General features: G+C 41.9%; 1 protein-coding gene across 1 annotated transcript; it reads left to right on the forward strand.

The window, feature by feature from the left end:
- Positions 1-42438: 42438 nt before the first annotated feature.
- On the forward strand, positions 42439-44931 carry LOC310965641 (THAP domain-containing protein 6-like; the record flags this gene model as incomplete). The annotated part of the gene is made up of 5 exons (XM_083939351.1): positions 42439-42518; positions 43787-43979; positions 44103-44216; positions 44455-44665; positions 44771-44931. The coding sequence occupies 5 exons, from the start codon at positions 42439-42441 to the stop codon at positions 44929-44931; spliced, it is 759 nt and encodes a 252-aa protein (XP_083795477.1).
- Positions 44932-72089: the final 27158 nt, after the last annotated feature.

The raw sequence follows: 72089 nt of genomic DNA on the forward strand, positions 1-72089 counted from the left end.
GCTTCTACAAAATGTCAGGCCGCACCAAGAAGTGGACTGTTCGAATCATACTCCACTTCAATGATTTGTCCATCACCAATTCATGGCTACAATACAGACTTGCAACAACTTGCAACACCAGCGCATGCGCCTACAAAGAAGACTTCCCAGTACCTGGAGTTCAAAATCCTCTTGGCTGAGGAACTGATAACCCAGGGACAGATAGGTCAACAAGATCAGGGGTCAGAGTCAGCCACACAAGTGATGAAGAATTCTCTCCTGAAATGAAGAAAAGGAAGCCCCAGCTAGACGGATTAGGAAATATGGTGCAATCCATTTGCATGAAATGGCCGACAATCCAAATCCTTCCAGATGCAGAATCTTTGGGTGCAACAGTAAAACATATGTGAGATGCGTGAGGTGCCAGATGTTCCTTTGTGTCTCCAAAAAATCCCAATGCTTCATTAGATACCATCAGTGAAGATGGTACAGCACCCATACCCAACATTGTTGCAACGTTTTAGGTTAGGGTTAGGGTTAGCTGCATGAAACAAATTCCTTTTCGGCCAGGGCAAAGACCATGTGAAATGTGAATGCAGAGTTTGATAGCTCTTTTTATTTTGTTATTGTTTTACGCTTGACATCAAGGGTCCTGATGTACACTGTAGTGCACATGTTATATCATTTTAATAAAGTTAAGTTTAAAAAAAAAAATATTTGAAATGTGTTGTTTACTACCCCAACACTTAATTTATCCCCCCCAAAAAATTGAAACACTTTTTTTCCCCTGGGTCTCAGGCGGATATAAAGAGCGCCACTGTCTACAAGCAGAATTTCATGTCCTGATGACACAATACACTAATGAACTTCTCCTACAAACAAGGTCCAAGTTCTATGAACATGGAGACAAGGCCAGCAAACTGTTAGCACACCTTATCCCACAAATGCATGCTAACTCACATAATACTACTGAACACAGGGAAATTAATAATGTGTTTAAGGAATTTTACATGTCTCTATATTCTTATGAACAAGATACCACTCCTGATTTTGACAACATTTTTTAGGGCTTTGACATTCCCTCACTTGATCATTCAGCTGTAGATGAGTTTGAGAGGCCAATCACTACTGCAGAACTTAATACGGCTGCGTCATCTCTGCAAAATGGGAAAGGTCCTGGGCCAGATGACTTCCTCCAACTCTCAATCAGGCCTCCATCTCCCTTCTCTAAAAACAAAGGCATGGACCAACTAGCCCGCACCTCTTATCGTCCAAGTTTGTTGAATGTTGATTTTAAGTTGTTATCCAAACTATTAGCACTACGCCTGGAATCCTCCCTTCCCTCTATCAATTCCTTCGACCAAACGGGGTTTATTCAAAATAGGCACTCTTTATCTAACCTTAGGCGTTTTTTACTTTACAATGTCCCCTCTTCCAACGCCCATGAAGCCGTACTATCACTAGACGCCGAAAAGGCATTTGACAGAGTTGAGTGGGATTACCTCTTCAATGCCTTGGAGAAATTTGGTTTTAAGAATAATTTTATTTCATCGATTGAGTTGCTTTATTCAGCTCCGTAAGCCTCAGTCAGGACGAACAATATTCAATCAGAATATTTTCGCCTGTATCGCTCCACTAGGCAGGGCTGCCCTTTGAGCCCCCTATTATTCGCCATCGCCATTATACCTTTCTTAATAGCCCTTCGTTCTAACCCCTTTATTGTAGGAATATTTAGAAATGACCTGTCTCTTGCCACCCTCCGCTCATTTGGTCAAATTTCTGGGTACAAATTGAATTTAAACAAGAGTGAGATATTTCCCATTAACCCTGCTAACAAGATTTATCCCCTGAAAAATTTCTCCTTTAAAGTCACTGATTATAGTTTTTTATATCTTGGAGTCCATGTTAGACACAAATTTGAGGACCTCTACAAGACTAACTTTGCACCCCTATTGACCCGAATCCAGAAAGACTTTGAACGATGGTTGATTTGATTGCACGTGTCATCTCTGTTAAAATGAATATACTCCCAAGACTCCCTAGATAGCCTGGTTTCAGATTTAATCTGGAATAAGAAGGGTCCTAGGCTACGCAAACAATATTTGCAAAGAACAAAGCCACTGGGAGGGCTAGCCCTGCAAAATTTTAGGTTCTATTATTGGGCCGCCAATATCAGGATTCTTAAACACTGGCTTCAATATGAGGATTTTGATCCTTCCCCAACATGGCTAGTTATGGAGGCAAGGTCAGCAAACCCTGTCCCCTTGAAAGCCTTAGTGCACTCCCCTATTCATTCATCCACTCTTCCCTACACCAAAAATGTGATTGTTAAGACGTCACTCAGGATCTGGGTCCAGTTTAAGCGCTTCTTTGCCCTACAGACATTCTCCATTTATGCTCCACTAGCAGCTTACCATGCTTTTCCTCCTTTTTGAGACGGTCACATAAATCTTCTATTTATGCAAGACATCGTCTTATTCAGTGCAAAGTTGTACACCGTACCTATTATACTAAGGCTCGACTGGCAAAGATTTAGGATAATGTGAACTTGTGATAGGTGTAAGCAATCCCCAGCAAACTTAATTCATAAGCTCTTGCAGTGTTCATCGATACATAATTATTCGAGTGATAAATTCATTACCCTGTCAGAGGTAGTTGGGGAGAAAATAAAGCCAAATGCTCCGAGTGCACTCTTTGGGGTTGCTCCCCCTTCCTTTCTTAAGTGCAAAAAGAATATACTGGCTTTAGCTACCCTGTTAGCTAGAAGACTAATTGTATTTAATTGGAAATCAACGACACCGCCCTGTCATACTCGCTGAATTAGAGACACCAATTATTTTCTTAAATTGGAGAAGACTGTCTTTATCTGGCTGCTCCAGTAATGGAGACCACTTTTGTTTTCGGTTATCTGTTGTTTGTTTTTTCTATAAAAAAGGACCACTTTACGCTTTGTAAATGTCTTGATACAAATTCACCTGCAAAACCCAATAAAAAAGTTTGAGAAAAAAAGACTGACAGACTGACTAAAGTGATATAGATGTCTTAACTGATATAGATAACTTAACTGTAGTGGATAGTGTATAAAACTGTGAACTTGAATAAACTGCTGTGAAGTTTTGTATGTGTACGAGTGTAACAAAAGGAAAAGAAAACAGAGCAGGATAGTGAGAGAGAGTGGGGGCTTGTGTTTTTTGCGTGGGCATGTACATGTGCGTATGTGTGTTTGAGCAAGCAGGATCGCACCGACTGAGAGAGTGAAAAAGACTAGCTGGCTCGTACTGCTGTGTATTTTGTTGAATGAACTTGTTCCGTGCATCGGACTGTGTAGAGTGGGTTGAGTTGTCGCTGTCCGACAGACTCAGTGGAGTGAACTAAATTGTGCTTAATTCAGAATTTCTAAGAAAATTGCGTGATGCTACTGTACATAATCTGTGTGTAAAGTTGCTTTGAAGCTTGATATATAGTACTCCCTAATTTTTATACACTGTGAGAAGTGAATTGAGTAAGATAGCCATTCTGGAATCTTATTCTGGGTTAGTGAGAAGTCGGGCCGATAGAACAGGGTTCAGTCCTGTAAAAAGTGACATTTAACATTAACAATAGTAATAAAATAAATACAATAATTCACTGAAATAAAACAATTAGGGAAGTTAGGTAAAGTATATTTGAGCCAACAATTGAAATAAAAAGTGAAGTTAATTGAAACTATATTCTAGTTACTTCTACTTACTCAACAGACTTGTAGATTATAGAAAAACTCAGAACAAGGGACAGATACAAGTGGGTGGTTCTATAGAGAAAAAGCTGACTCATTAGTATTTTTAAATATTTTAAAAAACTGATTGTGTGTTATTAAAAACAATAATAATACAAAATAAGAAAAAAAATAATAATATAAAATTAAATTAAATAAGTCATAATTAAAAGAAAGAATACGTATAGTAAAAATGAATGTGACACCGGTAATCATTCTGAGAATTAAACATCCCAACAACAAGAAGGAGATTAAGGAACTATCTGGGAGATGGAAAAACTAGCAAAAGGTTTAGATTCAGTATGGCCAAAAGAAGGGACCCTCGAAGCTTCGTATTAAAGACTACAAACCCAAGGATAAGAGTAATAAACGACAGCGAAAAAGAGAGAAAGAACTAGAAACAATAAAACTATTCAGAGATGAAGGCATTAATTACAGAGAAAACAAGAGAAGAACAAAGAGAATTCTAACAAAAAAAGAGAGCAAATAGCTGAATGTAAAGGAAAAGGAACAGATGTTGACTAAAACTGTATGACTTTATCCTGCTCTCTCTGGTTCGTTCAAATTTTCAGGGAAAATTGAGGGTGAGGAGTGTCCTCCCTCTCCAGACAGCAGATCTAATCCCAAATACTGTAGCACAGAGAAGAAAATGGGAAGGCCAGATAAATCAGCGATACTAGACTGCTATGCAGAAATAAATAAAAAAGGCATGGAAAAGGAAACGACTCGATTAGCAAACACCCTGAGATGGGGGAGTACGGGGACAGTTGATAGGACATGCAATTGCATTCACACCCCAGATATATACACTGACCCAGGCCAATATCCAACATTTATACAGGGGTCAAAGGGGCATTATTCCCCATGGCAAACCCAAGACCTTGAGACGTTGATTTACAGATTACCTGAAATCCACGAGGGAGCTAGCCGCCACTGGTTAAGACACTTCAAGGAATAAACAGTGGGAAAGTTACTTGCACTAGCTGACATTAAATAAGTGTTGGCAGGAGTTTTGGGCATAACCACGATGGAAAATCTTCTGCGAGACAATGTTGATGTGCATGGATGGCAGATCCAAGAGCCAATGGAATTGAGTTCAATGCTTACAGATATCGCCTGTGGGCAGTCCTGAGAAAAGAGTACCCTGTCAAAATTGAGCCTAAAGCATTGAAGGGTGAAATCCTTACTGACACAGCCATATACATCAGCCGTCAGCTGAAAAGATAGAAAGAAGAAACTGAGGAGGAGGCTGAAAATAGCCCACTGTTGATGAGTTTGTTCAGAACCTTAATTGTGGATGTGTTGCTAGGTCCAGTACAAACCAGACTGGAAGACATTGTAGGATGACATCAATGCCTCATCGACAGTTCTGTGATCATGTTATACATGCTATAGAGAACTACAGAAAAGAACAGCAGAGGGTGAAAGGGCAAGAAAGAGACATTCAAATGAAACTTGCTCAACTTTAGCTCAGAGAACTGACTGATTAAACATGAGACAAAGGAAAGGATGAAGGGGGTTTGGGGATCAGCCACCCAACATAGACAAACAGGCCAGTGTATCAGTGGGTGGGTGTGTAATTTCAAATTAAAAGGTGGATTAAAAATTAAATAAAAAATAATAAAATGTTTACGTTAACGGTTGAGGAATAGAATGTTTAAATAGAAAGGTAACCAGAATGTGCATAAATGTATTGGTTTGGGGACGTAACAGATTCAGTAGTCTAAAGGTTATGAAGCAGGAGAAGTTATATATATTTAGCAAAATCCTAAAAGCTACAAAACCACACTGAAAATTGATAACCCAGTAAGATAGAGCTAAAGCCAAACATGAAGCTGCTAAGGGAGTTTAATATTTTTGAAATCTAAGGATTGCTACACCAGTAATAAGGTTGACACAAATAATCCCTGTAATACTCCAATATCACCGGTGTCACAGGCAGATACATTTTAGATATTAACTGATTCAAGTTTGCAGGTTGAAGTAAAGTGAATTTTTAATATTGATTTGTGTTGAATTGTTTTAGCATTTCTGCGGCTGAAGAATCCAAGCTACCTATTTGTTTACATGTAAATACGTACGCAGTTTACCTTCACCTATAGTTATTAAACACATGTAATGACAGTAAATGACTTTATTAAAGTATAAGTAAAAGGCTATTTTGACATCATAAGCATCACCCAGAGTAAACAAATGAATGTAGCACTTAGCAGCTGAGGGGGGTGAAGGTAAATGAGAAAGAATTGTTTTTGTTAAAAATCTAGTAGGCAGTAAGATATCTTATGAAATAAGTTTAGATAATAAATCCGCATGTACACAAAAGTAACTAGGGAGATCATATAACAGGCTGAAGGGCTGGATCCAAACAATGACCATGGCAGAATGACGATCAGAGGCAGGAATTAGATGAGTATGATGCAACTACACAGGCATTAAACACAACTGTAAATCAAGGTCCAACCCATGACCCAGAAAAGGAAGTAATAGACAGAGTCAAGCCCAACTCAGGGTTTAGCTCAGAAGTTACCTCTTAATAAGGTGGCAGCTCCAACCAGAGCTGACATCTCAGAATCATATATGTCACGATTTTTGTCAAGGAACTTTAACCCTCACAATAACGATCAGCATGACAAATATAAATCCCAGTCAAGGAGTTTGAGGCCAGTGAAGTATTTAGGTTAGGAGCATGCTTCACACAATAGCTGGTATAAGTGGGCTTGGTATACAGCTCGAGAAACGACATCAAGTGAGTGTGTGGTTTGTGCAGAAGCCCCTAATACTACCAACAGTAATCCCAAAGAAGTATAGCTTTCAGGAGTGTGCCAAGGCACAACAGAAGGAGTGTAGAGAAGGTAACTTCACTCCCATAGACAGAGCGCCCAGAATTTTCAGGCTGCCTATATACGGCATCTAAGGTCGCACTTACACTGTCCATCCGTACCGTGCTCAAACAGGTTTTACGGGTAAAGCTTAGTTCGTTTGACCAGTGTGAGTGCAACCGCACCGCGAACTGCAGCCAGCTTGATGGCCACGGAGCGTTTGGGAGAGGTGGGCTTTTGTAAGTGCGTTTACACGTGTACGAGCACGAGCGTGCGGCCTACGGTGGGTCTGACGTCTTTTTACTTGCGCCTGTTATATAATAAAAAAAATAGAAAGACGGACCATGCGCGGACATTTAACAACAACAAAAATTGCGGCGAAAGGTTCACGTTGGTGCGATGCGGAGGTGGAGTGTTTACTGCAGATTTGGTCGGATGAAAATATTCAAAAACAGTCGGTCAAGAGGCACAAAAACGGTCTATGGAAAGATTTGTAAGCAAAGCGACGCATCACGATGACGTCAGTCAATGCGTGTGACGTGTTGGACAGGCAAGAAGCATTCGCGCGAGGCCCAGTGAGTAGAAACGGGCCTGGCCGCGGGGGGAGAGTCGAGGGGGGGACAAGTACCCTAAAGCTCGTGGCACGGTACAGACGGACAGTGTGAGTGCGCCCTAATGTAGATTAATCTATGGATCACAACATATACATCACTTGTTAAAACCATTTTTTCAAGTTTCGAGATGCATGTGCAGACTTTCAAATTGCAACACCCCACAGAGAGCCCCCCCCCCCCCCCCCCCCCCAGATTATAAAGTAGATACACTGGTTGAATATGAATGTTTCGTCAGTGAAAGATTTTCAGAGACAAGCAGGATTGGGTCTGGAGGTCATGTAGATAATGCAACTGTTAATTGTAAAACAACTTGGGTGTTATTGTGGTTTCCACATGCTTACTTCTAGGCTGGACTACTGCAACTCCTTATTATCAGGCTGCTCCAATAATTCTTTTAAGAGTCTCTAGTTGGTCCAAAATGCTGCAGCTCGTGTACTATCTAAAACAAATCGAAGAGAACATATTTCTCCTGTATTAGCCTCTTTGCACTGGCTACCTGTAAAATCTAGAACAGAATTTAAAATCCTTCTCCTTACCTACAAAGCTCTTATTGGTCAGGCTCCATTGTATCTTAAAGAGCTCATAGTACCGTATCACCCAACTAGATCCCTGCGCTCTGAGAATGCAGGGCTATTTGTCGTTCCCAGAGTCTCCAAAAGTAGAAGGGGAGGCAGAGCCTTCAGCTACCAAGCTCCTCTTTTGTGGAACCAACTCCCAAGTGTTATTCGGGAGGCAGACACTGTCCCCATATTGAAGAGTAAACTTAAAACTTTCCTTTTTGATAAAGCTTACAGCTAGGGCTTACGAGCTCTCAGCTATGTTGCTGTTGTTATTCTTAAAGCTGCGTCCGTTCAGCTTAATGATGCTGCTATAAGCCTAGTCTGCAAGGGGAAATATTACCTTTTCTAATACTCAGAGATTCTCTCCTCTCTATGTCATTCATGTCTCATCAATGCATGTTATTAATGCAACTTCTTCCCCGGAGTTGTTTGTTCTTTGTCATCTCGCAGGTCTCTGCTGATCGTGGTGGTGCCTACTGCCGTGGTTACATGTGCTGAGTGAGCAGACATACGCAGACATACGCAGTAGCGGTTAGCTATTGGATGTTTGGTGGTAATGCAGAGATTAACATTCTTCCACCACGTTGGATCGGTCTTTGTGCTTTAGTAAAAATGAAAATTCCAATACAGGTAATTTACAAGGGAGTAAGTGACTTAATTGGGGATCAGAGGCCTACAGATACAGGGCATAGGGTAAAGAGGCAATATGTTCCAGAGTCACATGTACATTTAGATGAGATAATGATCCCTAGAGGTATCTTCCATGAGCCATAATGTTGCAAGGTAAACACCTAAAACACTGCTCCCGAGGGAGCGTTCTCAGTGGTAATGTCAAAACTTAAAGAATCCGGCCAGGAAGTGAAGGAAAATGTAAATAAAGAGGGGTCATGGGATTGGTTGGATCTGAAACTGGGTCGTTTAGGAGCAACACTAGTTAAGGTAGCATTAATTGCATTCATGGTTTTGATTGTAGTTATTCTGTTAGTTGGTTGCATCATGCCCATATTGAGAAATATCCTCGCCAAAACTCTGCCAAACAGATGAATGTGACAGAGATGGAGCATCAGCTGAGCTGGTAATTGGGAAAACGGATTTGTTTCCTATACCTGATTATCTAGTTACCTAGTTACTAGTGACGTGGACGACAGTTGGATTACCCACCAGAGGAACTGGTAACCAATTAAGTCAGACCCCAATGAGTTTTAAAGGGTTCTGAGTGCGAACTGAACTTCTTTACCTTTGCAGGATCGTGAACTTTGTGAGTTTCTTGCCTCTGTGAGTTTCTCACTGAGCTTTGAACTTTAGATTTAAACACTCAGTTTTATCTGTCGAACCTTCCAGCTTTGAGCGATTATTCGTGGATTTCAAACTTTCGATAACTGAATGGCTTTCTTTGAATTTTGAACTTTTGAACATTTATTTTTGAATTTTTACCTTCCTCCTTCGAGATTAGATGGTTATAAACACCAGATCACAGCGGATGATCTGTACAATTGAGAGTGATTGTTGCAATCAGAAAAGAGAAGAGGGGTGTTTTCATTATAGACTTTTAGTTTAAGGTTCATTTTCAGACAGCTCTCGTAATAACAATGTATCATCTATAACTATAATGACAGGTAATTGATTAGTAATCATGAGATTCCTTTTTCATATACTCACCTTCATATTTTTTAGTAATCTTTTTACTTGTATGTAATCATATAGTGTGAACTGAATATCTTGTGTGTGGGGATTTGTGGAATGTGATTGAATGAGCCATTATGATTAGAATTTGGGATTCAATCAAAGACCAGCGTATTTTGATTTATAGTTATCATCAACTCGTCCGTCTGACTTATTCTGATTTTGCATCTATCATTTACAGTTTATTATTCTAAATTTTGCAGTATTACAAGTTACAACTATTTGGATTTGGTCACTTAAAAATTAATAAGAGTCAACTAGGATTTGTTCACCATACTTACAAATGTTTTATCATTAGTTCATTTTTATCACATGCTAAATGTTTAATGCAAAGAAATCAATGCAGCCGCTGCTCACGCTTAGCACAGTTGCCCATCTATGTTATTTCAAAACGGGGGTCAATGGGGACTATGCAAGACTTTTCTCCTCCATATGGTGATGAAATGATCAAGAATGATTATATGATGAAGAAATGAAGGCCGGAGGTTTTTCACCTGCATGAAGCGCGGAGGGCGAATAGATTTCTGGTGAAATTTTTTTTCTGACGATTCTGACGACAATACCTTGATGAGGGTTTAGGTACCCTTAGAGGGGGGATATGTGGAAGAAAGTAAGGCTTCATCATTGAAAAAGTGTGTACGCAATGTAATGGTAAATTTGAATATTCCTTCTTCCTTGAGAAGCCTTTCAGACAGCAGAACAGAAGGATTTCCCCCCAAGATATCAGATCCCTTTTTCTTTTCCAGCCATTTGTGTATTTTAAAGACTAGACCTTGTAATTGCATTTCACGTTTCAGAGACAGTCAACAGCTCACTGTCTCATGATGTATTCAACCCTTGTGTATTCTGAAACCGTGTTGATCAGACCTGTTAATTATACGGCAGGATGTCTGGGCTGGTCAACCCCACAGTAAGACAAAGGATGTAATACACATTCAAGGGGTGGGCTTTCGTCAGGTATAAATGTTCAAGGTTTCTTTTGCTCACTTGTCTTTCCTCATTCGAACCGCGCGCATGTCGATTGACCTTTTCTTTGCAAAGAAAATAAAACTTTGTCGGCCGGCAAGAATTCGTTATTTCATTCTTCACCAAGAGCAGAAAATTTCCACGACAATTTGGTGTCAGAAGTGGGATTCCTCAGGTGATCGTCTGGGACGGAATGCGGACAGGGATAGGCCATCCTGGAAAAGAAAAAGCTTTTCAGCCTCTAACCTCAAAATCTCTTCTGAGGGAGGACTGACCGCAGACCCCCCAGATTGTCCCTGCTGGAATCCTGCGAACAATAAGTCAGCGAAATTTATCTGGTGAGCATTGAAATATTGACATTCTAACTTCTTGTCTTTTAAAATTTGGGATTTAATTTTACATAATCCTGTGAATGTTCTCATTCGTCCAGGTCATCGTTATCCTCAAAGCAATTTCAGTCAAAAACAACTGGACTGGTTGTTTGTCTAGGAAGACGTTTCACCTCTCATCCAAGAGGCTTCATCAGTTCATGTACGCGTACATGAACTGATACTTTGGGTTACGCTTGCATCACTTGTGCGGGTTATATAGATATTTTATTATATTGGTATAGGAAAACGAAGTGGTCCTTGCAGAGACGTCTGTATTGTAAGTTGTCGTGCACGACCTCCGCAGCTGGAATGGGGAGTAAAGGCTCTGTTGAGGCAGGACCTCCGGAGGGGCAATTGTGGATGTAATGAGAAAGAAATATGGGGATAAATCTCTAAAATACTTAAATGTCTGGACAGCTGAGTTTGGATTCCCAATAGGGGGATCTCTCAGTTTAAAAACTATATTACTATTAGAGAAAAAAACTAAAGAAAAAAGAACTAAACATGAGAAGGTAAAAGAAATTATCTGTAAAAAAAAAAAAAAAAAAAAAAAAAAATTGAAAACTATGGAAAATCAAAGGGAATGTTTACAGATTTGGAAAGCGGAAGCAAAAGCAAGAAATAGGAGAATAATGCAGAAACAACTTCCTTTTTCAAACGAAATAAGTGAAACAAATGAAAAACAAGATTTAAACACAAAAAGAACATCAGACCCGCAGGTTTCTTCCTTTTTGTTTCCACAGTTGGCGGCTTTGAAGCCGGACCCATAACTCTACTGCAGCCACCGAACCACCCTTCAGCTCCACCACCATACAACGCTACAACAGCTGACGAGAGAAGAAGAACAGATCCCTTCAGCATGACACAACAAACAAGTTTGGGAGCAGCCCATCCAGATGCGTCTGTTCAAACAAAAGATTCTTCGGACAAACAAAAGAAGAAACATCTCAATAAGAACTTCACATGGCAGCAATGACCATGTATAACACAGCCCGAGACTACAGACAGCCACAGCGTGAACACAGACAAAGAATACACAGCCAAGACAACAACTGGAAAAACAATGCTAACAGATCTGCAAGAAGACGTCCTGATGACATCTGTTACCGCTGTGGCCAATCTGGACATTGGAGACGTGAATGTCTCACACCAAGACTGAGGGTGGTCGGGGGCTGTCGGAGAGGGATGGACTCCTGCTGACAAGCCCAACCAACATGTAAAACCAGAAGGAGGTACTGCACTACACTCACACACACATGTTGACACACAATCTATTGAGAGCTCAGACACAATTGCTTTAACATATGTTCAATACACATCTGATCATTTCAAAAGGTTTCCCAAACATACATTGACTATTGCTGAGCAAGATGTTGTATTCTTAGTTGATTCAGGAGCCACACATTCTGTGATAAGAGCACTAGAACTCACTACAAAACCAAGACTGAGTGGAAAACATGTATACTCTGTTGGTTCATCAGGTCAAACAATCAGAGAGAACATTACTGTCCCACTCAAATGTGAGGATGGAACATATACAGGTTTCAAACATGCATTTTTACTCTCTGAAGTCTGTCCCATTAATCTCATGGGCAGAGATTTAATGTGCAGATTAGGCCTTTGCCTAATCTCAACCCCAGAGGGTGTGAAAGTTCACAGACTATCTGATTTGGAACCAAGTCTTTCACACTCCTTCGTTCACCCAAATTTAAATTCGCTCTATGCATATCAATGGAAATTACAGGAACTAACAGTCTCTTCTGAACTAGTCACAGAAGCTAAAAAGACAGTGTTAACAGCTGCAACTGATTTCATGACACCGGAGGATCTACATTGTACATCTCATATGTCACCAGTACCTGATGAGCCATTTGAGGAAAGCTGGATGAGAGAGAGATTTGACAAGCTTAAACTATCACACATATATTGGACACAACACAGATGTGCTATATCAATCTCTCTCACATCAGTTCAATCAAACATGTACACCATAACTGATTCTGTCCCACACATAACACTTGCAAAACACACATCAGATAACTGGGAAGATTTGGGCCCATTCATAAAATCATGTCAGCGCGCAGCCGATTGGCAAAAGACATGTGATCGATCAAATTTTTTATTTTTATTTTATTTTTTGTTTTTTATTTTTATTTTATTTTATTTTTTCACCAACCCTGCAGTGTTATTGTAAAGGTTTAACATCTGTTGTGCACACTACGAAAACAATCCAGCTGGTACCCGAAAGCACTTCTAAATCTTTTTCTTTTTTTGTCTGAAAAATAAGCTGCAACTATCACAGCCCTACAGGAAGTCCCTAAGACACTGTGGGCTATTAATAAGTATGATGTTGGCCCATCAAAAACTGTGAACCTGTTGTCATAACTCCAAAATCTGACTTTAGACCTTGCAAGCCTCAATATCCACTCAAACAAGAAGCCATCGATGGCATAACGCCAGTTTTTGAGTCTCTTAAATCAGCAGGAGTAATTATCCCCTGTGATGACTCTCCAGTGCGCACCCCTTTGTTCCCTGTGAATAAAATCAGAGATCAAAATCAACCAACAGAATGGCGTTTTGTTCAAGATCTGCAAGCAGTTAATGCAGCAGTCCGACCCAGAGCTCAAAATGTTCCAAATCCTTACACCATCTTGTCTCAAGTTCCCCCAACTGCGAAATTCTTTTCAGTGGTGGATCTTTCTAATGCTTTCTTCAGTGTTCCAGTCCATCCATAAAGTCAATTTTGGTTTGCTTTCAACTTCAATGGAAGAGGCTACACTTTCACTCGCTTGTGTCAAGGATATTGTGAGAGTCCCACCATCTACAATGAAGCTCTCAAACAAAGTCTTGAATCTCTTCTTCTCTCTCCAGGTAGTGCTTTACTACAGTATGTTGACGACCTTTTGATCTGCAGTCAAACCAAGGAACAATGCGAAGCCAACACAGTCAAACTCTTAAAACATTTGGCTAAAAGTGGTCACAAAGCCAGCTTGTCGAAATTACAATTTGTCCAGGAACAAGTTCTTTTCTTAGGTCATGTCATCACTTCTGAGGGAAAAACTCTGTCACCAAAAAGAGTAGAATCAATTCAGAATCTTCCAAGACCTCTCACGAAAAAACAAATGATGTCATTTCTTGGAACGTGCTCTTATTGTCGACAGTTCATTTTAAACTATGCCATTCTTGAGGCTCCACTCGCCTCCCTCATTCATGGCAATAGTTTGCAATCACAAGGTAAGATCACATGGACTCCTGAAGCAGAACAATCTTTCACCAAACTAAAACTTGCCTTACAGACCACTCCAACTTTGGGACTACCTGACCCCACCAGGTCATTTACTCAAACAGTAGATGAGAAAAATGGATACATGACTTCTGTTTTGTTACAGGATCACGGAAATAAACTACGTCCCGTAGCCTATTTTTCTTCCGAACTGGATCCTGTGGCTGCAGGCCTCCCAAGATGTCTCAAAGCTGTTGCTGCAACAGAAAAAGCAGTTATGGCCTCCAGAGACATTGTGGGTTACTCTGATGTAACCCTCCTGGTCCCACATGCTGTCCCACACTCTGTGAAAACACAGATAATTCTTAAAAAAAAAAACTGACGAGAAACCCATTCTCAATCATGACAAAGTTGCAGCTCTTCTAGATGCCATTTTGCTCCCAACCTCAATTGCTGTTTGTAAATGTCTTGCTCATACTAACAACTCTGACCCCATCTCCCTAGGAAACGCAAGAGCTGATACTGCTGCAAAAAGAGCAGCACTCCAACCCATTATCCTTAATTCTTTGTTTGTTTCAACTCCAGCCTCCATACCCAGCTCCCTCGAAGCATTACTGACCTTTGCCACACCATAGGAAAAGACGCTTTGGAAACGATGCGGTGCCACACAGAAAGACGCAGTGTGGCAAGGGCCTGATAACAAACCATGTCTACCTAAACATTTCTTTCCTCACTTTGCAAAGTTGACACATGGATTGGACCATGTGTCAAAAGGGGGAATGTTGGATGCCATAACCCGCTATTGGTTTTCAGCTTATGTGCAGAAGTTTTGTCATCATGTATGATTTGTGCAACACATAACACAGGTGAAGTCAGCCCTTCCACCGCCAGCTTCCACATCGCTCCATGACTTCCAGCCTGGTGACTGGGTGGTGATAAAGGACCTGAGAAGGAAACATTGGAATTCCAAACGCTGGCGAGGTCCATTCCAAGTACACCTGACAACACATACCGCTGTGAAGATTGCTGAAAGAACAAAGTAGATACACACCAGCCACTGCAGGAAGGTTCCCGAACCAACAGAGGGACTCAGTTGTCAACCCGGACAACGCAAGAACGAACAACGAGAGGACAACATGAGGGATAACTCCGTGAATTCAACAAACACCCATTAGAGGCACAGAACCATTTTCTTTCAACTGCATCATGCACCACCTGATCCTGTTCCTTTCATGGTCAGCAATGCTGACAGAAGCTTACACCTACAAACCCACCAAGACTGTCACTCTGAACAAAGGACAAAATGCAACATTCATGCACTGTTTATCCTGAAATTTGGCGATCAGGACAAGTTCATGCATATTATGCCAATTATGACAAGTATCTATGCACAGACTTGTGTTTGTTCAGTATCACCATCCGGCCCTTATCTAGGTCAGCCAACTTGTCTAACTAAAATATTTGTAATATTTTTTTTTGTTTTGTTTTTCCCTTACCTTTTACTCCTATATTTTATATTTTAAATTCTCAAACTTACTTTTCTAAACCACTGCCATGATGATACATTTTAAAATCTGCGTGAATTAATGTTCGGATTATTAAGTTGTAGTAGAATTTTAAAGTTGCATTTTATGTTTATTTTATTCCATTTTTATTTTATTTTTATTTTTTATTTTTTGTTTTACTTCTTTATCATTATTTCATTTCATCTATTCTGATATTGCAAATATTATTTTTATTTCTTGTTCATGCTTTATTCTCTTCAGTCTTGATTAATGAGTAATCAAAAGGGGGAAATGTAATGGTAAATTTGAATATTCCTTCTTCCTTGAGAAGCCTTTCAGACAGCAGAACAGAAGGATTTCCCCCCAAGATATCAGATCCCTTTTTCTTTTCCAGCCATTTGTGTATTTTAAAGACTAGACCTTGTAATTGCATTTCACGTTTCAGAGACAGTCAACAGCTCACTGTCTCATGATGTATTCAACCCTTGTGTATTCTGAAACTGTGTTGATCAGACCTGTTAATTATACGGCAGGATGTCTGGGCTGGTCAACCCCACAGTAAGACAAAGGATGTAATACACATTCAAGGGGTGGGCTTTCGTCAGGTATAAATGTTTAAGGTTTCTTTTGCTCACTTGTCTTTCCTCATTCGAACCGCGCGCATGTCGATTGACCTTTTCTTTGCAAAGAAAATAAAACTTTGTCGGCCGGCAAGAATTCGTTATTTCATTCTTCACCAAGAGCAGAAAATTTCCACGACAGCAACAAGAACAGTGAATAACAGGAAATAGAGGCCAATAAGATCACATCCTGCCAAGTGAATATCTGGACTATATATGAGCATGTTTGATGATGTTCTGGACACACAAAGACACTTGGAGAGCCTGGGAAGTGATGGCCAGTAATACGATAGTATATATGAAAATCATGGGGCGTGTAAACTTCGTCAACAAATGGACATTAGTATAAAGTGAGAGATTGGGAGGAGACATTTTGGGATTTGTGTGACGGAGGTGTAGTGAGAGCTTCTGTCAATTTGTGTTACTAAAATTCCCCCTTGATGGCTGAGACGGTCTCTGACTTATTTGTAGATATTCCTATTTTTATAATACACCATTCTGCAATAGTTGCTGTAAATTTAGCATACATTGTCCAATCCTCAACATATTTCTGAGGCATGACAAGACCCCTTGCCCGAACACACTAACATCTCTATATTTACTCACAGCCACAGCGCCACCTGTTGGCAACAGGAAGTTAGTCTAATATGACAAACTTCATCAAATTTACATAAAATTTTCAATGTGTGTTCTTCGTTTGATATACAACGAGGCAAAGCATGTTTTTTAAGTGCTCTCTGGCACCAAACGGTGGACGCAGGAAGTGGGGCAAAAGTTTTCATAGATTGCCTGCAGACCCACGGCCCTTGTGCCGTGTCCGATGCTGGCTGAGACACGTGACCACATCGTCTTGAGACCGGCCAATGTCCCCGACATGCACCGTGTGCGAGGGCCCCTTCATTGCTGCTTGCAGCTTTAATTATGATTATTATTATAAGGGCCCAAGTGCCGACAGCGTCAGCGAGGTACCTATTTTTTTGTAAGGATTATTTTTCCCTATTAATATTCTTATTATTCTTTTACTAAATGAATTGCCTTTTTGAGTGCCTTAACATATCTAAAGAGTACCCAAAATTAGCAAACTTGTCAAGTCTGGTGTAAATTTAGGGATTTTTTGGGTTTCATGCATGGGCGTGGCAAAATTACTCCTTAGCACCTCCTAGTTGCTAAAATTGAGCCCCTTGAAGAGGTTTCACCTAGAGTTAAGAACATTGGAAGGCTCATAGAGAGTGAGGAGAAGCACATAAAAGCCTCAAGAAGCCATATCCTAAACCCAGCAGTAAGTCATCCATTTTGAGTAAATCTTCAAGATTGGCCTGTTCCATCTAAGGACCTTAGTGATCAAAGTTACCTCATATGGTAACCTAATTCTGGAGGGTGTAGCCGTGGCATGGTGGCGAATATTGGCATCATGTTATGAAACAGGAAGTTGCTGTAACTGAAGCATACATTGTCCAATCGTCACTGAATTTCTTGAGGCATAATAAGACCCCAAGCCTGAACACACCTGCAACTCAATATTAACTCACAGCCACTGCGCCACCTGTTGGCAACAGGAAGTCAGCCTAATATGACAAACTTCATCAGATTTACATCAAATGTTCAATGTGTTTTCTTCATTTGATTCAAAACAAGGCAAAGCATGTTTGGTAGGGTGTTCTCTCGTGCCACACAGTAGATGCAGGAAGTAGGGCAGGTTATGAAACAGGAAGTTGCTGTAACTTTAGCATACATTGTCCAATCGTCACCTAATTTCTGAAAAATATATACAAGACCCCCCAGCCTGAACACACTAACATCTCAATATTAATTCACAGCCACAGCGCCACCCGCTGGTAGGTGCTCTTTAGCAACACACAGTGGATGTAGGAAGTAGGGCAATAGTTTCAATAGATTGCCTACAGTGCCAGGCCCTTCATGCGGTGTTTATTGCATTTTTAGCTGGTTTCACTGGTTTCGTGTGTCCACACAGACTTCTTGAGCAGAGTCTGTGTGGACGGAAAACTTTTTAAGAATCGATGGAGAAAAAAAGGTAATTTTCGATCACATGGACATACCCTTAGCTCACCTCCTGCTACCCCTTCGACACCCCCAACCCCCCACACACTCCCAAATGGCTCAACCCTCCCCCCAGCGTTCTCCTGTATAATACCTCTCCATCTGAGGCCACAGGTGAGGTTGTTTCTGGACCCTTTGCTGTCAGCCCCATTTAGAAGTTATCTATCTGCAACGAGCCCATATGCTTCCGGATGTTGGGGGAGGCCCTGTGAGGATCACTTTCTTTGATTTCTCCAGTGCTTTCAACAGCATTTAGACTCTACTCATGGGTGAGAAGCTGCAGGGGGTGGGTGTTGATGACTCGCTGATCTCCTACTTGACAGGCAGGCCACAGTTTGTCCATCTGGGCAGTGTCCTGTCTGACATGGTGGTCAGTTATACAGGAGCTCCACAGGGAACTGTGCTTTCTCTGTTCCTCTTCACCATATACACCACTGACTTTCAGTACAACACTGAGTCATGTCACCTGCAGAAATTTTCTGACAAGTCGGGTGTGTAGGGGGGGGGGGTGAGTACAGGACACTGGTAGACAACTTGTAGAGTGGTCTAAACAGAATCACCTTAGGCTGAACTTCGGCAGGAAGAAGACGATGCCTTCCCAGTTACTACGGATCAGTCACCTCCAGCAACTGGACTGCCTCCGCGGTCCTCACAGGTCCTAACTATGTCCTATCGCCTTCATAACTAGTCCAGACATGTCGTAACACATCCCACACACGTCCGAACACTTTAGCGAACCCGTTCCTAGCAACTGGGAACAAAGGGGGCGGGGCAAAGACATGGGGCAAAGACACAGGGCAAAGACGGGGGAAAGAGATGGGGCAAAGACGGGGGAAAAGGAGGGGGCGGGGAAAGCCAACGTTCAAGTTAGGGTCGCGGCATGTTTTTTTTCAAACCGCAGTCAATTACTTGGCTACCGTTACTGCTCTATTGTTCTCGCTAAAAAAAAAATGACTAAGACAGGTAAACCGGACTCCTACTGGGCAGGAATTATGTTCCAGTATGCCCAGGGGACTTTACGGTTCACAACAGGTAAGAAGCCGGGAGCAAAGAAGTGGAAGTCGGCGATTAAAGTCATCGACGACTGCCCGCTAACGCCGGCATTCAACTTTCCCGTCTGACACCGAGACATTTTCGGCAAGGAAATACCCTGCAGATGTGGATACCACAAGGTGAGTGATGTGTACACTTAATTTATTCATTTGATATAGAACTACAAGCTTTGCTCCTTCGGTTAACGTCTCTGAATAAACGTATACGTTATTAACGGTGGTAGCAACGGTTCATATGCTACTTACAGCGACACAGCGTTACGCTACTTACGGCGTTTATAACTACAACTGTACGTAACTCAAAGTTACCATATTATATCACTATGAATACTGGACGTTTGAAAAGCAGCCGATACTACCGCCAAAACTCTAGTTTGTGGCCAGTGTATTCATATATATATAAATATATATTGCATATATGTATAGTATATATGTATATATATATGCAAGTCCATCGAACAATTTAGTGACAACATAGCCATGGGTGTCAAAGTCAAGGCCCGTGGGCCAGATCCGGCCCGCAAAAGAATTATCTTGGCCCCCGGGATGATATTTGATTAGTAAAACCGTTAAAACGGCCCGCACGCCACAGCCGACTGCTGGTGTTTTTCACTCACCAAAACTACATTACCCACAATGCAACGGTAGCCCGCGAACTCACTGCAGCGCCGCAAGTGGCCCGCCTCGGCTTCAATATTCATCAGCATTATGGGCAGATGTCAACTTTCAGCACCCCCCCCCCCCCCCTCCCCCTTTAGGTCTTGGTTCAACAGGTTGTATGCAATAATTTTAATAGTTTTAATAATCATTGAACCAGTCCGGCCCTCGGCTTGGAGCAAATTAGTTTTTTTGGCCCTCTGATGTATTTGACTTTGACATCCCTGAGTAGGTTATATAAGTCACTTTAAATGTAGTTTCCAATGAGCTAAATGAACAATAATGCTATTATCAAGCAATCCACACAGCACTAAAGTGTGAGTGGATGACATTTTTTTTTACACTTTAATAGGAACTACCCTTTGAAACACACAAAGTGTGCTTATGTGGAACGCAGTGGGCTTAATTGGTTCAACAGTGAGCCCTGGTAGAAAGAGAGAGGATTCATTACCTTAATACATTTTTATAAAAGTATGAAGAGAACATTTAATATCTAGTCAACATTTAGAATTATTAAGTTGTTATTATTATTCAAAGTTACCTTGTATCTGCTTATTTTAGGGGCTCTGTACCATGTTGGCCAGGAGTGCCCAACCAGTCGATCGCGGTCTACTGGTAGACCGCGGACTGATTCCAAGTCGACCGCGAGGGGTGTAGGGAAAAAATAAAAATAAAATAAATAAATAATAATAATAATAAAGTTTTTGTGTGTGTTATATTTTGTATTAAATTTACACTACAGCTGATCATGAGTCCTTTCCTGCGCAACCCATCAGTCTTTTAAACACGTTCACACAAAAAAGTATTTAAAAAAAGGGAAAAAGAAAAACGTAGGTCACGTTTGACCTACGGCAGCGCGCGACATGCATAACAGGAAGTTGACGGCTGTCAACGGTAGAAGCTAGCTAGCGATCAGAGCGGTTACGCACTACTAAACGTTAACATGTCTGAGGGGAAACGAGCCAAGACCTACCATTTTCACCCTGAATGGGAGGAAGAATATTTTTTTGTTTATTCCCATTCAAAGCCTGTTTGTTTAATCTGTAATGCAACGGTGGCGTTGGCAAAGAAAGGGAATCTGGAGCGGCATTTTAAAACAGTACACGGGAGCTACGAGAGGGATTTCCCTGCAAAAACGCCTTTACGTGGCTCAAAAGTGCGGGATCTGAAAGCACAGCTTGCAGCACGGCAGTCAATCTTCACCAAGCCGAAGACCCAGAGTAAGGCCGCAACTATTGCTTCCTATCGCGTCAGTAACGTACTTGCTAAACACATGAAGCCATTCAAAGACGGTGATATTGTGAAGGAAGCCTTTCCCTAGGCAGCGGATAGCCTTTTTAACGACTTTAAAAATAAAACGGAGATCGTGAAGGCCATTAAAGAAGTGCAACTCTCCCGCAATACTACTACAAGGCGATGTGAGGGAATGGCTGTGGATGTAGAGGAGCAACTGAGGAAGGATATTGACGCGTGTGAGTGCTTTTCCCTCCAATTTGACGAGTCGACTGATATGGTGGATGTGGCACAATTGTGTGTTTTCATCAGGATGGTTTTTGAAGGCATGAGCGCCAAGGAAGAGCTCCTCACCATTTTGCCATTAAAAGGACACACCAGAGGTGAGGATATTTTTAATAATTTCATGGGATTTGTTGGCGAGACAAAACTGCCGCTCTTCAAGCTGATCTCCATCACAACTGATGGGGCACCTGCTATGGTGGGCCGCACCAGTGGGTTCGTTGCACTGTGCAAAGAAAGTGAATCTTTCCCGGATATCCTGAATTATCATTGTATAATTCACCAGCAAGCTTTGTGTGGAAAAATTTTAAATATGAAAGAAGTTATGGATATTGCGATGAAGATTGTGTGTTCAGTTCGTGCCAGAAGTCTGCAGAGAAGGCTTTTCCGTGCTCACTTGGAGGAGAATGATGCTGAGCACACAGACCTGCTGCTTCACAAAGATGTTAGGTGGTTAAGCAGAGGTAAATTTTTGGCCAGATTTACGGAGCTGTTACCTGAAATCAAGGACTTCCTGAAGCTTTCGAAACATGTCGATTACCATGCAAAGCTAGAGGACAACAAGTGGCTTTTAGATTTATCATTCCTCACTGATCTCACTGGCGAGCTCAATGAATTGAATTTAGAGCTACAGGGTAAGGCTAAAGATGTAGTCAACATGATGAGTTCAGTGAACACGTTTAAAAGCAAGCTACAGCTGATGTCCAGCAGGCTGCAGCGTGGTGACCTGCGCAACTTCCCTCACATGCAAGCAGAACTACAACGTCAATGTAAAGGTGTGACACAGCTTGACAGTGCACGCTATGAGGAGCATGTTCAGAGCATCTGGTCAGAGTTTGAGAGGCGTTTTACTGACTTTGCATCCATCGAGCCTGTAGCCAGCTATATGTGTTATCCATTTGGTGCGAGTATTGATGTTGGTGACATTGCCACCAAAGTGAAATCACTTTTCGACTTGGAAAGCTCTGCTCTTGAGGATGAGATTCTGACATTGCAAAATGACATCGAGATCAAAGCCAGATCAACATCCGCTCAACCTGGAGAGCATGTAGTGTTCTGGAAACTACTGATGGAGGAGAAGTACCCCAATCTCAGAAGATGTGCCTTGAACCTGACAGCTCTTTTTGGATCAACTTATTTGTGTGAGTCTGCTTTCTCGCACATGGAAATCATCAAGTCCAAGTACAGATCAACAATGACTGATGACCACCTTGCAGCCTGCCTACGCCTTGCAACCAGCTCCTACACTCCTAACTACGAGAAGCTAGCCTCCTCCTCCCAGTGCCAGGTGTCCCACTAAGGTAGGAAGTGATTTCCTTTTTTCAAACTCAGAGATCTACCTGTTTTTGTCTGGTTTATTTTTCTGTCTGATTCATATTAAGGTCAGTTATTGCTGATTATTGCGTGTGTGTGTGTGTGTGTGTGTGTGTGTGTGTGTGTGTGTGTGTGTGTGTGTCAAAGAGAGCAGGTTTGTGCTACAGCGCACTATGCAAACTGGCAACTCTGAGAGGAATTTGTGTGTGTGTGTCTGAGAGAGGGAGGGTTTGTGATGTGATGTCTAGTGGTTGTGTGACAACAAGAAAAGGTGTTGTGAGGTTAGTTACTGCAGGCTAGAAACGATGTGTGTGAGTTTGCGATGTTGACACTGGACTGGTAGATCTCGGGAGGTTGGCTACTTGAAAAGTAGATCTTGGGGCAAAAAAGGTTGGGCACCCCTGATGTAGGCCCACTGTGATTAAAGGAAATTTTGGCAAATAACGGTTTGTTCAAACACAATAATCAAAACACTTACTGTTAGACATTATATATATATATATATATATGTGTACTTACCAAACACGTGGCTCCACAATTGTTGAACAGTAAGGTTCAAATAGTATTTTAGACCTATAAATAAGGTTTTCTTGTCTTTTTTCTTTTTAACAGACAAGGACATCTACCGGATCAACACCAGCATCAGCACCCGCTACCAAGAGCGACTTCGGAGATCCCGCTACCAAGAGCGACGTCACACCCCCCGCTACCAAGAGCGACTTCGGAGATCCCGCTACCAAGAGCGACGTCACACCCCCCGCTACCAAGAGCGACTTCGGAGATCCCGCTACCAAGAGCGACGTCACACCTCCCGCTACCCAGAGCGACTTCAGAGATCCCGCTACCAAGAGCGTCTTCAGAGATCCCGCTACCAAGAGCGACTTCAGAGATCCCGCTACCCAGAGCGACGTCACACCCCCCGCTACCAAGAGTGTCTTCAGAGATCCCGCTACCAAGAGCGACTTCAGAGATCCCGCTACCCAGAGCGACGTCACACCCCCCGCTACCAAGAGCGTCTTCAGAGATCCCGCTACCAAGAGCGACTTCAGAGATCCCGCTACAAGGAGCGTCTTCAAAGATCCCGCTACCAAGAGCGACGTCAGAGCAGTGAAAGCGCCACAATCTGCCCCAGAGCAAATAACGGTTTGTTAAAACACAATCATCAAAACACTTACTGTTAGACATTATATATATATATTAGGGATGCTCGATATTGGCTTTTCTGCCGATATCCGATATTCCGATATTGTCCAACCCTTGATTTCCGATACCGATATCACCCGATACCGATATATGCAGTCTTTTTACACCAAAATTCATCACATATCACCTATTATGGAATCAACACATTATGCCTAATTTTATGTGATGCCCCACTGGATGCATACATAAATGCAACATGGCTTTTCAAATATAAACACAGTCTGTACAAAATAAGTTATTGAAAAAAGTGCCATTCATTTATTTGTTTGTGTTTTTAGAGAGAATATTTTGCCTCAAACAACACTACAGACAACATCACAACAAGGAAGATGCATAGCTTCAGTCCAGAGTAGTAAACAAACATAGTCCTCTTTTTCCAGACTGAGTAACGACTGAGCCGGAACTTGGCAAATAATACAATCAATAAATTAGCAGTTAAGCTCAACATGCTAACCTGTATTGGATCTAACGGATACAGCACCAGAAATTAGCTTCTCGACGTGACAGTAAACAATGCTGTGCAATTCAGGTCAGCATTGGTCTGAGAAACATTCTGACTGGGCGTTATACAGACATAACGTGGCTCGAGGAACTCCACACGTTTGGTGAATCCGGCATCTTGAACGATAGAAAAAGTTTGTTTCTCAGTGTCGGCTGTTGCTTCTTTTCATCACTTTGCTGCACAGATGTAGCGTTTAACTCCGCATGATTCTTCTGGAGGTGGGTGATCAAATGTGATGTATTAAAGGAAGACGCCTTGTTTCCTCCTCTCATAACTAACGCCTTGCAGTCATTGCAAATTCACTGTTAGTAGGTGACACTTGGAAATACTTCCAAACCACGGACATCTCATGCACCGGGAGAGCTGAAGCTCGTTAGCCACGGTTAGCAACCTACGAGTGAAGCATGTTGTTGTTATTATACGTCATCAAGCACGCGCCTGTAAACGGCCCGTGTTGCATTCAGGTACACTCGGAAATGCTGACGCCTACAGAACTAACATCGGTTGTAAAAACCCGATACGTTTTTAACTCATTTTTAACTCAATATCGGCCGATAATATCGGCCCACCGATATTATCGGACATCCCTAATATATATATATATGTGTACTTACCAAACACGTGGCTCCACAATTGTTGCACAGTAAGGTTCAAATAGTATTTTAGACCTACACATAAGGTTTTCTTGTCTTTTTTCTTTTTAACAGAGAAGGGCATCTACCGGATCAACACCAGCATCAGCACCCGCTACCAAGAACAACTCCACAGCAGTGAAAGCGCCACAATCTGCCCCAGAGCAAATACGCTGCTCTCTCTGTGGCCAGTTTGTTGAGGCGGAACTGTTCACTGAACACCTTTCAGATTTCCATGCTGAAGAGACCTGTGAGCAGTGTGGAAAAAGAGTTAATGGTGCACTTGGGCTGCTCCAGCACATAGAAGAAGGCCATTCTTCACCACCACCAGCTCCACAGCAGCCCGCACAAGCCCGTGCTCCATCCCCAGCAGCCACACAAGCCCGTGCTCCATCCCCAGCAGCCACACAAGCCCGTGCTCCATCCCCAGCAGCCACACAAGCCCGTGCTCCAGCTCCACAGCAGCCCACAACTTCTCACCCCCCTGCCATAACTCACCTGAGGCCACCTGCGATAAACTGGATTGGCTTTCTGCCGAAGCAGTTTATTAGAGTCATTAAGCCTGCTGACCGAGAGTGGATTGCTCAATGTCTCTATGAGTCAACAGGACAGCTGAGACAGCAGGTGACCCAAAACTGGTTCCATCCTCCAGTTGCCCCCAGAGTGTCATCTGCACCACCAGATCCGATGACCTACTTCCGGCAGCGAATGTTTCTGTGGGCTCCGATGCGGATGTGGGCGATTCCTTTGAAGTGTCCACAGTGCAACAAAAAGATGCACCACTCGGGGATCTACAAAAAGGTGAGGGAAGTCATCGACCTCGACTCAAGGTACTACTTGGTTGGCGGGGATTATCCGCGTTGCAGTCAATGCAAGATCCCCGTCTGTCCTTGGAGTACCGAAATACTGAGTCAGTTAGATCCTGCCCACAGAAACAAGTTCCCTGCTGTTCTCACCACCCAGCTGGCTCTCGACAGGAAGGTTGTGACGATGCTCAGACCACGGACAGCTGGAAATACGTCCAGTTATCTGCAGCAAGCCGTAGCGGAAGTTCACAGCGAGGAGTGGGCAAGGCGCTCTGTTGAGTACCTTTCTCACTGTGAACTCCACAAGAGGAGCTGTTCATTTACATCTAAAGCAGTTGTCTATGAGCAGCCACCGCCCTTCGTCCCCCTTCCTCTGGCCCAGTGGTTTGAGACTGTCCATGCCAATGACATCTTAGGTCATCTGGACGAGATGAAAGGTGTTATAACATCTACATATGGAAGGATTCTGAAGCTGGACTCAACCAAAAAGGTAAAAGAAAACATATCAAACTTTTGATAAATAAATCATCGTCAACTACTACTACTTTATTATGTTTTTATTCTGATTTTTTTCTTTGTCTCATAGATCGTCAAAAAACTGGCTGGCGGCATAGCTGATACTGCCACATGGATGACCAATGTGAGCAATGAGTGTGGGCAGGTCCTAAACTGCGTTCTCACCACTGGTGAAGGACCTGCACTCGACAACCTGTGTCAGGGTATTGTCAAGCGCTATGAGGACGCAGGGGAGTCAGAGCCACAGGTCATCTATGTTGACAGGGACTGTTGCAGTGAGAAAGGTGTGTGACTTTTCAAGTATAATTGTATTACTCTATTGACATTTATAGAAAAACTTTCTAGTGCAGGATTTTAATTATGCATTACAACTAAGAGTAAAACACAGCACAATTACATCCCAAAGTGTATAAAAACATTTGGTGTTTTATTTTGGTCGTATCTCGTCTTATGTGTTCCCATGTCCTGTCTCTTGTTTGATTATTGGCCCTGCCATAAAGTGTTTTACCTGTGTCTTGTTGTCTCCCCTGTCTGAGTCTATTTAAGTTCGGTTCACTCTTTTGTCTGTGTAGTTGCCATGCCTTTTCTTCCATCATATCATTGCTTTGTTTTTCATTTGTGCAGGTTTACCCCAAGTTCTTGAGTGGTTTCGGCCGTGGAAGACACGCGTGAGGGTGGACATTTTCCATTTCATGCGCAGATTCACCACTGGCCTTACAACAGAGCACCATCCTTTATTTAGCACATTCTGCTCAAAGATGTCAAGCTGCATTTTTGAACGGGACCAACATGACATCAAGCAGCTAAAGGAGGCAAAAAAATCTGAGCTACAGAAGAAGTTTGCCGGTGTTGCTCCGTCAGACAGGCAAGTTCTGGCGGAAATCTCCTCAAGTGAGCTGGCCCGGCACTGCAGACGCAGGACTCGTGGGGTTGAGGAAACGCGTGGATTGATCGAAGGGTTGCTTCAGTCCATGTGGGAACTGACCGACACCACAGGTCTACGTCTCATTAATCCGGACAGCATGGATCGAGTGTGGGCAGCTCAACAGAAACACCTGTCATGCATCCAGGACCCACCTGGCGTTGAACTGTACACCCGACTGGGCAAAGGCTTGCAAAAGGGGGACAAGGTTCTAGATGTCCTGAGATGTGGCAGAGGTTCGTCATCTGTGGAGAGCTTTCATCGCCACCAGTGTACCTTTATCCCAGGTAAGGAGAAATGAAATATGTTGGGCATTATTCATGTTTTTCACATGTCTGTTGTAATTAAATAACAGAATTTTCCTCTCTTGACCTCAAGTTTTTAAAGAGAAACTTGCCCAAGTGTGTATTATCATTTAATAAATGCAACCTCAAACTAACACTCAAACATAATGTTTCTTTTTCAAGGATGGAGAAGTAATGCACTGCACACCCAGATGTACATGCTCGAGGGCGCATCACGCTGGAATGTCAACCGCGCGCATGAAGCTTTGGATATGAGAGGGGCATCCCAGACGAGGATGTATGATGTCAGTCTCATGTCCAACCTGAATGCCCTTAGCAACAGAGTCCTTTGCTGTGCTCTATTACCAGAGTTTGTTCCCCCCGGGAGACCGACTGGTAAGACACTTGTCCTTGCAACTGCAAATTTAGTCAAATGTTCACATTTCACTCATACCATTAGAGTAGATATTTCTATTCTTGTGAATTCAAAATGCTGTCCCCCCCTCCCTCCAACAGGTGAGCCGATTGCTGTTGAATACTTGCTGTCACAGTCAGACAGAGGCGACCTGCTCAGTATTCAACAGCATTAAGAACTGGGGGACATCTTGCCTGACCTGCAGGTAGAAGATCAGGAGGATGAGTTGCTTTTCCACACGATAAGTGACAAAGCTGACACACCTCAGGTAATCATCCACTTCATGATCATCTGTCATTAAAACATTAATATACAGCAAAGTTATTGAAATTAGTGTGCGATTCTTTGAGCTCTCAAGATAAGTTCTGTGACAAACGGCTGTGTCAATTTATTTGGGTAATTTTTATCCTTCCAATCAAAATAATGTTTTTACAAGCTGTGACAGTTGTTTTGATTTGAATTTGCCTCTACACAGAGGTTAGGTTGAAGTCTTTTTTGTTTGCTTATTTCAATATCCTACCAGTCTATTTGTTCTGATCAGGTCTCTGAGAAGGACACTCAATCCAGCCTGAAATACATATAGGTGAAATAAAAGGACTAAATAATAAAGTGATCCTTTTTTGCTGTTTTCTCCTCATTTCCAGGAGCCCAATTTTGACCGAGGTGTGTGCCAAAGTCCCGACATGTCAGCCAATACCTGGTGGCTGCCATCAGCGCCTGCTACACCGAGCAGCTCAGCTGAAAGACCGCCGTCAGCCTCCCCTACACAGAGCAGCCCTGCAGACGTAAGACAGCTAAAGTGTAAACTATTTTTGCCCCGATATTACAATTTGCCTCTGTGGGCTCAAAATTGATATGACCAATAAAAATGTATCTGTTCTAATTCTTTTCAGGAGGAGCGATGTGACACAAGAGGTGTTCCAGGATGGGAGAAGGTGGAAACCTTAGCTGACTACCTGCTCAACCTCAACTGCACAATAACAGCACTCTCAACAAGAGAGGCTGCTGATATTGTGCGGCTGTATTCTTTCCTTTGCCCAATGGACAAGATGCCGTCAAAGTATAGTCCGAAGTCAAAGAAGACTACCTTGACAGGGTCATGGAGGGCTTCCAGAAAAAGAAGCGGCTCTGCCCCTGGTCAACAAGCATCTGAAAGGTGAACACTGTAGAAGATATACACACTATGTACTACACATCTATCATATTAATCATTATCAAATGTTAAAGTCAGTGGTATTTCACAGAAGCAGAGTCATGTTCTATATGTCTTAATAAGACTCTTTGGCAACAGATACACTATAAATACTAAAAGAATGATACTGTAACACAGTACCTATGTTTAACAAATTATCAGTGTTGGAAATGTATGTTGTTTAATACTGATTACATCCTCTTTTCCTTTACAGATTATTTATGACCCATGGCCAGGCTGCACAGAGACCTGATCTGAACAGAGTGTCAGAATGTGTCTGCATCAGGCTCTCGAAGCAGTATAGGCTTGCCAGAAATCGGCCACAAGATGCCAAGGGTAGAACCTTGCCAATACCGCAGTCCATAGTGCTCTCCTACACTCACATCAAACAACTGCTTGAGGACAGCCGGCAGATACAAGAACAGACTAACTTGTCGCTGGTCACCCTCAACAACACCACAGTGTCTGCTTGGTGAGATACATGTTTGGCTGCCAACATTAACTATCAATTACACTCACCTAGCTGCACTTGATAAGATACATGTTGAATTAATTTTACATTATTATATTTTTAGGTTGCACGAAAGACAGCAGAGGGCAAATCGGGACTCATTGCTGCAAGGAACCCTGCTTCCCCAAACCATCTCTGCAGCAAAAGATCCTCTGGTAAAGGCTAGGGATCTTCCATCTTCACCTGTTCATCATGGACATGAAGTCCTAGAGTTCCAGGAGCCAGAGAATCGGGAGGGCGAGGCAGTTATACGTCAGCGCCGAAGTGTCAGAACTGATATAGAACACTACTGTCCTCCTGGTTCTTCTGAATACCAGCAGGGTTACCCACCTCCGGCCCCATCACCTGCCTGGCCCCCATTTGCACAGGGAAACCCACCTCCGGCCCCATCACCTTACTGGCCCCCATTTGTACAGGGAAACCCACCTCCGGCCCCATCACCTTACTGGCCCCCATTTGCACAGGGCAACCCACCTCCGGCCCCATCACCTTACTGGCCCATATTTGTACAGGGCAACCCACCTCCGGCCCCATCACCTTACTGGCCCCCATTTGCACAGGGCAACCCACCTCCGGCCCCATCACCTGCCTGGTCCTGGCAGCCACCACCAACTCCTCCACAGCCATTCTACCCTCCAGCCTCCTATCTACCTCCACAAGCAGCCACATCAGAGCTGTCTGCCGGCAACTTAAGTCGGCATCAAAAATGGAGACTGCAAAAGGCAGCCCTTGAAGACCAGGAGCGTATGGCAAGAGGAGAGCCACCAAAAAAACGTCTGCGCAAAGAAGATTACCATTACCAGTGCAAAACATGTGGAAAGTCTAAAAATAAGAGCACTGGTCATACACAGGTAAAGGGGAAGTGGTACTGTCCAGCGTCTGGACAGACTGTAGCAGAATGGAAAGACACTCTCAATAAGTAGTGGAAGTTTAAAGAACAGTGCCAACCACTAGTAGCAATTTGTTTTCTATTCATGTTTTAATATTGTTTGAGTGTTATTTAACTGAATTTTTCAAAAGTTTTTGTTTTTTTGTCAAATGTTTTATAAACTATATTGTACAGTTATTATACAATCACACCATTGCACTTCATTATACAACTTTTACACTGTTAAACTAATGCAACTATTGAACTATTTTATTAAACTGCTATACTACATTATTAAACTATATTATACAGCTATTAATCTATAATGTACAGCTATTGCACAACCTGATAACTATTATATTGTAGGACTGTTAAAAGCATTTTATTATATTCTATATAACTTTATACATACATACAACATATTTACTTGTATTATTTTATCACTGTATTATCACTGTTGTTATTCCAACAATAAAACGCCAAAGAGAAACATATTGACTTTTATTATTTTGTGTATTATCACTGTTGTTAACTGTTATAAGATAAAACATGGTCTGTGGTGATGTGAGGTGGGGATTAAGTGATGACTGACTTACAAAATAAATCTACACAATGTCACATAGACAGGAAAGTTATTTGCTGACGTTATTTACCTTGCGTTAGTAAGCCAGTCACGTTAATGACGAGGCAGTACACTATTAACTGTTACATGTTATCAGAAACAACAAATAGGGTATTTAAAGTGAGTGGGATCGGAATTCAATCTTTATTAAAATATAAAATGAACTTTGTGTGACATTAAAACATGTTTTAGTGGAAAAATCACAGCGTATATGACCCTTTTTAAACGTCATTTCCCGGCATGCACCTGCATAATTAGCGGAGCTGTGTCATGAGTCATGACTCTATTATCACTGTTGTTATTCCAACAATAAAAAGCCACTGTAAAACAAACCCCTCAATGTTTTATTTCTAAGAAAAACACGCGTGGTATAGGACAAAGATGTATTTGATTATCTCTCTCTCTCCTCCCTCCCTCTCTCTCTCTCTCTCTCTCTCTCTCTCTCCTCCCTTTTCTCTCTCGCTCTCTCTTCTCTCCCTCTCTCTCCTCTCCTCTCTCTCCCCCCTCTTCCCCCTCCCCTCTTCTTTTTCCCTCCCCCCCAAGCAGTCCCTTTTGCCCCATCTTGATCAGTGGGGAGGAGGTGGAGGACTACAAATACTTGGAAGTGGTGATTAACAACAGATTGGACAGGAAATCTAACACTGAGGCTGTGTACAAAAAGGGAATGAGCCGACTCAATTTCCTGAGGAAGCTGCGATCTTTAACATGTGCAGCAGGATTGACTGCTCCAGCTCTGCTGTCAAAGGGACAGATACTCAAAATACTTCCTGCCTCACGCCATCACATTGTACAATAACAGCTAAAACTCTGCTCATAACAGTACCATCTCAAGCTTTTTCTTCAGGTATCTTTTACATGTTACTGTTTTGATGTGTCTGTTTGTAATGCTGCTGCTTCACTGCATTTTCAAATACACGTGTATTCTAATTGCAGTGCAAAGACTGATACTGGCATCTCTATGGGCGCACTCACACTGTCCTTCCGCACCGGGCCAAAACCGCTTTTTCAGCTAAAGCCTAGTGCGTTTGACCAGTGTGAGTGCACCCGCACCGCGCATAACTGCGACCAGCGGGCCGTCCACGGCCCGCCTGAGAAAGGTGGGCTTTTCGAGAACGTGTTTGCACATGTATGAGCACGAGCGCGCGCACGTGTACTAGCACGATGCCTACGGCGGTTCTGACTTCATTTATGTGCGCCTGTTTGGACATAGAAATTAGAAAGACGGACCATGCGCGGACATTTAACAACAACAACAATGGCGGTGAAAGGTTCATGTTGGTGTGGTGCGGAGGTGGAGTGTTTACTGCAGATTTGGTCGGATGAAAATATTCAAAAACAGTCGACAAGACGCACAAAAACTCAGAGGTCTATGGAAAGATTTGTAAACAAAGAGACGCATCGCGATGACGTCAATCAATGCGTGTGACGTGTTACGGCGTGATGACGTATGGACAGTGAGAAGCATTTGCGCAGGGCCCAGGCAGTGTGAGTACAAACGGGCCTGAGGCGCGGGGGAAGAGGGACAAGTACCCTAAAGCCCGGGGCGCGGTGCGGAAGGACAGTGTGAGTACGCCCTAAGTCTCTACGATGTTGTTTTACTGACCTTTTAAGTGTATTTTACAAGTTTGTCATGAAGGTGTTGGTAGTTTGCTTTAAACGGGAACTTTGTTGTTGTACTGATTCACCGATTCAGAGGCCAGATGTACCACTAGAAATAAGTACTACTTAACCCTTGTATGGTATTCGGGTCAAATTGACCCGTTTCAAGTTTTTGCAAGAAGAAAAATAGTAAAAGGTTTTTTTTTCTACCTGAAACTCAGTGGCCTTAGCTTATTGTATGTGATAAACATGTACAAACAAAAAATAATACACACACGTACTATTCCACACACATTTACATCCTTCAGATGGTCTTCAGGTCAGTTTGACCTACATACACAGTAAAATGCCCACATACACGAACACACACACACACACACACACACACACACACAAAGATAATGTTACAATATTATGATACAAGAACAGAGAAGCTGTTTGCTCTCACTGTCCCCCACTCTTTACCTTCTATCATGTGTCCTCCTTCACCACCACTTACACAAAATAACGAATCACACTTCCATTGTGTTCTAGTAGAAACTGCTTGCAATTATTAAACATATATGTTATCTCTCTATTGATTAAAGTTGAGATACAATATATGTTAATGGTTTATGAAGTCAAATTTTATGTCAGACTTGTTTTAAAACCCCAAAAATGACCCGGGTCAATTTGACCTCAGGGATACCAGAGGGTCACAAGGGTTAAGCTAAATATGCAGGATAACTAAGTCCTTAGTATTTTTCTGTTAGAAAGGTATAGAAGGCCAGAAGTCGCTTCTCTCACTGTAACCAGTGTAACCAGATTTGTAGTACACTGCAAACAGTCTTTTTTGCAATCATATTATGTTTATTTAGTTGTTGTTTTTTTCTAAAGTAAATTTTGGGTACATTTTTCTGCACAGTCAAAGGAGATTTCATGCATAGGTTGCAGAAAACTATTACAAAATGTTACTCTTTCATCTGTGCTATGGAGTTCTTTGACCATTGGACATTTTCAATTATGTTGTACTAACATTTAAAGCCATGGAAAAAGGTTTGTTTCTCGTTCTTACTTAAAATTAGTTTGATAAACCTACCATGTGTTTTGTGATGAAATGTGTCAAGGGCAAGAATGAATAGTGTGGTGAAATTATATTCTCTTTTACCTGCTTTCCAGCATTAAAAACATATCTAACAATATTAATTGGAATGAACTTCCGTGAAATGGTTTTACCGAGACACAAAGGCAAAGGTGCGTCATTTACAAGTGAAAAATGTAAACAGCTCACTTTCATCTCAGTTTGAATTATGTGCTGGACCACACTCAAACTGCTGTTGAGATGAGATTTCTTCCGTGACTACAATAACTCAAATAGAGCTCGTCTCGGTTTATTTAGGCAGGTTATTGAAGGTCATCACTCATTTCCATTTTGATTCAGACAGAAAGAAAGACACTCATCCTGCCATTGGGCTCTTCATAGTGAGATCTATTTCTAATATCTTCTTGGTTTAATATATTTCGTCTTGGGTGATGATAATAAAAACAATGTCTCAGAGGAGTTACATTTGGAGTTACCCTACCAAAGGTGACACACATGAATTATTAATCACTAGCTTTTTGAAACAGTTATGCACACATACACTCAACTTGCTCCCTGTGCACACATGCCAAGTTGTAGCTCATGCCAAACTGCCATCATGACACTACCACTGTGGCTTGATAGGTTAGCCAAATGGCAATGACAAAATACCACTTTGGTTCATGGACGAGCGTGCCAATTTGTATGGTTCCTTAACAATTCGAATTTCATTTGTGCCAACCAAACTCAGGATTTTTGTTCCAAGTTGATAAGTGGGTCCATTTGGATAAACATTCATTTGATCTTGTGTCTCCAATTCTGTATACGTAGCTCGAACTGTATATATGTTGCACTGGTGAGAATATAAAAATACAGTTGTCTTATGCATAATCAGTAGTCTAACCCAAAATAACTTTAGCTTTCTCTTTGGTCTTTCAAAGACACCCAGGGGGTCCCGATTAAAGCTGTGCAGAAGTTTAATTTAAACATTTAATTTCATGGAGGCTATAATAAGAGAATGTGTGAGTATGATATGGTATTTTGCTAACATCATTTTCCCCATTATTTGTAGTGAGGAGAGTACTTTACTGTAAATGGCTGGTAAACTGTAAATGGGTGATCACTTTGAATTGAGAGACAGAGATTCATCACCTAATTCTGCAATGTTTTTTTTTAGCATGCTGTTGTTTTCATGCAAGCAAACGTCTCTCATCAAACACACAAAAAGAGGTCTGATAAAACTACCTATACCTAACTATACCCTACCTGCTCTGCACTCATCTGTTTGCACAAGACAAACAGACAGATACAGTTAGAGATGTGTGTTTGAAGGCAACACAGAAAAGACTTTCAGACAAACTTGTCTTAAGAGCAACCACAACACAACTTTGTCTTTCCATGGACTGGTCACTAAACACCAACTGGGCATTATCACATGTTATGAGACTTTATGGACGGCAAAGCATAGAATTATTATTATTGTTTTATTGTTTTTGTTTGTGCATTTATTATTTTTTTAATAAATGTTTGTGTTTACAATATGTCTGTTTATTTAATATTACACAAAGGTGAATGTGCCAGCCTCTTCTAAGAAAATAACTTTAAAAATCCTTCAACTGAGTGAGTTAAGGCCCTACATTAAATTGGTTCTCTGTGTGAGGTTTGTAATAAATTAAAGTTATTCATTTGTATTGATTTTTCTTTATTCATTTTCTTTATCAAATATATCCTTTGATAGTCACACTTTTGATCCAATTAACCTAGAGTACCTACAACGTAAGAGACCTTGTTCTGACTTATTGCTACCAATTTGCCACTAAATTCTTTAGAATTGAGAATCAATTGGCATTTACTGTTAAACTGCCAACACAAAATTGCTCGATATGAATGTGTAGGATACGGTAGTTGAATGATCCCTCAACCTAGCAACAAAGTTGTGTACTTGTCAAGGCTGTGCCACAGAGAGTCAGTAATAACAAGCTCTTGGATGATATGGCATTTACAAATAGAGTTGGCGTTTTGTGAGAAGAAAACCATTCTTTAGTTATATCTACTGAGGTAAGAAAGCATTCTCTGCAAGTATGGCAACATTATTTGATTTTGATAACCCACAAGACAGGCTTTGTGTAGCAAGACAAAGGTTGATTGATTACCTCTAAATTTGTGTCGTCATGGCAGGACATTTCTTCCAGGGGATATAGCAGGTGACCTTCACTAGGCTGTAAGCAACAATAAACAGTTGTCAAGCAAGACAAAAATAATGAAGTGCCCTTTGCAGCAAAACTCTCCAACTTATTTGCAATTTGCTGAACCTTTATTTACACCATTCAGACACGTATAATGGGTTCCTTATGTCTTTAGAGATTATCACAAGTGGATTATCACCAGGGATGTAACGATGAATTGAGAAACAGTTAAGAATCGATACAAATGTCTGGAGATTTAAATCGGTGGAGATGCAAAATCGTGTACCCTTTTTAAACAGCAGATGGCACGATCTACTCTTGACTTTGCTTGTTGATGTCCCATATCAGTAGACATCGGTGACAAGATGGCAGTGTGTTTGTATTAAAACAAACTGAAGACACACCAGCCTGTTTTAAATTGGATGTGTCATCAGTAATGTTGTCAGTGGTAGTAAATGTACAGTGCTAAGTCCTTTTCTGTTATGATCACCAACTACAGCTGTCTGCTCTGAGTTCATCCACCGTCTCTGTCTTCACCGGCACATACACACGTACACAGACTATGTACTGAGCTTTTCCTGAAAGGAGCTAGGAGCTAATCTATAACATCCTCTTCATCTGAGCTATTCCTGAAATGAGCTTGCATCGGTGGCAGCCTGTCACTAACACCACATAGGATAGTTGGATGAATATACAACCTCTTTCATTTACAATCTCTGTTTTAGGGCTGTGACTTTTGCCCAAAAATCTAATTCAAATTAGTTTGTTGATTAAGATTAATATTCAAATATTTATTAATACTATTTTGACCATTAAATGCTTCCAGTAAGACCTATATTGGTATCACAATTAAGTTGTTTATGTTATTTCTATCAGAGAGCAGTGTATCAATGTCAATAGGCAGGCAATGATGTTTTTTAGAAGGAAAAACACACTATGACGGCCGTTAAAAAAAAAAAATTAAAAGTCCAGGCCTTTCAAATGTCATGCATTCAGCTTGGCAGTCACTCTTTTCTGTCTTTGGTCACGCATTCCTACCACACATTGTATTCCTCGCTTAGTAAAACAATTTATAAGATACTACAGCACCCAAATTTTCTCAGGCCACAGCGTAGCAGCCTCACTCTCACTATGGAAGTGGCAGGAATCAAGACATGCCACTTATCAGTGGCTAGCCAATCAAAAAAAGAATGGGGTTACACAATAGTCAATCAGAAAATAGCACTATTGTATCTGGGTACGATTAATGAAACAACCAATGAAAAAAGCATAGTTATCCTGGAATTATTCACATGATTCTGCTTCAACCACTGGAGCTCCGAGCATCACTTTGAACACGGAGTAAGGCCTCTCCTATTTTAATGTTACATTACAAAAAATTCACAATTTGACTGCTGTTAGAGAATGTTGCCCAGATAATTAGTTCAGTTTTTCAATGCTGAGGGAAACACCCCCATTGCGGACTGACGCTAACGTCACCTTCAGAAGCACAGATGACCAAAAATAGCCTCGCTAATGAGCTTGTGATTCACAACTTTACAAGGTATGAAAAAGCCTCGGAATCGGAATTACAGGCAAACACATCTACAAAAAATAATTTCCATAACCCATTGTTCTGCCCAATTTTCGACCCAATACATTTTTTTTTTTTTTATTTGAAATGTATTGGAATTATATTTGAAGATCAAAGTTCGGAGTCAAAGCCCAACCCTGTATCTTCATCATTTTCATTGACTCCATTGTTTGTATTTCTGTTATGAAATGTCACTTGGTTGGAGCCACACCTGTACAGTACAGTATGTATGTATACTAATGCAAATATGCAATTTCTTAGTAATCTCAAATCAGCAGCAGAAACTGTTTTAATTTGTTTGCTCTCCGTATCTAAATGTACCTGTCTGCTGTTACTCCCTTCTCCATACAAAAGTGTGTCGTACGCACAGTTATTTAAAGTACGGCCAATATTTGAACTACTGGTTTAAAACTTCTTCTGTTGAGTTCTATAAAAAGCTTTGACATGTATTGAAAGACCCAGTAGGAAACTAAACAGTAGGTGAAGTGTGGGTATTTGTCAGATGATGCTGCAGTGGAAGAAGTTTTTGGAGGCCTCCAGTTACTATAGTTTTCTCACCCATAGTCTGTCAAATATCCAATGTGAAAAATGTAGCTATTGCGTCACTTCCTTATTATACTACCTAAACTGAAGCACACCGACTGGAACTGGATATACTCTGTTCTATTGAAGATGCAACATACTGTGTTAAAATGGCAGGGGTATGCAACAATTGCCACAGCAACACTTTCCTCTTCTCTACAACCCCTGAAGCAGTGGCTCATGGAAAACTTGAAATGGAATTCCATATCACGCCAGGACAGTGTCAGTGCTTTCTAAAGCTTCTCGTAAAATACACACACACACACAGAATTTTAGACTCACATCCCAAAGAGTTCAGTGAGTTCACACATTTACCCTCTCAGGAGCATTGGATGAAGAAGAAACCGATTTTCAAACTAAAGACATAAGTTTTGTTGTTCCTTTTTTTTTCCTAATCCTAGCCTGTAAAAAACATGTATATAAATAATTAGCGGATAGTAAACTTTTACATTTGGTGGTGGGGCGGCGTTATTTATATATTTGGATTGTGATCATAAAATTGTGGTGACATTTCTTAGCACAGTAGACTAGATCCATTCTCATATACAGTTTTTGCTCTGATTCAGCTGAAGGGATATGAAGTCGGCAGAATTGAACCTTATTAAATAAACAGAGAAAATGTTGTTCTACAAGTACTGTAGATATTGTGTTTTGGTTAGGAGTCTTGTGTTTGACTAATCAGTGTAAGAATAAGCATTTCATTTACCCTGGAATAAACAGAGTAGTTTGAAAATGTTATGGTCTGGAACCTCTCATTTCGTTTTTGATTTTCCAGAAGTGTTATCAACAGGCACAAACCAAAATGCCTCTGGATGCAATAGGATAGACCTGAGTAGTTTGACAGTTTGATCTGGGTCCCATGAGCCTGGGTAAGTTTTGATAGACTACATATGCCAGTTACGTTAGTAACTAAATTAAGCCATGAGGAGCTGGCTCTACCATAAGATAAACGGTTGTGATCTGCACGTCAGAACTGCTGGAAATCTAAATTAATTGGAGGGGGACCAGACGCATGTGCCAGAGGAAACATAAGCTTGAAATATTTGTCTGGTTCCAAGGCTACATGTAATTTGCAGCAGTGATTAAATAACAGTAACTAGTGGAGAAAAAAAAACAACAACTTTTTTTCTCTTCCTTCCTGCTGAAGCCGTCTCAAGATATGGAGAGAGAGAGAGAGAGTGAGAGAGAGACACGGATAACTACCCACCAATAACGACAGCAGCAAACAATATGAGCTCCTGAAGATTATCTTGTCTTGAAATGAGATAAACTTTCAACTTTGTCTCAAATTCTGAAGAGGAAACACTTCTAGAGGAATTACCTCCCAGAAAGAAGAAAAACTGAAAAGAAAACACCAAAGATAACTTGAAAAAATCCATCTGAACAGAGGAGACCATCAGAAACGTCCAGCCAACTGACAGTTGGCCAAACTGTCCAGAAGACAATTCAATTCAATTCAATTCAATTCAATTTTATTTATAGTGCCAAATCATAACAAAATTTATCTCAGGACACTTTACAAACTAGGTATAGACCACACTCATGACTTATTTATGATTTACATAGACCCAACAATTCCCCCCAGAGTACGGTGGCAATGAAAACTTTCCCTATTACAGTCAGGAACTTCAGAAAGACCCAGCTCTGTGGAGGACGGCCATCTGTCATGACCGGTTGGGGAGGAAGAAAAGGAGAGAGTAAGAGAGAAAAGACGGACAAATGGACAGAGAGGGACAAAGACGGACACAAAGACAGAGACAGACACATAATATCTATAGTAATGTGAATATGACTTATATGTTATGGCAGTTTGGAGTTAAAGCTGAAAGCTAACAACTAGCTAACAGCTAACCAACAAGATTGAAAGCCTTAGCAACGGTTACTAAGTTATTGGAACAACAACAGCCATGCAGCCTCAGCCGAGTCCTGGAGCCTCAGACACAGCTCATATAGAAGCTGTTCCTCTAATATACACATAAGATCTCAAAAATGAAAGTGCAAGGAAGGCACACAAACAGAAAATATTGAAGGAAAGACCAGAGACACTCTTCTCTGACTCCTACAAGAATGGAGACACCAGCAACCTGATCTTCTTCACACAGTAGCCACTGGCATGGCACTCTGCTATAAAGACCCACTACCCCTTTGTGAAGAAGGAGGGCATCTGTAATGGCTGGAAGCTGAAGGTCAAAGAAGACCCAGACTCCCCCATGACATCAGTCAACATCTACAAGAATGGGACTGTCATGGTGCAGGGAAACCTCAGGCAGGTTGAGCTGGACTTTCCCCTTATAAAGGAAAGAGCCCAGAAGGACAAGAGCCCCCAGCCTCAAGACATCCATACCCTACCAGACACATACACCACCTCCACCCCCACCTGCCCTCCTGCTGACCAGAAGAGTGAGCCCCCCATCTCTGAACAGGCCAAGGACCCCCAGCTGACCTCCATCGTCACCGACATGAAGGTGAAGTTCAGTGAGCTAGAGAGAGAACTGGTCGAGCTGAGAGAACTAACCAGCCATTAGCTGAGCCAGTTGAGGCCTACAACCTCAACGAGGAGCTGAGCAGACTGAGGCAGGACAGAGAACAGAACCAGACCGAGCTAAGCACCCTGAGGTCTGAGATCAGAGAACTAAAGCAGCACCAGGAGAACCATGTAGCAGCACTGAGCGCCCTGACAGAGGAGGTGAAGGAGCTGGGACAGGAGAGAGAGAGCCACAGGAGAGAGCTGGCCTCTCTGTCACAGAAACTCCAGGAGGTAGACAGAGTCACCCCAGACCTCACAGGACAGCAGGACTCACAGCAAGACCACAACCAGGACCCTGGGATCCCCGACCAGACACACCAGGACAGAGAGGCTCCACCCACCCTGAGACACCAGGACAGAGAGACTCCATCCACCCCGCAGCTCCCGCCCAGCCAACTGGTAGACTCCACCCGCCCACAGCAGCCAGACATAGTCATCCTAATTGACTCCAATGGAAAGTTCTTAAATGAAAAGAAACTTTTCTCCAACCACCAAGTGGCCACACTCTGGTACCCAACCAGCCAACATGCCATGGAGCTGCTGTCAGAGGAGCGTTAGGGTTCTCCGAGTCACATCATCATCCACACCGGCACCAACGAGCTGAGGACCCAGCAGGAGAGAATCACTCAAAGGAGTGATAGAAAAAGCCTCCAGCACTTTTCCCAACAGTAGAGTGGTTATATCAACACTGCTGCCCAGGAAAAACTTCCACCCTGATACCATCCACAGGATCAACAGCAGCGTTTCCAGAGACTGCGTCCTGAGGCCGAACATCCCGCTGGCCCACCACCCCGGACATCAGCTGCCTTCATGACCACGTCCATCTAGTCAAAAACACAGTCCCAATCTTCGTCCGTACACTGTAGGACTTCGCTCTCAACCGAGACCAGTCCACCCCCCACACAAGGAACAGGTCGGTCCGCAGAACCCCCAGACTGCCATCCAGACTATCCAGACCACCCACACAGAGACCTCACCATCTTCATACCCCTACACGGCGACCCCACCAGGAGAGCTACGGACCCCCTCACACCCGACCAGGGCCCCTTCTGCCCCCAGGAGCCCCACCCCGGCACCGGCACCAGGAGCCACGCCCTGGCCCACTGAGCTACGCTCAGGTGGTGAGGAGAGCAGCAGACCCCCCAACCTCCAACCTCACCCCCTGGTACAAGACGAACCTCACTCACTCAATTGAATTACTCAAAAAAGGAGATTTCTCAATTTGGATCAAAATAAAAAAGAGGTAGTCTCCACAGACAGAGACATATTCATGTGTACAGCCTATATCCCCCCATCAGAGTCCCCTTACTATAATGAAAACAGCTTCTCCATCCTTGAAGATGAGATCAGCTTATACCAGACACAAGGAAACGTGCTGATCTGTGGTGACCTTAACGCCAGAACAGGCACAGAATCAGATCTGATCAATGCACAGGGTGACAGACATATACCTAGCCAGATCAACATCCCCTCTCCTTTACACAGAAACAGGAACAATTTTGACAAAACTGTCAACAGAAATGGGCAGCAACTGCTGCAGTTGTGTCGCACGCTCGGTCTGTACATCGTCAACGGTCGACCTCGAGGGGACTCCTTTGGTCTCTACACTCATAGACATATAAAGAGTAGACGCCGCATCGAACGTTGTGCCGCGAGAAATGCGGCCGCCATCTTGGACCAGTCATTCTACCAGATAAGTTCTATGATTGACTAGTTGAGCCTATGAGTTGAGCAGCATAAGGAACAAGATGCCAGAGCACTGTGCAGCGTATTCCTGCTCTAATCGGCGGACAATCGAGAACAGGACTCGGGGGATTACTTTTCACAAGTAAGATTGAACATTACTATTGGTTGTATTTTGTGAATCGAATATTACTGTAGGCTGTATTTATGTCCACGGTCCCCGTGTTTCCCCGGCTATGAACTAACTGACTGAGATTACAACTGACACAAGAATGCTATTGTAGAAATAAAATAAATATTACTGGTGTAGAATGAGGGTTCGTTGTGGTGGTATAAATCTTGATGATCGGGAAAACAGGTACTTTATGTTTATGTTTATGTTTACACTCCACTTTACTGACCGGCCCCGTCACCATGACAACCACAAACACTCACCACTACCACACAAATCAAAGGCAAGGGGAAACAGCTGATGATAACGACACATAGGAATACAGGCTACAAAATAACAACTATTAATATATTAACTTTACACTGGTATAACATTGACCAGCAAATTTTACACAGGTGGCACAGACTTTCTCATTGGCCACACTTTGATTGTAATAACGTCCTTCACCAGAGTCTTCCTCATTAACACAACTATCCGATCAAATAGTCACTTCTCTCGTCCACACAGTTGGAGAAAGGGTCTGGTTATGGATGCTTTCGGTGACTACAACATAGAGGAAGAGGGCAAGTTTATCAGCAAATGTTATGCAAAATTCAGATGTCAAGCCATCAGTTCCAGAAGATTTGTTTAGGCTAATTTAAGTTGCTGAATGCCCGATCTGACTGGTTACTTGCTTGTCACAGGGGGTCCTTTGGTCAATATAGATTTAAACTGTTTGTTACAATTTATCATAGTGTGATTTATACAGGTTCATTTAGAACATGAAACAATGGTTGGATACCCTTTTTGGATCATCTGTGACAGCTCCATCAATATTAAGTTTTTGAATGCAGCTCGCTCTACTGTGTGCCTTTTCCAGCCTTGCTCCTCTTCGTCCAGCCATTGCTTTCTGGATCTCATATAAGATCCTTCTGCTTTGACTCTATATATTTCATCTAGCTTGAGCTGCTGCTCAGCTAGTACCACTTCAATGAGTTTAGAAACATTATTTTAAGGCCGAAATACTACGTAGTGTTGCTTTTTAAATGCAGACAACAGAACATCTGATTGTGGAATAGTTTGCAATGCAAACAAGCTTATTCACAATTTAAGCAGCTTTGGTTCATTATCGACAGATATGCATCAAAATAGGAGTGTTGTTGAAGAAAGGTTGTAAGAGATTTGAAGGAAGAAAATAAGCTTGACCTCCTGTAAAATGTTTTTGTGTAGACTCTACAGAATCTCCTGTTTTCATTTTGAAGGTTTCCCAAAGACAAAGATATGAGGAAGAAGTGGGAAGTGGCTTTGAGGAGGGAAGGATTCACTGCAAGTTATTCATCTGTGCTTTGCTGTGAACATTTTAAGCAAGGCAATTTTGATAGGACAGGTCAAATTGTCCGACTCAGAGATGGTGTTACTCCATCTGTCTTCAGCTTCCCAGTTCCCCTCCAAATAGTAGGTGTATCATCATAAGGCTATTCGCATTCATAAATGTAAATATTCTATCATCAATCACATGGGCAGGGTGAGATACTTATCCCTGTATATTCTTTTCAAGTATTATGCTTCTTCATTTAGCCAGCAAAGGGCAGGACCACGTCTACCTCCAGAAGAGCTGAAGAGAACCTGTCCGTGGCCTTTCAGGATGCCCCAGAAACTGCAACCTCACACCCACAACCTCAGCCTAATGATGTGAGTATTTCTACTTTAATCATCATACTATAATGGTCCTGGACATATTAAAATCTCACTTGTTTGCTGCCACTCATATTAAACACACTCACAAATAAACCCATGTACACACACAGACATGTTGAACATGCATTCCTGGCACACACACACGGTACTGTCAGTGGTTTTGACACTAGTGGTGTCAAAGTGATGTGTGTGAAGTGAAACATCACTCAAACCATGTTCAACCCTCTGCTAGGATCATGGCTATGCCTTGCGTGCTTCTCCTACCGCTCTTAAGAACAGACTTAATGAAGCGTTAGCAAGAGTGGAAAGTTTGGAGCAAGAGAAGAAGAATGCCATGGCCAGAGAAAAGAGGGCAAAGACCACAATGAAGAGTCTTTTGGGGGATTTGAGGGACAAGAACCTCATTAATGAAGAGCTCAAAGATAGGCTTGAATTCTACTCGGGTAAGACAAAATTAGCACTTTGAAATTCATGTACATGTTATTTTTATACTCTTTATTAAACTCCTTATCTGTAGGGAACTTTTGAATTTTTGCATTACATTTCAGATCTTCAGATAGACTTCATGGCAAAACAGGGTCATCATGAGTACACAAAGGACTACAGAGAGTTTGCGCTCACGCTCCATCTGCATGGTCCAAAGGCATACAAATACCTTAGGGAGACTAAACATTTCCCCCTCCCACATCCACATACATTACAAAGGTAGTCTTAATGTTGTCCGATTGAATTTTTGGAAATTACTGATGCAAACACGTCAAAAATAAATAAAAAGCTACGTATCAATTTTTTTCAGGTGGCTGCGTTCAGTGGATGACAAGCCTGGCCTGAACCAAATGATGCTGGATATGCTGGAGAAAAAATGCCAAGAAGACCAGGCTAAATATGGATATGTTGCACTCATGTTGGACGCCATGGCCATCAGGAAACATGTTCAATATAATCCACATACCCAGTCAATGTCTGGATTTGTAGACATGGGTGATGGCAGCAGTGAGACTGATGTTGCTACAGAGGCTCTGGTGTTCATGGTCGTTGGTCTACAAGGACATTGGAAGGCTCCCATTGCATATTATCTGACTAAGTCTCTGTCTCCAGAAACACAAAGGGTCCTTCTCAGTCATGCTTTGGAGGAGCTGCATGCACGGGGCATTCGGGTTGTATGCGTAACAATGGATGGGCATGCCTCCAATGTTAGCATGTGTAACCAGCTTGGGTGTGCGCTGAAAGGTGACCGACAAGAGCCACTTCAAACCACTTTCCCGCATCCGGTGACTGGCGAGAAGGTATTTGTAATGATGGACGCTTGCCATATGCTCAAGTTGGCACGAAACATGTTGCAGGTAAATGATGATGGAGGTAGACCTGTTTTGCCTCTGTTACTAAAAGTTATATCTAAATATTGTTGTCTGTTAATGGGCTCTATGCACAGTTCCACTACTTCCTGAACTTAAGGCAGCTCCTTTATTTCCTGTCTTACATTATTGGACAAACTGATTAATCCAGGTGTGTCTGAGTAGTCACAATAGTCAGATACACCTGGATTAATCAGTTTGTCCAATAATGTAAGACAGGAAATAAAGGAGCTGCCTTAAGTTCAGGAAGTAGTGGAGCTGTGCATAGAGCCCATTTGCACAGTTAAGGCTGGACGTGATGATCAACATTTCGCTGTTTGTACTTGTTTGAGCAGTGACTGATTCTTACTCTGCAGGCATATAGTCCCATCGCATCACCCACCGGACAGCTCAAGTGGAGTTATGTAAATCATCTGAACGATCTCCCAAAAAAAAATGGACTGCATGCTGCTAACAAACTCACCGACAAACATGTCTACTTTGAGAACAACAAAATGAGGGTGTCCCTGGCTGCTCAAACAATGAGCCGATCGGTGTCAGTGGCTCTTCGCACCATGAGAGATCTCGGATACTCTCAGTTCCAAGACTGTGAGGCGACGGCACAATTCATTGAGGTAATACTTAGTGATTATAGAAGTACAACTTTAAAAAAAATAATTCATCAAAATGTGATTTTAGCATCAGGAACAATTTGTTGATAATTCTGACTGACTCTAAATTCCACATGCAGATATTGTCAGAAACTGTGATATTCTTCATATTCTTCATAAATACATTAATTTATTTGTACATAACCTTATACATGCCTTAACAATTTTTAGAGTGGTAAAGCTCTGAAATTTGCTGAAGTACAAAGTAGACCTATGGAAAGAAGGAAATCAAGCAAATACTAATACTTTCATTTTTACTCATTGAACATACTGTTTACAAATAAGCACTCTGTTCTCTGTATATTTTGAATAGATGAGTATAGATTTCAACTATCTGATACCTAATGAAACCCTGTAATGATAGTGATTTAGATGCCAATATTTCTTTATAGATGATTGACAGGCTCTTTGACGTAATGAATGGACGCAATCCTCGCGCCAGAGGGTTTAAAGCTCCCTTGGGTGCTTTAAATTGGACGGAGAGGAAGGATTTTTTGTCAAGAGCCAGGGCTATTGTTGTGTTTGTATTTATAGTGTTTGCAAAACACCAATCATACATCACATACATCATATATCAGAATATTCTATTACTGTTAATCCCACTATGAATATTAAAATACGCCGAACCGTGTCCTGTCCTTACACTGAGTGGAGCGGGCGACCGGTCCAAGATGGCGGCCCCACCGCTCGTCAGCGCCAATAGGCCCAACGTTCAATGCGGCGTCTACTCTTTATATGTCTATGTCTACACTCACAGCTCTCCTCTTGGCAACAGCACTGTGGACTACAGTATCACTGTCCTGGAGCCCTTCAGTGTAAGAGCATTCACCGTCAGTATTTGAAATCTGAGTATCAAAGTTCAAACTCAGCTAATGAAAAGTGGTTTGACTCAGACTGCAGGTGTCTGAGAGAAACACTCTGAAAATTATCCAATGAGAAACACCGACAACCTGACAATCATGAGCTCCGCCTCCAGTACTGGGAGTCCATTGAAAAAATAGCATTCATTCAACAAATCAAACAAGGAAGAATTGGCTATTTAAAACGAGGAAATATGGAAGAAACATTTTGAAAATCTATACAGTGCAATCACACTGGATTCAGACCAAAATAATCTGCTCAACAAACAAGAAATCCTTGAATCAATCATTAAAGACAACCAAAATCCTTTAGATTATGAGATTAATGAAGGGGAACTGCTGGCTAAGATCCAGAACCTGCAGCCGAGGAAAGCAAGTGGCCCTGATGGCATCTTAAATTAAATTATCCAGTTTAGCAGCCAGAAAATCAAGACTGCCGTATTGAAATTACTTAATCTCATACTTTACATTGGAAATTTTCTTGACACCTGGAGCTAAGGGCTTATCATCCCAATCTTCAAAAGTGGAGACAAATATGATCCAAACAATTATAGAGGCATATGTGTCAGCAGCAACCTGGGAAGTTATTCTGCAGCATCTTAAACAGTCGGCTGCAAAACTTCCTCATTGAGCACAAAGTGCTGAACAAGAGTCAGATTGGTTTTACACCACAACACAGAACCACTGACCACATCTACACCCTCCACACCCTCATCCAGAAACACATCCACCAGAATAACAACACCATCTTCACTTGTTTTGTAGATTTCAAGAAAGCATTTGACTCAATTTGTCATCATGGTCTGTTTCTGAAATTACCAGAAAAAGGTATTGGAGGAAAAATCTACGATATTATCAAGACAATGCATATAAATAATAAATGTGCTGTCAAAATTGGAACTAGGGAAACAGACTTCTTCCCCCAAAGTAGAGGAGTGAAGCAGGGCTGCAGTCTGAGCCCCACCCTGTTTAACATTTACATCGACGAACCTGCCAAATCCCTGGGAGAGTCAGAGATCCCTGGTCTCACCCTCTCTGACACAGAAGTCAAATGTTTACTGTTTGCTGATGACCTAATACTGCTTGCTCCATCAAAGGAGGCTCTACAAAAGCAACTAGATCACCTGAAAAAGTTCTGTCAGACATGGGCCCTGACCGTTAACCTGGAGAAGACAAAAGTCATGGTCTTTCAGAAATGACGCAAGAGTCAGAAACACCCCGACAGGTTCCATTCTGAATGGATTTTGATTGCTGGTGATCAGCTGATCAGGGATACAGAGGCGCAAAATACAGAATAGTTGTAGTTTGATTTAAGGTGGCTCCTTTGATTCACAACGTCAATGTATGTACAAGTAACAGATCATTTTCTGCCGTGTTGTTGTGGCGTCTGTACTACCACACGTCACATCCCGCTGAGAGCTACCTGTACATACAATCAGCGACCAGGCTTCTCTCAGGGGAGAAAAAAAGGCCCTGCTCTCTCACAGGGTAAAAAAATGGCTGCTCGAACTGCCACTCGAGCGACTCATACGCAAATTGGGGTGTTTCAGTCAGATAGACCCGCCTCATTCCGAGTATTCAAGCCGAATGGAAATGCACCTAGAATGTTAGAAGTCCAGTTAACTCAGAAGAACTTAGTTTTTAACCTCTTGAAAGAAAAATTAGTACATACTTATATTCCATGAGTAATATCAACATGACAGGGACAGATAAGTAAAGTACACTTTTATGATTTAAGTAAGCATAGTTATTACCTTTTAGAGTGTAGCAACCAAACTAACTGCAACGGAACACTGTCTGACCAGGCTGAGAGGACCAGTCCAAGTTAGCTAACCTACTAACTGAAGATAACTGAAATTAATTACTAAGTTAAAAAAAGAAAATTACACCAAGGAGAAGATTTTTTATTTTACTTAAATGCCACAATGATACAAGGTTCAAATCAATCTTTATTTATATGGCACTTTTCATACGCTTACAGTAGCACAAAGTGCCTTACAAAAAATAAAAGCAAAACAAAAAACGCCTGATTAAAATGGTGGGTCTTGAGCCTTGTTTTAAAAAAATCAACATTCTCTGCGGTGCTGAGGTTCTCCGGCATGCTGTTCCACAATTGGGGGCCATAATCACTGAATGCCGCCTCCTTGTGTTTTTAGTTCTTACTTGTGGTATGGTTAAAAGGCCCTCAATGCTGAACCTCAGGGTCCATGAGGGTCGTTAGGGTAAAAGTATTGCAGATAAATAAGGCCTCAGACCGTTAAGACATTTAAAAACTAGTAAAAGAACCTTCAAATCGATCCTGAAGTGCACAGGGAGCCAATGCAGCACCTTTAAAACTGATGTAAGATCGTGAGATACTGTATCCAAGGCACATCACAACTGTCAAAGACAAGAAGACCTTCAGACTTAAAGTCCTACAGGAGTCACCTGAGACTGTCATAGCTCATAGCTGACTTTACAACAACAGAAAAGGGCAAGGTAAAATCCAACCTTCTTTTCTTCACACACAACCCAAAAGCATGGCATTCAACTTTCACAGAAGCATTCATGCATATAAAGAAGAATGGTATCAGCATAGGAAGATAGATTATGGTTTATGATGATGTAGCCCAATGTTTACCATTAATATCTACAATAATGGTACAACCATGTGTAGCCGTTCTGCTCAGCCTGGTCCTGACTAAACTGCGTTGTGTTCTGGTGCACGAAAATCAGGGGACACAAGGGTGGTCTCACACTTGAACTTTTATTCCTGTAGTATGGCGACATAAAACAATGTGGATGAGTGTGTGAGTGATAGTCATCCTCTCCATAAAATGCTTCTTTCAGTTGGGAACATCACAGACTGACAAATGCAGCACTATCTCACACAAAATTATCACATCTCTTTACATAACAAATGGAAGCTGAGAAACCACGCACATACCTGTATGATGGCAACATAAAACAATGTGGATGAGTGAGATGACTGTGAGTGGGTGATAGTCGTCCACTCCATAAAATGCCTAACGTACAAAAAAATTGAATCCTTTTAGCATGTAGGCTATGACATGAAAAACGCATTCGCATGCACACACACACACACACACCAAATTTGCGCCACAATAACTTTCTCTATTTTGCTCAAAACAGTTTCCACAATCACTCTACATGACAGAAAACACCTTAAACAAATCTCAAAGGAGTATCGCATTAACATTTGTACATTAAATCAGCATTAAAAATCAAAAACATAACTTTTTGTTCCCGGAGTCTGAGCTACATACCTCTTTCAGTCGGGAACATCACAGACTGACCCGGGAAGGGCGCTAACTGCGTCGTATCCACAGAATTTCAAAATTAAAGTTTGGTTTTGTAAAAATGAAGAAAATCAAAGAAATTAAATCACAAAAAATTTAATAATCTATATTACAGGTTAAAAAAAGAAACTACAACCTACAATTTGGGTGAAATAAATAATAATAAAACAAAATAAAATTCCAACATGTTTTGTTTCCTGTTATCTGTTACACATGCACCAAGGATCTGAAATCTTTCTGGACAATTTTGAAAATAATTTTCAGAAAATGAAAGAGGAAGCTGGAAAGAAAGTGAAGGAAATCTCAACATGTTCAGTGGCTGACAGCACATACAAGATGGAGAGCTTCATCATATCCAACAACCCTTCAGTTACTCTCTCTCTTGAATCCACACTAGATTCACCAACAATGTAAAAACTATCAAATAAGGCATCTCAGTGTTGGAGAGGGAATTCATGTATATCAGAGAGAAAACTATGGCCAGCCTGCATCAGAAAATCTCCAATAATCAACCAAACAATGAGACCCACACTCTGATTCTACAGCAACGAGACCAAATCCGAGAACTACAGCAGGCCATCAGAGAGGAGGGTAATCAATCACTGAGGATGATGCTTCGGACAACAAGACAGGAAATTACTGTTAACGTCAAAAAGACCAGAGCCAGACCAACACTAGAGGAAGAGATTCACCATCAACCCATAAACTCTACTGATCCTCCTACATCCTGCTATTCAGATGCCATCTCACTTCCATCTGAAGTCTATCCTTCCAAAGCTCCCAAACCCCCGACCTCCTCAATACCCCCTACCCTTCATCCTCCAGGGCCACTTACCCCTCCAAAGTTCTCAGACCTCTCTGCTGAGCAAAAGCCACAGCACAGACCCAGCAAATCTACACACAAAGAAATATTGTTTCTGTGTGACTCCAATGGGAAACACATCAACATGGTACGTCTGTTCCCAGAGGAGAGATCTGTGAAACGTTGGAACCCCACACGAGAGAAGGCTTTGGACCATCTATGCAGTGGAGAGTTTACAGGTGTAGAACATATCCTCATCCATACTGGATCACACAATCTTACCAGAGGAAATGGTGATATTTCTACAGCACTGACAGCTGGCAAAAAGGGCCATCGAGAACTTCCCAAGTTCAAAAGTAATGATATCCACATTACTCCCTCGCTCTGACATTCCCCAAATCATTATTAACACTATAAACTCAGAGATCACCAGGAGCTGTACTCATATCCCAAATGTGAGTATAGCACAGCACAAAACAGAAAAGATAACATCTGCATGATCACAGCCATCTCAACAACAGAGGAGTAACACCTTTTGTCAGAAAGATTAACCTTCTGAGGTCTAAGGCTATTTTCTCGATTTTGTATAATTTTCCCATTTTAAGGGTACTTGCAAATTACATAATCTCTCACTCTATTTTTACCATGAGATGAAATGGGTCTTCAAGCTACCTAACTAGCTTCATAGGATGTGTGCAAATGAAGAAAAATTGTATTAAAATGTTTCTCTTCCATACCAAATATTTATTATAGACAAAAAATACACAATTTACAATATTTACAAAATGTGCATTTTTTTATGCTTCATATAATCAACTGTGCCATGTGCTGGTGAGGTGGTGCGGGCACAGGTACAGGCACACAGGACAAGGATTACTGATCACTGTTACATTCAGTATAGAAAATCACAAACAAATAAATAAATGCATCTCTATGAAAGACAGTTTCTTCAGCACAGAACAGTGTGCTGAACTACTGGCCAAAACATATCCATTCATCTAGACCAGGCGCGTCAAACTGATCCAGTAAAGGGCTGCTGTGGCTACATGTTTTCATTCCAACCAAGCAAGAATAGACCTGATCCAACAAATAAACTGTTGCATTATATTGTATTGTAGTGTATTGTACTGTCTATGCCATCTGTCTACGTCATCTATGCATACGCATGCGCAGCGTTGCTCGATTTCACTGGATTTCCCGCCACTTCGGCTCCGGCTTCGGCTTTTTTTTTTAAACATCTTTTTATTGAGTTTTTACATTATAAAAACGGTTACAAAATCAACCTTGGAATATCTAAATATCTCCCCACCCCACCCCCCCTCTTGATGTACAATTAAATGCATATAAATAACATCAAAAATAAAAATAAAAATTAATAAAAGTAGTAAGTAAAGTAAATAAATTAATAGTAATAATTATAATAGCACAGGAATGAATAAGTATAACAGTAATAATACAATAAGTAAATACTAAAATAAAATAAAATACAGTAAAAAAATAAAATAAAAATAATAATAAAAATAAATAATAATAAATGAAATCAAATTGAAACCACTCTTTCTGACAAGGGATACACACTCATGGCACTACTCCATACATTACGAATCCACCCAATCTGTAATTTGGGTAATGTTGTCAAAATATGAGAGAAAAGGCATCCACACTTTTTCAAATTTATTTGCAGCTCCCCTCAATGTGAATTTGATCTTTTCAAGCTTTAAATAGAACATGATCTCTTTTAGCCATCTAGTATGAGATGGTGGGACTGGTCTCTTCCAGTTGAGAAGTATAAGGCAGCGAGCTAGCAAAGTTGTAAATGCGATCACTTCATGCAACCCAGCCGGCCATATTGTATCTCTGGGCATCACCCCAAAAAGAGCAATGATGGGTTGAGGACTCATTTTAATACTGTAAATGTCGCTGAGAGAGCCAAAGATCTTTTCCCAAAACGTCTGAAGCCGCTGGCATGACCAAAACATATGTAACCAGGTGGCGGTAGAAGATTTACATCGCTCACATGTGGGATCGGTGTTTGGATATATCTTTGCTAGTTTCTCTTTAGTGAGGTGAAGACGATGAAGTACCTTGAACTGAATTAGACCGTGCCTGGCACAGGGAGATGAGGAGTGCACTCGCCCAAGGATTAAATCCCACTGATCATCTTCAAATGACAAACCTAAATCATGTTCCCAAATAAATTTTAAATTTATCAGAGTTTGAGGATTGATAGCGTCAATTATCCCATAAATCCAGGAGATGGCGCCCTTGAGATCAGTGTCCGCTTCTAAAAGGATATCAATAGGTGTGTTTGGCGGTTGAGCAGGGAAGGGATGATAACCACTTTGAACAAAGTGTCTAATCTGCAGATACCGAAACATATGGGAACGGGGCAATAAGTACTTCTCTGAAAGTTGCCTAAAGGAAGCAAATATCTTGTTTACATATAAATCTTGAACAAGCTTAATTCCATTGCCATGCCAGGCCCGGAACGCCAGGTCTGACATGGAGGGGGTGAAAAGATGGTTTGAAAGGATAGGAGCCTGCAGTGAAGTGCTTTGCAATCCAAAATGTTTCCGAAATTGAACCCAGATCTTTATGGTATGGGCAACTACGGGGTTCTCAAAGGAGCCAGAATTAAGAGGTAAAGGAGCCGTTATCAGCGAGTGGAGTTGCAATTTAAAAGATTCCAATTTAACCCAAGCAGGAGCTTCCACACCGGGACCACACTTAGCCCATATCATAATCTTTTGTATATTACTAGCCCAGTAATAATAAAGGAAATTAGGCATTGCCATCCCTCCCAATTTTTTTGGTCTTTGTAAAAAATACTTACGAATATGAGGGATCTTACCATCCCATATGAAAGCACTTAAGACTTGATCCAATGTCAAAAAATGTTTCTTCGGAATCAAAATTGGAATACATTGGAATAAGTAAAGAAACCTGGGGAGGATGTTCATCTTTATTAGATTAATCCGGCCAGCCAACGAAAGAGGCAATGCACGCCACCGACTTATATCCTGCTTGCACCGATCGAGTAATGGTGTAAAATTTAGTTTATATAGCTTACGGAAGGATCGTGGTACCACTACCCCAAGGTATGTAAAATGAGAGGGCGCTCTCTTGAATGGAAAAACAGCAGAAGGTATATTTAGAGCTGATTAATTAATGGGATAGAATTCGCTTTTTTGTAAATTCAATTTATAACCTGAAAACCTTCCAAATTGTTCTAATCTTGACAGAACATGTGGCAATGATGAGACTGGGTCAGCAATATACAAAAGAAGATCATCAGCGTAAAGAGAAAGTTTGTGTGTAGTATTCCCTCGGGTTATCCCCTCAATTGCCTGGCACTGACGTAGGGAAGCAGCAAGGGGTTCTATTGCCAAGGCAAATAGAAGAGGGCTCAGTGGGCAACCCTGTCTCGTGCCTCTATATAGTGAGAAATATTTTGATTGTAAATTATTTGTATTAACGGAAGCTAAGGGAGAGGCATATAACAGTTCAACCCAAGAAATGAAATCCTTGCCAAAGCCAAATTTCCTCATTGCCATGAATAAATATTCCCATTCCACCCGATCGAAAGCTTTCTCTGCATCTAAGCTTATTACACATTCGGCGACATCAGACCCGGTGGGAGAGTAAATAATATCAAAAAGCCTCCGAATATTGGAAAATTAGTGTCTGTTACGCATAAATCCGGTTTGGTCAGACAGCACCAAATCTGGGAGAACGTTTTCGAGCCGCCTAGCGAGAGTCTTGGCCAGGATTTTATAATCTAAATTTAAAAGGGAAATTGGTCTGTAAGACTGACAACACAAAGGATCTTTGCCCTTTTTGTGTAGGAGACAAATAAAGGCCTGATTCAAGGTTTCAGGGAGGTGACCAGATGAAAATGATTCATTAAACATAGACAGCATTAATGGGGATAAATCCTTGGCAAATTTTTTAAAAAACTCCACTGGGAACCCATCCGGTCCGGGGGATTTCCCAGATTGCATACTTAAAATGGAATCTGAAATTTCCTTTAACGTCAGAGGGGAATCCAGGTCACTTTTCTGAGAGTCAACAAGGGATGGCAGTGTCAAATTGTAAAAAAAAGAATCGGAAGCGCTATTGTCACAGTCTGAAGTGTATAGATTTGTATAGAATGACACAAAAGAATCATTGATCTCCTTGTGGTCTGTCGTCACCACGCCCGAGGTGGTCTTAACTTGGATAATCTGGCGCGAGGCGGCAACCTGGCGGGCTTGGTGAGCGATAAGCTTGCCTGCCCTGTCGCCAAACTCATAAAATGTATGTCAAGATTTCAATAACAACTGTTCTGCTTTTGAAGTGGAAGCTAAATCAAACTCTGTCTGTAGACGAATCCGTTGTTGGTAGAGTTCAGCAGTGGGTGCTGAGGCATATTGGTTGTCTAGCTTCAAAATCTGGGCAGATCTTCTAATTTAGCCATCCTAGCTTTTTTAGTGTGTGAAGCATATCCAATAATTTGTCCGCGTAGGTAAGCTTTTAGTGTTTCCCATATGGTACTATGAGATACTTCCGGAGAGGCATTTGTTTCAATAAAAGTCCTAATTTGTTTTTGAATGAATGTCACAAATGCACCCTCGGAGAGCCAAAGAGGGTTCAAGCGCCATGATTTATATAGGGCAGGTTGATCAGGAAAACTCAGTTCAAAAGAAAGAGGGGCATGATCGGATATAACTATACCGTGATAAATAGGTGGGGTGGAAAGGGGTAAAAGCCTAAGATCTAAAATAAAGAAGTCGATTCTAGAAAACGTATGGTGGACTGGCGAAAAGAAAGAAAAAGCCCTACCGTTAGGGAAATGAAAGCGCCAAGGGTCAACCATACCATACTGATCCAAAAAATTATTAATAGCTGCAGCAGTTTTGGAAAGGGGGGAGGGGATGAGTGATGAGCGGTCCAGACCGGGGCAGAGCACACAATTGAAGTCCCCCCCAATAATCAACTGACGATTATTGACATCAGGGATAGTAGAGAAAAAATTGTTAATAAAGTTACAGTCATCCCAGTTGGGAGCATACACACTAGCAAGAATGACAGGCTTACTTAAAAGCTGACCGGTAACAATAATGAACCTGCCATCTGGATCTGCAATTATTTTGTCGCTTTCAAAGGTAACTCCTTTGTGTACCAGTATGGCTGTACCCCTAGCCTTAGAATTGAACTTAGAATGGAAGACTTTACCCACCCAACTCCTCTGAATTCTCATAACATCTGCCCTACATAAATGAGTCTCTTGGAGGAAAGCTATTCCTACACCAAGTTGATCTAAATGTGCTAACACTTTATTCCTCTTTACAGGATGGTTCAGTGCTTTTACGTTCCAAGAGATGAACTTAACTTTTCTGCCACTCATCTTAACTGAGCTCATACTTTTTAATCACAGTAATAATGATAGTAGCGATAATAAGTGTGTGCCAATAGAGTAATATAAGGAAGAAAGAGCGAAAGAGAAAAAAATAAATAAATAAATAAAAATAAATAAATAATAATAATAGTATAATATACATTTTAATGACTCAAGAGTATGCCCACCCCCCCCGCCCCAGCACTTACCCAAACTAAGTGCCCTAAACCCCCAGAAAACACACATGCACAAGAGGTGTATCTTAGCTCAACAAAGCTTACACCTTAACTCTCCTCACTAGACAGAGGGTAAATAAACTTAAAACCACTCAATATTGTCATTTAGTACACACTTAGTTCCAACCATGTCCACTTTTTTCTCCTTCAAACTTACTGTCTGCCGTGACCTGCCCGGGCAGCATCACTCCCTGTCGTTTCTCGCCGTGCCCACCGTAGGAATATTGGACTTGGCAAAAGCAGCCGCCTTGGAAGGGTCAGCGAATTCCTGCTTCTTCCCGTTGAAAACGAACCGGAGCCTTGCAGGGTGTAGTAGGGAGTATTTCACTCCTGCCTCTCTCAGCTGCTTTTTGACTGGAAGGAAAGCGACTCTCCGGCGTAGTAAATCAGCGCTGAGATCGGGGTAAAAGCTGATCTTTGCTCCTCGGTAGGTCAGCTGGCCTCTCTCGTACGACATCCGTAGAATCTGCTCCTTCGTCTGGTAGTAGTGCATCCGGACCACCATCGCCTGCGGAGGACCAGTCGGCTGCGGCGGTCTTAAAGTGCGGTGGGCACGATCAATCACAGGCGGGCGAGCGAAACTGTCCTCTCCGATAACCTCGATCAGGAACTTTTCCATAAAAGCAGTGGGGTGGTTTCCTTCGGCTTTCTCCTCCAAACCCGTAACTCTTATATTATTCCTCCTGGAGAAGTTTTCCAGGGTGTCTAATTTAGCGTGCAGTTTGGAGTTCTATTCTTGCAAAGCAGCGTAACAAGTTTCAAGCTCACCCACTCGCCCATCCACGTCCGTCAGAGAGGTTTCAATGTCTGATATTTTATCGGTGTGCACAGAAACAGTAGCCTGAAGGGATGAAATAGAAGAACGTAGCTCTGATAAAATCTCGTCTTTCATAGCGCCCACATCAGCTTTGATGGCCTCTCGCAGTTCTTTCAGAGCCCCGTGCGACAGCTCCACATTGGCATCGCTCACCGTTGTAGGATCGCTAGCCTCATTGCTCGGCGTTGATGGTTTGCTAGCAAAGGCCTTTGTTAGCAGGGACTGTTCGGACTTTGCGTTTTTACCTCTGCCGGGTTTGTTCGACATGATAACCGGATAGAAAGTATCAGTAAAGTGACAAAGGCTTGTGAGAGGGAAAACGACGTGACTTTAGTCGAGAGATAGGGCTTTAAGCCGATAAATGATGTAATATGCGAGGAGAGCTTGTAAAGGACGTCTTCACTCCGCCATGACCCGACACGTTTCTATATTTGGAATCACTCGCGCCCAGCTTTTATTGTATGTATTTATTTCTTCAAATCATGGACCAAAGCTTTTAATTCAATTCAATATGATTTACATAGACCCAACAATTCCCCCGTAGAGTACGGTGGCAACGAAAACCTTCCCTATTACAGGCAGGAACGTGGAACAGACCCAGCTCTGTGGAGGACGGCCATCTGTCTTGACCAGTTGGGGAGGAAGAAAAGGAGAGAGAAAGAGAGAAAAGACATACAGATGGAAAGAGAGAGACAAAGACAGACACACTTCCAGAGATGCAAGCAACCAAAAAAACAGTAACTATAATAATATCTATAGTAGTGGGAATATGACTTATATGTTATGGCAATTAATACAGCAGAATAGTAGAAACAAGCACAACTAAGGTTATAGATTATAATAGTAGCAGGAAGTGTAATGCATGACCATGGCAGCAGGCACAAAATAACCACGACCAGCAGAGACCTGCGAGACGACAAAGCACAAAAAACTTCGGGGAAGAAGTGAATTAGGAGAAATATGTTCTCTTTGATTTGTTTTAGCTAGTACACAAGCTGCAGCATTTTGGACCAACTGGAGACTCTTAACAGACTTATTGGAGCATCCTGATAACAAGGAGTTGCAGTAGTCCAGCCTAGAAGTAAAAAATGCATGGACTAGTTTTTCCGCATCTTTCTGAGACACAATGTTCTTCATTTTTACAATATTATGCAGGTGAAAATATGCAGTCCTTGTCGTTAGTTTTATGTGAGAATCGAAGGACATATCACGGTCAAAAATAACACCCAGATTCCTTACAGTGGTGCTGGAGGGCCAAGTACAATGACTTCAGTTTTATCTGAGTTAAACATCAGAAAATTGCAGGTCATCCAGCTTTTTATTTCCTTAATGTACATTTGAAGTTTCTCTAACTGATCGGTTTCTTCTGGTTTGATCGACAAATAAAATTGTGTATCATCAGCATAACAATGAAAATGTATTGAGTGCTTCCTTATAATATTCCCTAAGGGAAGCATATATAAGGTGAATAGAATCGGTCTAAGGACAGAACTCTGTGGAACTCTGTGACTAACTTTAGTGTGCATGGAGGATTTGTCGTTAACATGTACAAACTGAGATCTATCTGATAAATATGACTTAAACCAGCTTAATGCGGTTGCCTCAATGCCAATTAGATGCTCCAGTCTCTGTAGCATGATGCGATGGTCAATAGTGTTGAAGGGAGCACTAAGGGCGCACTCACACTGTCCTTCCGCACCGCGCCCCGGGCTTTAGGGTACTTGTTCCCCCCTCCCTCTCCCCCCGCTTGCCAGCCCGTTTGTACTCACACTGCCTGGGCCTCGGCCAATGCTTCTTGCCTGCCTATACGTCATCACGTCGTAACACGTCACACGCATTGATGACGTCATCACAATGCGTCGCTTTGTTTACAAATCTTTCCATAGACCTCGGAGTTTTTGTGCGTCTTGTCGACTGTTTTTGAATATTTTCATCTGACCAAAATCTGCAGTAAACACTCCACCTCCGCATCACACCAATGTTAACCATTCGCCGCCATTGTTGTTGTTAAATGTCCACGCATGGTCCGTCCTTCTATTTTCTATGTCCGAACAGGCGCACATAAATGACATCAGAACCGCTGTAGGCCTCGTGCTCGTACACGTGCGCACGCTCGTGCTCGTACATGTGCAAACGCGCTCTACAAAAGCCCACCTCTCTCAGACGGGCCGTGGACTGCCAGCTGGCCGCAGCTATGCGCGGAGCAGGTGCACTCACACTGGTCAAACGCACTAGGCTTTAGCGAAAAACCTGTTTTGGCCCGGTGCGGAAGGACAGTGTGAGTGCGCCCTCAGATCTAGTAAAACAAGTACAGAGACAAGTCCTTTGTATGAAGCTATTAGAAGGTCGTTACCAGTGTTGTCTCAGTGCTATGATTAATTCTGAATCCTGACTGGAAGCCCTCAAATAACTACGTTTTTCAAGGATTTTACAGAGAAAAGGAAGGTTAGACATAGGTCTATAGTTGGCTAGAAGCTCTGGATCAAGACTGGGCTTTTTAAGAAGAGGTTTAATCAAAGCTGCTTTTAAAAAAATGTGGTAAATAGCCTGCTGATAAAGACATATTAATAATATCTACTACGGGGGGCTAACTAAAGGTAACACTTTTTTAAGTAACCTAGTTGAAATAGAGTCTAGGAGAAAAGTAGAAGGCTTTGATCCCAAGATAGTAGAGTTTAAGTTGTTATGGTCAATAGAAAAGCAGTCCAAGAATACATCAGGTCATACAGTTGTTTCTAAGGTTCCTGGGTTTGAAGAAAAATTGGTGCTAAGTGTTGTGGGAATTTTGGATATTTGTAATTCATAATCATAGTTTTGTCAGGTCAGACACAGTTCAGTGTCTCCTCTGTTTAACCTTCTTAATGGATAACTAGATAACCTTGTGATGACAGACGACCAGAATGTTCAGAATTGGAATGTCAGGGATGTTTTGTTTGGTCGAAAGACGTCACCCAACCAAGGTTTAGCTCGTTCTATCTATTCCTCTAAAAGACTGAGCACCGGTGGGCTCGGGGTCATTCCTGCTAAACTCTGAGCTTTGCAAGGAAGCAGGGGTGAATGTATTTTTGTCTGCGGAGGAAAATACTTTGTCAAAATAAACCACAGAGAAAAAGCTGATCCTGTTTGTTGATCTTTATTGAAGAAATCACAGAACACAAGCGAGTTGATTTTGTCAGTAATAGTTATAATTTATTCATTGAAGTCATTACTACTCAGAGTAATAGGAATACATGGCCCAAAAGAGCTGTGGCTCTCTGCCAGGCTGGCTACAGTGCTGAAAAGAAATCTGGGATTGTTCTTAATCTCCTCTATTAATGATGAGTAATTGGCTGCTCTGGCATTACAGAGGGCCTTCCTATATATTTTTAGACTTTCTTGCCAAACTAAGCGAGAATCCTCCAATTTAGTGGAACACCATTTACTTTCGAATTTCTGCGATACTTGTTTTAATTCACGGGTTTGTGAGTTATAGCATGGAGCTAACTTCCTCTGTTTCATTATTTTCTTTTTTAAAGTTAAATTCTGTGGAAAGCCGTGTGTAATTTCCACATCATCAGCCGAAACAAGGTCGAGGGTGTGATTAGGTTTATGTACACTCTGAATAAAAAAAAACCATTCGAATCTAATAGAGAGATGAACGCAGTATTATGGCTATTATTATCAATGTCCATGTGGATATTAAAATCTCCTACAATGATTACTTTATCAGATTTAAGGAGTAAATTTGACAGAAACTCTGAGAACTCTGATAGAAATTCATAGTATGGACCAGGAGCATGATACACTATATAAACTATAAATGGTTGCACGTTTTTACAGGTTGAATGTTAAAGACTAAGAACAAGACTTTCAATGAATTATAATCTAGTTTAAGTTTAGGGTTAATTAATAGGCCTGAGTCATAGATAGCAATATATAAATATTAATATGACTGAGATGAGTGGATTAATTTAGGCTAACATATTTTTCATGACACAGCCAGGTTTCGGTCAGAAGTTTTACTGTATAGCCCCTCTTCTGTTATTTTTTTATTTAATTAATTTAGATGACCGTGAGGCACACAGCACTTGTATAGGATACTGTACTAGAAAGTGCTCCACATGGAGTGCGGAGAGGTGTGTAAGACTGCAACTCTACTTCCTGTGTGTCTGTGGTAAGGGCAGCGCAGAGAGGTGTATTAAAATGTGACTCTGCATCCTGATCCTAACACTGGGTTGTTGTCAGGAGGTGGTGGTGGTGCAGGACTGGACAGTCAGGTCAATGTTGACTGATAAAAGTCTTGACCCCTCCTGGTTAGGGTTCAGGCCATCGCGTTTAAAAAGCCTGAGTCTGTTTAAAAATTCTTAAAGTAAAGTTGTCCACAAATGGAATACTTTTCCCCAGGCAGTATCCTTTAAGCCACAGATGCAACGGGTGGAGCCAACTGGTCATGATGTCACCAAAATGCGGTGGGGGAAGCGGACTGGAAATAATCAGTCGCTTCCAGTGTCTAGCAGGTGGTTCACCATAGACCTGAAGTCCTGCTTGAGGACCTCGGACTGGTGGCTCTTTATATCATTGGTACTGGCTTTGCTGTGAACACAGCTGGAGGACGGAGGACTCAACCTCCGTGACAAGGACTCCAGGGTGGCAGAAGGTCAGCCCGCCACGTACCCTCACGTGCCTGACCAACGAGGTGCCGACAACCAACACGGAGGGAATGCGCTGTTCCACGGGCAGCCTGGAGGTGCGCCAGCCCGCGGCTGCTCCTCACCGAGATGGAGGTGAGGGATCAGGTTGGACGAGAAGAGAAGACTCCGGCTCCTGGGCCAGCGAGCGCCGAGACTAGCTGGTTGGAAGGATCCCGGGGGCGAGCTGGAGCATACACCCAGCGGAGGGAAAATCCTGCAGGCTTAGGACGTCATAGCTGTTATCCAGTGTTGGATCCGGAGGCGGAAGAGGGAGAGATAGACGAGCACCAGTGCCCCTGTTCACCACTGACCAGGGTTCACTCGGCTTCAGTGGAGTTAAGCTCGGAAGCAGAACCGGAGCCACTGCTCCGTCCTCCCTGATCGAGCACTGCCACTCCGCGGGGCGAAGGCAGGAGGTGGAGGGTGCCGATGACCTCTGGCTCGGCTCCCTGGTGGTGCTAGAGGGACTTGGCGCGTGCTGGTGCCGGAGATCCAGTGGTGATAGGGCCAGTCCACGGCAGGGTAGTGTTGTCGGCCGCCGTCATAGTCCGGTCACCAGCGCCGGAAGCGCTCAGATGGACGACGAGCTTCGCCTGGGTTGTGGCAACGCTGTGCTTTTAGATCCGACTGGGTTAAAAATGTCCTTTAAAAAGTGGTACCTCGCTAGTGCGATTTGGTGTCACGACTTGCATGTTTTACTTCTCCGGTGTAATCAGAGGCAACCACACGCCCGATGGTTAAAAGCTTCAGTCCATGTTTTGAAAAATTAAATACAATAAAAGCTGGGCACGAGTGATTCCAAATATAAAAATGAGAAACTGTGTTAGAAACAATATTTTCCGGAGCAGAAGTGACAGGAAATCCAGGGAAATCTAGCGACGCTGCTCATGCGTAGACTGAATGACTTCTGATGCAGCCATTCTGCCGGCATTCAGACAGGAGAGCCAATTCACTCATGACATCATAACTGATGGCTAGCTATTTTTGTTTTTGGAGTGAACTGCTGTGAATTAAATAGACTTCGTCCATAAAACTTTGGAAATGGTTCACGCCTGCCACTTCTGATACGCAGTCACCTACTACCAGCTCAAGCCAATGATTCAGATCTAAATGCTTGGGTAGACATTCGTGAGTCTGTTGTGTGCCACACCAGACTTCCGACCCAGCATCACACTTACGCCGTCGCTTGCAAATGCAACCAAGTGCTCTGACAGGAAGTGGTGATCAAACCCATGAGCATCAAGGCATTCCAGGAGGCATCTCAAAATGGTTTCGCTCTTTTGGTCAGGGAGCTCCATCAGGTCCAAAAACACAAAATGGGGCTCATTGCTTTGTTTGACTCATATTTCAAATAGACTATTAACATAGTTTTATTACTAATAGTGGTGGACTCATCAATAATTATAGATATGTAACCCTCCACATTTCCTCACTCCACACAGCTGGGTAGGAAGCCCTCCTTTCTCCAGCCTCGTCTCCATCTCTGCCTGTCTCTCAAGCGTCGTCTCCATCTCTGCCTGTCTCTCCAACATCTTATTGATATGACATAAATCAACAGGGAAAATGCTTGCCTTGAGGCAGGCAGTACCTCTGCAAACTACTCCTAGTGGACACTCTGAGAACTGCAGTTTTGGCACTTCCTTATTGGATTAACCAGAAAGTCACTAAGGTGTGGGCTTATAGTGCATTCCTAAGCACTGGGACATGGGAATTATCCTACATGGAGTTTACGAGCTCCGACTTCAAAGCGTTCCAGACCATTTAAGTCGAACGTAAACAGAAAACATGGACAACAGCCATCAAATACGTTAATAAACATATTGTCCAGCAGTGGATAACATTGGTTGACATTAGAGCAATATTCTAGTTGAAACATCTTCATCAGCTGATCTGGAAAAATATAGCCGTATATGTAAAAGCTGCATATGGATATGAAATGGAACTGGATACGATCTTACAAAGTTTGCAGTATCTAATATAACACTACATGCAGGGAAGTAACGTTTATAGCCTATTCTTTGACGTTTTATCCCTCACAAATTGTGTCTCCACGGGCGCCGCCATTGTTCTCCAACTTATCTTGGTGAGGTCGGGGTTGGTTGAGCTCCCCTGAATTTGCGAGTTGGAGGTTCCACTTCGACAAGTATTCCAGTGCACTTTTCTACTACTACAGAACAAATATACAGTTGCAGTATGGGCATAATTCTTTGTGCAGCATATATTAGCAAGATGGTCAAAATTCAAATCACAATGAAGAAATATTATACTACATGCATTACTACATTCTGTTTAAGAGCAGCTGCAGTTCATACTAAAAGTAAAAGGAAAACTTATGCATGTATATATATCTCAGCTTCTGAGACGGATGGTCACAAGTATTCGGGACGGGTAAAGCACTTTTTGTGTGTGCGCGAGTATGATACGAGTAATACGTGTCAATATCCGTCCTCGGATTAAATGAAAATCCTCATTAGCAGACTATGTCTGCCTTCTGTGCAAAGCTTGTCACAGCGCCGCTCCACTGCTGTGTCCCCCTGCGCTTCACTCACTCACACACACACACACACACGCTCTGTCTCTCCCTCACTCAGACTTGCAGGTCTTTTCCTTTAACTTTTAAGTTTCTTCAGCTTCAGGTTTGTTTAACTTCAGTTTGTACTCACTTATTAACAGCAGAGTTCTGTAAACATGGGTTTGTTCAGACGTGCTGCTTGGTAGAATGGGCGTTGCGTCTCTGCCTGTCAGAGATTTGTTTTCTTTTTTTAACTGAGTGTCTGACACTTTCTTGCTGTATTCCATAAAAACTAAAGGTAGTAGTGGTATAAATAATTAATAATATATTAATTAAGCTGCGCACGCACACACTCCCTCTTCCTGCCAGTCGTCTGAGGTTGTTTTTGAGCTGTCAACACACACACATACACACACACACACACACAGACTCACACATAAAAAAGAACCAAGAAAAATGAAAATCACACTGATCATAAAAAAAGATAAGTTAAAAAAAGGAAAGTCATGTCGAGTATGAAAACTCTTGGTAATAACATACATGTGTTGTATTCAATGTTGCAAAACTTAAATAGTTTGTTTGCTGTCACGATCTAAACCATTGATCTGAAGCTCAATGCTGATGCTGTCCTGTAAATAGTTTTCTTGCTTAAAATTACATACTGGTTAAAGCCCTGGCCATTTCAAGACAACTCAACCCACATCCAGGTTCAACCCCGCCCACTTTAGGATTAGACCCCGCCCACTCCGGGTACAGATACTGATACAGATAATTCATATGGTTAACGGATACAGATACAGATAATGCTGTACTCGCTCATCTCTAGTGGGCGGGTTAAGAATGACAGAATTCCTCATAACATACACTGGGGCCAATAGTAGTAGGGGAAATAGGGAGACAGTGTAGTTGTCACTGACACAAACTATGAAACCAACAATTTATTGGAGTAACTACTCCCATCCCCGGGGCCTCCAACACTGGCACAATCTCTAGTTCACAAAGAACACCTCAGTAACAGAAACTGGCACATGTTAATTCAGAGTAGCCCTTTTCCCTGTCAAAGCTGTACTTTCCCAGCCAAATCCCCCTGTTAGGTCAATTGGCAAAGACTAGTGGTACAAATGTCAACACCAATCTCACGATCGAGTTAACTCTCTGGACTTATTTAGCTATTGCATAAAATATGCATGCATAAAAACCTAGACACAAATACAGATGGATAGACTGACCACATAAACACACTAGTGTGCATTTGTATGTGTGGGTGGTGTGTATTAATGTCTACCCAGACATAATCATTTGCACCCAGACCAAGATTATACAGTAGAAGAAAAGAGGGTAGAATACTAAGAGGCGACACGCCATTCACTCGCCCATACAACAGCTCGCCGTAATAGCGGAGATACGTAAAATATGCCATTCCTATTCACAAGAGGGGGTTGATCTGGTTAAAACTGCTGCAAACAACGGCCATGGCAATAATTTGTTTTTAAATATTTTCCTTCACTTTATTTATCTGTTTGTAGCCGTACTAATTACATTATTAAAGCTATATTTTGCAATTTATGTAATAATATATCAACTGAACATTATATTGAGAAAATTCATTGAAAAACACATGGACACGGTTTCAGAAACAAGTTAACTTTCATTTTAATTAAAATGTATACTATATTTATGTGCACAAAACACCAAGGAAAATGCCTTATGTGTGGAAAAACTAATGGCAATAAACTGTATTCTTATTCTATTTTAGCTTGTTTTTAATTTTATCATCTCTATTTTTGTTTTTATAATATATTATTTATATTATTATTATTAATAATAATAACATGGCCTGCAGTTACCAAAAACTTTGGTACGTTTTTTTTTGTCTTTTCACCTTTTTATTACTGAAGCATGTATGACATTTGAAAGTGATAAACCAGTCTATGAGATAGACTCAAGTTCAGCGGACATTGAGGATAACTCTGACCACACAGCCAACCAAGCACTACCAAAGGCGGTGTGACCCAGCAACCGGAGATCAGACTGCTTTGACAGGGCTGAGAGAGCGCAGGACTCCGGTGGGATGACTCTCAATTTAACATTACATCAATGACGCTTGGTGCTCCAACTCAAAAGTTCATCATTATATTTTATATTATTATATTATATATTATAGTTCGCTATTATTATTAGGGCATGAGCACCAACAAAGTCAGCAAGGACCCTATTGTAATTGGAATGATTATTATTATTATTATTATTATTATTATTATTAGGGCCCTAGCACAAAAGTGCCAGGGGCCAAAATGGTCCCTAGCACTGAAAGTGCAGGGAAACCTTTTGTTTTTGATGGAATTATTATTATTATTATTATTATTCTACTGCACCAGCACGTATGCTCACAGAAATTGACACACAGGTCAGAAGTGGCCAAAATTCCAAATTTCAAAAGTCATTGGGGTTGGGTGTGGCAAACACATGCCATGGCTGGGATAAAGTTATTTTGATGTACATGAAATTTGGTGGGACCAATGCTCTCAACTTAAAGATCACATGTACAGTTTTGGAAAAAAAAATTCACACAATTTCTGATTTTGTGCATCAATTTTAATTTGTCGAACACATGTTTGAGGACTTTAGGATGATCAAAAATTAACGAAATGTTTCACACACATTCAAACTAGTAATTACTTCAATTTGAGTCCCACAGTTGGGCTTGGGCGTGGCACGTCGGCTCTAAAGCGCCCCCCCTAATTACTTTGGACATTTTTGAGGTGCTAATCCTGCTCTTAAGCGCACAAAAAGTTACACATGCATCATTCGTGTCTAAACGTAATACCTGATATGGGTCTTGGGCTTGTGTGTGTTAAAATGGCTCGAGGGCGCCCCCTAGAATATTTCAAAATCACTGCCCCAACCTATAAATTTGATGTAGACATACAAATTTGGCTATGATGTAAAGTATGGAGACTTTTTAAAAAAAGCCTCTTGGAGCCATACCATAAGAAAGAAAGTCGTCCATTTTGGATTTACTGTGGCATTTTTCTGCTCAGTGAAGCCAGTCGGACCTGTTGTACTTTAACAAACTCCTCCTAGAGAATTAACCCCAGTGACTTCAAATCTGTTCCTAATTCCTAAATTGTAGTAGCTCAAATTAACTTTTTCCAATCTGCCCAATTTTCACATGCTGGATAACAGTCCAGGCCTAACAGCATCTACAAGCTGAAATTGAGTCATAGTCATTGCGCAACATACTGACAACAGGAAGAGAGCTTTATGTATCAAACTTTGTCGCATATTGTGGAGCTTGGGATTCTCAAAAACTCACCAAAACTGGCAGACAGGTCAGAAGGGTCAAAAATTTAAAAGTTCTGCAGTATTTGGGCTTTTTTTTTTTTTTTTAAATGTTCACGAAATTTGCTGTGATCATTGCTCTCATCTTGAAGAACATACTTACATTTCCAAAGAAAATTGCCTAACAGAAAGTCGGCCATCTTGGAATTTGTGCATTCATTTTCATTTTACGAACACATGTTTGAGGCCTTTAGGATGCGCAAAAATGCATAAAACTGTGGACACATGTTCAGACCAATTATGTTCTTGATTTGATGTTATAATTTGTCTTGGGTGTGGCATGTCCGGTCTATAGTGCCCCCAAATTACTTTCAGCACTTGAATGCATTTTAGGCAGGTAAGGTGTTTTTCCTAACTTCTAGAGATCAATCTCAAATGTTGTCAGAGAGATAAGATGTTTTTATACATGTTTCAATGTGAGATAAGGTGTTTTACAACCTAAACCCCTACTAGAGTAATTAAAACCCAGAACTCCAGGGGCCTCATGTACTAAGACTTGCGTGGCTTTCTTACTAAAACATGGCGTACGCTAGAATCCAGAAACTGGCGTAAGCACAAAAAAATTCAGATGTATCAAAGTGTGCGTACGCATGGATCCAAGCACTTTTCCTTTGAGCGCACATGTAGAAGTGCTAAACTCCTCCCTGTCCACGCCCCCATTTAAATATGCAAATCAATGTAAATAGGGCCTGCAACGGGGATTCCCTCTGCACCATCAGATTTAAACGATGAGTAAAGGTAAGAAGCGCAACTTCAACGAGTCTAAGCTCGAAAATGTATTAAATGAAGTGGAGACCCGAAGAGCTGTGTTATTTGGTAGCCTCTTTCCAGGGATAAACACAAAGAAAAAGACATTTGAGTGGGAGTGTGTGTGTGAGGCAGTGAACGCTGTGGGGTCGGAGCAGCGCACAACCACCAAAGTATCACCGCAACGGGCGGGGGGACAGGAGGGGAGGAACTGACCCCCTTTTGATCAGAGAGTGGCGGCTATTGTGGAGGACACAGCGCTAAGCGGAGTTGTGGGGGCCCATGAAGGCGACACAGATCATCCTCAAGGTAAATGTGTTAAACTCAGAAATGTCATTATACTGGTCGCACAATAGGCTGCTCACATTACACATGCTCGTGCGTTAAGTTGCCAGGATATAAACACATTGACTCATGTTTAATTACTTCATTTTTTTATTATTATTTCTCAATAGACGATGAGACAGGAGAGGGCTCCTCCCTCTGCACCGTGCGCCCTGGCGTCTCCACCGGCACCTCCAGCACCACGCGCCCCGGTGACTCCACCGGCACCTCCAGCACCACGCGCCCCGGCGACTTCACGCCAGCTGACGTCCGCCCGACTGGCCGTGTCCTTTCACAAGCTGTTCTGGAATCACAGGAGGAAATAGTGAGAGCAATCTGTGGCGTCAGTGATCGTCTAGATCAAATTGTCAATGCACTGGGAGATATTTATCATGCAATAAATGCACTTACGAAGTAAAGTGTGTCCTTGCCTCTTTACATCGATGAAATCAGACGCTGCCGGGCCCGTATCGCTTCACGGGGTGGGTCGAAGTTGACGGGTCCGGCATCCGGTTCCTCTGGTGGGGGGATGTGGTATGCCATGGCGGTGTGCCAAGTTGTGCAGGACACCATAGGCCAGCACGATGCGGCACACCTTCTCAGGTGTGTACAGCAGCACCCCGCCCGACCGGTCTAGACAGCGCTATCGCCCCTTCAATAGGTCAATTGCCCTCCCCACCACTGCCCGAGTTCAAGGAATGGCGGTCGTTGTACCTCCCCTCTTGGTCGGTGCCGGGGTTAGTGAGAGGGGTCAAAAGCCACGTTCTCAGGGGGTAACTATATATATATATATATATATATATATATATATATATATATATATATATATATATAAATAAATAAAAATCACACTACTGTTCGCGGGAAAACAAACAGGACAAAACAACTTCATTACAAGGATTGACAAGACTGATCACACTTATATTAATGACTGCAGAGGTGCGCCATGGCTACTGAAGTTTACTTTAAGCACGTGTTTATTGAGACAAATACTGAACACAAGGAGACAAGATAGCTCTGCCATTCTTTTTTCACCAGGGAAAAAAACAAATACACATATTTGAATGCGCATGTCCAAACGGGCATTGTGCTGGTTTAAATTCGGGGCGCATTACACGGATAAATTATTTACTCACCGAGAAGCCACCCATCGCGCACCGTGCCAGCCTCAAATCTGTTACCAACCATGCTATGGTTTAGATTGAACGAGTCATGCGTTGCCAGAAACCCCGGAGTGGTCAGCACCTGTGTGGGAACGGACAACCCCTGGCTCCTGGCTGTGTGTCGTTCTAGCTCCGCGCACAGCTCCAGTAACACTGGCCTCGGCAACCTGAAAGGACTCATGAGCCAGTTGTCGTCATTTGCCAACAGATCTCCCCGCTCTCTAAACACCCTCTCACGTCTGATATAACCACTTGCGATGTCTTCTAACAAGGCCAAGGCAGCCATTGTTAAAGCCATTTTTAATTAAATTGCGCATGCTTTTATATCCATCCTTATGATTGCAAACACGTGTGTGTTAATTTTCCATTAATGTGTCTCTGATGCGTACATTACACTGAGGATGAATTGTTTTCACATAACTAACAGTTTCCCAGCATCACCTCTAAGTGTCGCCAACGAAACAATAGCTGTAGAAACGTGCGTACGACAGCCATGAAGTTTGCGTGGCGCACCGCACATTTCCACGGTCATTTCACTTTTGATACATCTGAACGTTGGCGTGGAAAATGGCGTACACCACGTTTTTGTGCGTACGCAACATTGATACATGAGGCCCCAGGACCTTTTGTCCTTAAATCAACGTCAAATATGACCGCAAGTTGAACCAAGTGTCGGTCTCTCACCCAGGAGACAGAGTGACACCCAGTGATAAGGACAAGAAACAGAACTTCTCCTTAAACTCGCAACTGGCTGTTCAAAGACATTATTTCAAATGTGTAACTGTGTATGCATTATTTGTATCTTGTTTGTGATTATGTTTATGTGGTTTCAGAAGTGCAAAGTCTCTGTCTAATTCCTGAATATTCTGTGTTTTAATAATACTTCCCTTCACTCAGTAAGGTTATCTTTTAAAACTGCATGTCTAAAGATTCTGGTTAAATTGGATATCAGAAAGATTAATAACGGAAATCACCCAGAAATAGTTTAATCTTCCCTGTTAGAATGCTGGAATATAAAGCAGTTAATTCGCTCCAAACGCAGAGGGTTGGGCAGCCCAAGACCCCCCTTTCCGCGCCCCCGGGGGGATAAAGGGTCGCCACAGAGCTCTCTCTGCCTCTTACTCTGCTCTTACCTCATCTCCATCTCTTCTGCTTTTGCTGCGCACCTATCTATTCAGTTGTCTTCTGTTTTTGTTTCCTTTGTTTAACTTCGTTGCTCAAGAGTTCACAAGAAACGCTACGTTATATTTTGTTTCCTTACTAAGGTATTTTCGTTTATTAATCTATTTTTATAGACCTACGGACCTTGTAACAGTCCTGTAAGACACCCGGGCGACTGTAATATTCACGGCAAAGTAAGGTGGCCTTTTACTACAACTCCTTGTTAAAAAAAGGTCAGGTGGTAATTAAGTTCTGATCCGAGTTCTGTTGAGAGGCTAATTAGAGTCAGTTTAAATCCGCCAGTAATATTATAATCCAGCCCCTTAGGTCTGAATCACTCTGGTCTTAAACTTTTTATATCCACATTTAACCCTTTGTCACTCATCTATTCAGTATTGCACTATTCTGTATCATCCTTGCTAGTAAACCAAATAAATGTTTATAACTTTACGTCGTTGTGAGAGTATTCCCTTCTGTGCAGAAACTGATGGTCCCTGATGAGGCTGTGGTACGAATTAACGCGTTCGAGACATGACTGATGAAATTTTAAAC

Source organism: Echiichthys vipera (assembly GCF_963691815.1).
Source record: "Echiichthys vipera genome assembly, chromosome: X".
Taxonomy (NCBI): domain Eukaryota; kingdom Metazoa; phylum Chordata; class Actinopteri; order Perciformes; family Trachinidae; genus Echiichthys; species Echiichthys vipera.